This window comes from Mytilus trossulus, chromosome 3 (genome assembly GCF_036588685.1).
Source record: "Mytilus trossulus isolate FHL-02 chromosome 3, PNRI_Mtr1.1.1.hap1, whole genome shotgun sequence".
In the NCBI taxonomy this organism is placed as follows: domain Eukaryota; kingdom Metazoa; phylum Mollusca; class Bivalvia; order Mytilida; family Mytilidae; genus Mytilus; species Mytilus trossulus.
In genome coordinates, this window is record NC_086375.1 from 43,607,157 (window position 1) to 43,679,245 (window position 72,089).

At 31.3% G+C, this 72,089-nt stretch overlaps 3 protein-coding genes across 3 annotated transcripts in view; 2 read left to right on the forward strand and 1 right to left on the reverse strand.

Moving 5' to 3' along the window:
• The window catches only part of LOC134711545 (ras-related protein Rab-1A), a 9,194-nt gene extending 7,531 nt beyond the window's left edge, over nucleotides 1–1,663 (forward strand). The window contains exon 7 of the mRNA XM_063572196.1: nucleotides 1–1,663. This exon is cut by the window's left edge and continues 697 nt beyond it. The gene's annotated coding sequence lies outside the window, so the exon portion shown is untranslated.
• Nucleotides 1,664–4,569: 2,906 nt separating this feature from the next.
• On the reverse strand, nucleotides 4,570–41,394 carry LOC134710801 (protein-glucosylgalactosylhydroxylysine glucosidase-like). The gene is made up of 14 exons (XM_063571199.1): nucleotides 41,377–41,394; nucleotides 38,966–39,207; nucleotides 15,359–15,449; nucleotides 13,229–13,472; nucleotides 12,609–12,816; nucleotides 11,872–12,100; nucleotides 11,535–11,685; nucleotides 10,716–10,955; nucleotides 10,103–10,312; nucleotides 8,972–9,083; nucleotides 8,177–8,295; nucleotides 7,376–7,473; nucleotides 5,904–6,035; nucleotides 4,570–5,043 (listed from the first exon to the last, which is right to left on the reverse strand). Exons 1-14 carry the CDS (start codon nucleotides 41,392–41,394, stop codon nucleotides 4,570–4,572), a joined length of 2,568 nt encoding a protein of 855 aa, XP_063427269.1.
• A 9,220-nt stretch (nucleotides 41,395–50,614) lies between these two features.
• Nucleotides 50,615–52,568, forward strand: LOC134711547 (cholecystokinin receptor type A-like). The gene has a single exon (XM_063572197.1). It carries the CDS (start codon nucleotides 51,043–51,045, stop codon nucleotides 52,180–52,182), a length of 1,140 nt encoding a protein of 379 aa, XP_063428267.1. The 5' UTR covers nucleotides 50,615–51,042; the 3' UTR covers nucleotides 52,183–52,568.
• Nucleotides 52,569–72,089: the final 19,521 nt, after the last annotated feature.

Genomic DNA, 72,089 nt, shown 5'->3' on the forward strand with positions numbered 1-72,089 from the left:
CTCCATACTTGTCATGAAGACACAGAAAACTATCTGTGTTGGACATTTGTTTATACACATCATGATTTTATTCACTTATAAATTATAAAATTGTTAAATATTTATGTTTTTTGCTTATTATTGTATAAATATATGTAAATAAGTGAATGAGAGATTGGATATTTGTGTTATTTGTTGCTTTTTACCTTTATCTACATCTTGTAGCAATATCTTATTGAAGAGTCTAACTACAGAAGACTTAATTTCAGTAAACCATACAAAAGAATGGTTAATTATTACTTTCTTTTAATTTTAAAGTTTTCCTTTTGATAACATGAGCAAGTTAATGCCCCAAACCAACATTTTGTAATCACCTATAATTGGTCAGCCAGTCGGGCTGTACACACTACTTGTTAAGAAAAAGGGGGATATGATGATTGAATGATGTGAATTTATTTTGGTATGATTGTAACATTGTAAAACATTAAGAAATTGGGTCAAGAAGAATGAAAAAAAAAATCATAAACATGTATTATCACGCTGATTTCAAAACCTAGATAATTTTATTTGTTTAAAATAAATGCAACTCTGAAGAAATTCTTATTTTATTTGCATAATTTTTTGTGTGTTTACTGTTGTTTATTCTCATAACTCAATTAAAATAAGAGAAAAAAATTATAGATTTGTCTATTAATATATAAGTTAACTGTCTTAATCTTTGTAAGTGTTTCATGAATGGCCATACAATACAATGGAAGATTTTGTTTGAAAAGAAAGTATGAACTATATCAGATTCATAGTGTCTTGAATAAAATACAAATATGTATTAAAAATATTATTTTAAATCAGAATAAAGGAGATGTACCATGCAGTAGAATAAGAAATACTTAAGAGCTTATAAATCTTTTTATGATGTCAGACGGCTTGTAAAATGTCAGTGAACTAAATTAATATTGTAAATATATGTTTATCTATTTATCTAACAATACTTTTTTCATACTCGTACAGTCATGTATTTTTGACAAGTCATTTAATGTATTGCCAGGTTGTTAGATATTGGATTATTATTTTTAGTTGAAGAAAGTACTTGTATACGAAAGATGAGAATATTATATGACCATTCAACATGTTAAGCGCCAAAATATGTTTTTAGACTGTCAGCATGCTTATGATTGTGTTTCTTAATCTTATTCCAAGCTTAACTGATTCATTGCTGGGATTTACTTTCTAAGATTGAGACATTTAATGTATCATGATGTACAATTGTATAACTTGTGCATATCAACTAAGAACTAAACATTGTTCATGTCAATTTAAAAAAAGGCACATTTTGATTCTTTAATATTTCATTGCCTTATTTATTATTTTCCTTTATGATAAATTTCTTACCATGGATCACTTTCAATTAATATTTTAGGTTAGGAAATAAGGTCAGCTTATGTCTTTCATTACACACAATACTTGTTTCCACAAGTAAATATTTTAGACTTACATGTAACATTATATTATATGTGAATGTAGATTTACTAGTTGCATTGAAACTTACATCTATGTACGATTGCACCAATTTTCATATAGTCAGTTACTGTATGTCAGACAAGCAGGCTTGTGTGTCAATGATATGTATATAAGGACATCTATGGAAACATACTTTTCAGTCAGACGATTAAATCTCTCAAATTCACTTTCTTTTTGTATAGTTTCAAATGCCTGTGTAGTTTATTTCAGAGATAACACAAAATGTCTTGCCTTCTCAGTGTGAGACTTACAGATGATGTTCTCTCACTAAATAATACAAAATTTGGTGACTATGTTGAATGAAGCTATCCCATTGAACTAGAGATAAAGGATAAAGTCTGCTTCCTATCTTGACTTACATCTAGAAATTGACAATGAAGGTCAGCTAAAAAACAAAACTTATGACAAAAGAGATGATTTCAGCTTGTGAACTTCCCATTTCTATGTAGCAACATTCCAGCAGCGCCTGCATACGGAGTATATCCCCCAATTGATATGATATTCCTGGGCTTGTATTTCTCATCGTGATTTCCTTGATAGAGGATTGCTGCTCACAAGGACGCTATTAAACCAAGAGTTCCAAATGATGAAGTTGAATCCCTTTGTAAATTTGTTGGACACCATCACTAGTTGGTTGACCGTTATAGAATAACAGTTTCACAGATGATATTGGATATGTTACCCTTCCCTTTCGACGAATGTGTCCTACCGAAATTAGACTATTTAGAGTGTAATAACTTCAGCAACATGATGGATGCCACATGTGACGTAGAATCTGCTTACTTATCTATAACACCTGAGATCACCCCAGTTTTTGATGGGGATTGTGTTGCTAAGTCTTTAGTTTTCAATGTTGTGTCTTCTGAACTACTATTCGTCTTTTTTTTTAGCCATTACCATAAGGGGTATATTTTTCTACATGGTTCTTCTCCAACTTTTAATCAAATGTTTTATGCTTTGAATTTTTTTGGGGGAAAGTCATTTTGACACGTTTTGTATAAGTCATTATGTATTGGATGTTTGTTTCAATTGCAGCCATTTACTTTTATGCATCAATTGAAAGAGGCTGATTAATGACCTTCATAATGGTCAAGTAATGTTGAATTCCTTATAATAGTTTAACATTAAGTTTAAGGATTAGAAGAGCCAACTCTCATAGAAAATTTTGTTATTCTATGCAGTTTCATCACCATCATTGCATTTTAAATTCCAAACGAATAGGGAGATGCTGCCTTGTAATCAGGCTTGCATTACTTTGGAATATGAAAATGTTTTATACAAGTAAAATGAGATGTTAAGTATATATTAATAAAACAGCAACACAAAAAAAAGAGAAGTCTCAGTCCAACATATTGTCTTCAACATAAAAATACTCCTGCACACAAAATGTCAAGCTTTTAAAAGTTGCGCAGATTCTAAAAACAATAAAAATTTAAAAGGCTTCCAAGGATCTGCCATTAATATAGTTTTCTCCACACAACAAAAAGACAAAAAAAACCCAGTATATATGACAAAGGTTCCAATCTTAAAAATTGGAGTTATCTACCTTTGTCTATAATAGCTGTTAAATCTACAACAACCAATGCAATATTTATTTTACTTCCCACTGATAATATGAAGCAATCTTTACCGTATAATGCTTTCAAGCACTTTGATTCAATGTAACAACAGAGTAGCTTAAAAGATGACAGACCATGATCAGTAAGTGACAAACCTGGTTTGATTTGCTTCTACATTTCCTCAATTACAGTTTTAACTGGTTAATACTTTCCAAGCTCAAAATTACAATAAACGTAAAGAAACAAGAGTATCATTGACACTAGTTGTGCCCACATGCGTTATGATTGAGATTTCAGTTTTCCAGTTTTTGCTTTGATTTTGCTGTTTTCATCGGTTTTTCTGCCAGAATAGACAACCAAGGATTTAAGATACAGTTGTCTGTTATATCATAAGTTAAGTTTTAATTCTTTTCTTGTTACCCTTTGAACTTAATTTATCAGAAACTGCACGAGACTAGCTTGCGCCGACTGAATTCTTCAAAAAAATATTTTGACTTCTACAAAAGAATAATCAGTGACGCTCGTATCAAAAAAAATAAGAGTCAAACAAATAAACGAATAAGAGTTCATAGATGATTTAGAATTCTGAATTTTTTTAACCAAAACACAGATAAGTTATTTTGCGATGTATGATAAAATATAACATTTCCGGGATTAACAATCGTAACATATCAAGAACAGAACAATGTGAAAGCTAAACAATATTTTGTAAAAGAAGATTTGAATATCATAAGAATACCAAAGCTTTAATATTGTCAAATTGTAGTGTATCTTTACAGTAAACTTACATTTAGGTACAATATCAGCAAGGCAAATAAGTCATCGTCAGAATTACAGTCGTTAACAATAATATGTCACGAAAGACGTAACAATGTTGACCAAACACGATAGATCTACAAGCGATCATCCAATACTGCAATAATATTCGATATTGATAACAACTGGTTCAATCAATAAACATTGTTCTATTCTTTTGTTTTAATTTCCAAACAAAAAAATACTGTTGTATTTTCTAGAGTTGCCCATCTTTGCACATTTTACTTTTCTCAGTTCAATTCTCTGACGAATGCAATCGAATACAATTTTCAGTGAAATACATTTCATCCAAAAAAAATAAAATGAAGCTGAATCTTACAAGATGGTACTGACACTTCATTGTATAGAAAAAGCCACAACTTCAACTTTTAATACTATTGTGAAAACTACCATTTGGGCTTAAGCCATGACTTTTAATGTAATTGATTTGCATTTGTTGGAATTGGTTGGTATTTTTAAGTTTGAAATTGTATGTCTCCTATTGCAGTTGTTTTTGGTCGGCTATAGAACCATTTTTCATATTAATATGATGTGACTCATGGTCTCATATGACCACCATTTCTTATAAAAACACGAGGATGGATAAATACCTGATGAGGAACTTTCTATTTGAAATAAACACATCATAGATACCAAGAGTGAAATTTTCAAAAAATTTCCTTTGAGTTTGCTATTTTTGTTATTTTACTTTTGAATCTTAAGATAAAATATGGTAGCACGTAACAATACACAAGAGTAGCGCTGTCTCAAATCCAACGCATTTGTCCACACCAGAAGCTGTATTGACGCCAGTTGTTTGTGTCCTATTGGGAAAATCTTCCATCGTAAATACGAGCTTTCCTCTTTCGAACGTATAAGTCATGCCAATTTGTGTGTTTTTAGATGACGACTGTATTGTTAACGCCGATTGTCCGCCTGACTCATTTATCACTGTGATCTGGATGTAGCTTTGGTTTACAGAAACATCAAATTCAAATCCTTTGTATTTCAATCCTTTCATTGCCCAACGATTGACACCTGGTAATAGGTGAGGATTAAAGTCTAACTGTGATTCACGAATCCGTATTCCACCATAGCCGAAAATGACAGCCTGCAACAAACCTCCTGCTCCAGTTATAAAATTTACACATCTTGGTCCATCAGGCGAATTTGAAGGTTTCTCACTGAAGACCTGGAAAGTGTATAATGTTTATTTATATTAACTACAAATTCAAAATAAAAGTTTAAAAACATTATCCATCCGAGGCGATTTACCTTTATCGTGAACGCTCAAAGCCAAGGAGGATGAACAAATTCATAAACACTTGAAACGTTGTAGGACCAAAGGAGCATACACAATAGTAGTCTATTCCATAGATGATAATCTTTTTTCACAAGGAAGTTGACTTGTTCAAATAATGCTTGCAAAAAAGAAACGAAACAAAAAGTCTAATAGAAGAAGTCTCGTCGAAATGTTTCGAAATGTCGAAGATTTTACATTGTTATGGTAAAATAGATAAGCTTATGTTACAAAGCAACTAGATCCTTTGAGTCATGAAAGAGACAATATTTAAAAAAAAAGTAATTAATAATGAAAAGAATCACACTTTATTAAAATTAAAATCAGGTAAGTCTATAAACATTTGTATTTTGGTTGTGCGTATTCATCTTTCAAATATAATTCCACTCATCTGTTTCTGGATGTATTCCGTCGTGCCAATTTCAAACAAACATGTGATACTTGCAATTTTTCGGATGTATCACACCATGAAATACAAAGGAAATACAAAAATCTCTTTGCATTATTTCTAATTAGTTGAAAATATACACCAAGTGTCGTCAATATTGTGAATATGACTATCTTATTGAAGAAATTAAAGGGAAAATACCAAAATGTGTTTTTAATTTCAGTTTGGAAACTAGAAAGAGTGATACTCATATGCAGAGTCCATTGACAATACGACACATAAAGTTATTGATTAGTCACACAACGCATTATTATAAGATAAAGAAATAGTCTTTTTTTTATTTTAACATTTATGTGTTTGTTACCTTAAATGGACCATTTATATTTCTTAGTAGCATTTTGAACATATCTTGAGCTCTTTGTTCATCCTGCAACTCTAGCCAGCCAACAGTGTGCATACTCCAAGTTCCAGTGTCTGGCCCAAATTGATCGGTCATCTGAAATACATTATTCGCATTATATTTCGATTGACAACATATATATGAAAGCGATTCTTTCAAAATATTTATCATCGATACTTTCAAACTGGACAACAACAACAACAAAAAAATATACCAAAAAATATATGATTTTGATTTTGCCTGACATTATGCTGGTATTGTGCAGATTTTATTTATATATATGGCGCAAATGAACGATGTTTTAGTTTCGCAAATCGTTCAATTTACCTTGTTCAAAAGAGAATAGACAACTTGTATCCGTAACCGTTTCTATATCTATATCTAAAGACTTGAACTCAGTGCAATATTAAGAGATACATCTCTTCTATTTCAGAACAATATGCATCCAACTTTAGTTTTTAATATAAAAAAAACAGTAAACAAGAATGTGTCCATAGTAAACGGATGCCTAAACTGCATTATCATTCTCTATGTTTAGTGGACCGTGAAAACGGTGAATAATCTCCAATAAGGCATTAAAATTAGAAAGATCATATCACAGGGAACATGTGAACTAAGTTTCAAGTGGATTGGACTTCAACTTCATCAAAAACATTAACCTGAAAAGAAACTCACAGACCAGAAAACATAATGCCCATAAATGGGGCATAAAAACATCAAAGGTCTCAACCAGGCTTATAATTTTGTATGTGCTGATATTTTTGTCTCAGTGACTCTCGAATCAAAAAAGTTAAACGGCCAAATAAGTCACGAAGTGAGGAGCATTGAGAATTCCTAGAATCTTTATAAAATTCAGCCAAGACAATTTATTTCTGAGATGGAAAATCCATTTTCCTTTCGTACCCTTTTAAAAGTGTATCCATTGCAAAACATAAACTTTTCCGTTTATGCAAATCAGCAACTCTATAAATCTTTGATTGATATTATTTGAAATTTTTGCAAATCCTTTCTTATATAGTGTCATCGCGGACCTTTTTTTATAAGAATAAGTTTTGGGATTTTTAAAAGTTAAATAATGTCTTTGGGTTGGTTGAGCGGAAAGATACATTTCAGCTATTTATTTTTTCAAGTTTGATCTTGTGATCGTGTGGTTTATCATAAACTACGAGGAGATACACACAAACGTACACTTAGCTAATAAAAGGTATTTTGAAAACATGAAATCTTTGAAGTTTTACACAGCGACTCATAATAATCAAAGGGTTGTCTTTTTTTGGGGCTTGTTTGTTGGTCCATTAATTTTCCATTATTTTAATTTCATAAAGTATTAATAAGCGTAGCAGTAGTATATCACTGTTCACAATTCATTCGTCGATTTAGAGAAAACAAAATAAACAATGTGTACCTCTTAGTTAGTGTTCTATCATATATCTTACTTTTTCATATACTACCAGGTCATTTCGTCTTATTTCAGGGTCCATTGGCATTAACAATGGAAATCCCAGGAGAACGACATCAGATTGCTTTATTTTATCTAATGTAAAAAATCTTGACATATTTCTTAAAATTATTAGGCAAACATTCATTAAGTTGAACGAGGACTGTTTTGGGATAATTCACATGAAAATATTGTTCCATTACAATTTAAATCAACTTATTCAGCATGACCTTCAAAAAACAGTTTGCTCTCTTTTCGAATTAATGAAATAATCTAATGCACTTAAAACAGAAGTACACAAGTACGCTGAAATGCATTGTCTTCTTTATTGATCATATTTAAATTTTTATTCAAAGTCTTTAATAAAAGTTTCATCATGAGTATCATTGATCCATGTACATAAGGTAAGATAAATCCTGCAAGACAAACATAGCCGTCATAAAATCATACTCCAAATTAAGTTGATTACAGTATATAAAAACATCCACAGCTACGAAACACGATATTGACAAAAAAACTATGAAAATAAGGCAAAGGTCGGATTAACCCAGCCAGCCAGACATAAATAGCATACAATAATAAAAAAAAATATATTTGACTAAGTGCTTTTAATATCTAAAAAACTTATCTAACAAGGAAAATTTTACGTTGACCAAATAACCATGAAATGAAGTTCAGGATTACATGAACACTGCTAAACAGACATGTAAAGCATGCAATTATTTCAACGCATAAAGTCTTACTTTCTACGACTTTTTGTTTACTGCGATACAAAAATCTTTGTTAAACATTAACATACCTTTTAATCTGAATCCCTCAAACTGAGGATGAAATCTTTTACGCTCGTCAAAGAGTATTTTGAGTTTTCTTGCAGTTTTCTTATACTTTTCTATTTCTTCTTTATTCTGTAGGTCAATACTAAAATACAATAAACAGATATAAGAAGATGAGGTATCTCGAGTACCAAAGAGACAACTCTCCACCCAAGTTACAATCTATAAAAGTAAACCATTGTAGATCAAAGTACGGTCTTCATCACAGAGCCTTGTCTCACACCGAACAGCAAGCTATAAAAGCCCCAAACCACATCAACAAACGACAACTTCTATACATCAGATTCTTAGGACAGCTGCAAACAATTGCAGCGGGTTTAAACGTTTTAATGGTACCAAACATTCTTATCTGAAACAATAGTGTAAAATCAAAACATAGAAATACACACTTTAAAATATTAATTAAAATGACTAAACTCAATCACAACTCAACGCAAATAAATATACATAGAACGAATACAGCTACATTAAATCAATTGAAATCTAAATATCGATTGATTACTTGATATCTAGTTACACAATATGGAAAAACGTGGAAAATATCGAAAATATGTAAATTAATGATAATGATACATGGAAACAATTAAGAATATGTAGCAGTAACAATAATACTTGAAGACTGAAAAAGAGGATGGTATAATCCCATAAAGATAACTATACAAGAAATAACCTGTCTTTTAATATACGAACATTTGTACTCCTGCTACTACCGGTTAATTTTTTGGTGAATGTTCAGAATAGTTCATAGTCGTAAATATTACCCTTTGTAATTGTCGTATAGAAATGAAGGCAGCATCAAACTTAACTTTGCGTTGTAGTTAGTAAATACTGAATTGTTAATGTTGTAATGGTATTCGTCTGGTCCCATTACACCTGCACATATACAATAATCAATTTAGTATAACAAGTTTTGTTTTCTGTTGAAGAAATGAAATGAACAATTCGTACTTTTAACTGGAAAATATGGTAATTTATTTGTATGGTTAATACCCACTTCGTAGTGCTTTTGTTTTGACCTGCTTTAATTATATTTTCATAATTATCTTTATCCCCCCTTGTCAGTTTTGAAGTTTGTTTGTCCTTTATAAGGTTGAATGCTTTTCTAAATGACCTCGAATGTGTTTTCCAGATATGTTATTTTAGCATCAATAAAGAAAGAACAGCGGAAGACAAATTTACCCTGAATTTATTTCATACAAGGTCTAGTTCTGAAAATTTCCATCAATATATTATAAAAGAATAAACAGATATAACATTACTTTTCAATGGTTTTATCAATTTAACGATTTAAAAAACACAGTGCAAATAGAGTTGACTCTCTTTTTTGCTTTCAAAAATTTATCCGATATATAATTTAGTCACATAAAGGGTGGTATCAATTTCTTATTGTTGATTCAGAATTTCAGATTTTCAGCTTACTTATTCATAACAGGGCTTTATTGTCATCAACTCTGTAAAGTGTCAGATTTCTGACATTGATTTATGAGTTATTTGGATATAGTGCATGTTCAGATAAAATCTGGTTAGTGTTTTTTTTTTGTTTTATGAGCATTCACATGAATCAGTTGCCAATTGCGAAAAAAAGAAAGATTTTTATTTTTTTTGTATCTTAAAAATAGAATTGATTTGAGATTAACTAAAGAAACATAAACTCACTTTAGAAATCATATTAATTTATATATATATACATATATATATATAAATTTTATACCAAAAAAGTAAACTTTTTGCGGTTCCTTGAACTTAAAAACACAGATATACATGTGCAATTATAATCGAGTATCTATTTGGTTCGGGTAGGGTTAGATTCTACTTGTTATATGTATTTAGCAGTGTTTTAGGTTTTATGAGGGGTATTTTGAATAAAAAAACTAACGATAACATTTCTTCACCTAATATGTTATTCCCGTCGTCAGTTTTATTGACACGGCTTTCCCAGAATTTTGCAATCTCTAAAGCAAGTGACAATCCACCGTTGGTCAACATATCAATTGCAGCATCTTTAGATGATATGAAAATGTATTGTCGTAGAGCATATGAAACATCAGCTGTCACATGAACTTGGTATTTGGATGCTAAATCCCAAGGACACGTCTCTATACCTGTGTAATGAAATGAGTCATTCTCAATAACTGTTTTCGATTATTCGCTTCCACAATTAATGCACCATTTTAAAACAATAGACGCACACAACTATGCACGGACATAGATTAATTGAAAAACGTGACATGTTTGGAATATAAACAAAGGCACACGATACCATTGTTTAAACTAGTATTCTTGTACTTAATTTATAATTTCCTGTGTTATAATCTAGAAACCAATGTTTGTGCCTTGTCTGTCTTTTGCTCATGACGTTGCCAATCCGGGAAATTACGTTTTTACATCAATCGAGTTTTCTTATGATATTGGACCAATATTTGAACATAACAAAATTTGGTAAGTAATTGCTATATGTCAAGTGAATAAAATGTTTATTTGCCAATATTAAGTGTATTTTAATACCAGTAACAGCTTGTTCCCATGGGAATCGTGCTCCCAAATACCCAGTTCCTTTGGCGTTTGCCTTTGTTGTATCTAGCACTCGAATTCTAGAATTTATCATTAGGCGAGCTAAATTAGGGTGAAACATCATATTTGGTGGCATTATCCATGTATCCATATCCCAGTACACGTGACCTGCATAGTCATTGGATGGACCTCCAGTTTTATTGGGGTTGATTTTACCCCCACGAGATAATCCACCTGAAATTAGAATAAAATTTAGTTTAGAAGTTATCGTATTGTGAATAAAAATATTTGTCCATTAATAATTTGTCTGTGCCTTTTCTTATTCACTATATTGTTACCATATAGTAAATACTAGTACTCAACTGTTAATACGGTGCAGATTTTTGTAATTTATGTACCATTTGTCGTACCTCTGATCGATATTTGATGATGAATGTTGACATATCTAGAGAATGATTTGACGCTTCCGTTGTATGAGTGTGCCTTTAAATGGATTCGCCCTTTTTTTTTTTTACAGTTGACGGTTCAGCCCTTGTCAAACCATCTGCATATTGTTGATAAATGTATTTTGGATTTTTAATATCGTTGTGTTCGTCATTTATGAATTGCTGTCGTATTTACATCTTTTTTGTTCATGAAAATAAAAAAAGGTCGCGTCTGCAATAAATTCTACATTGGCTATTGAAATTTTTAATCACAGGTCGACCTTATGTTTTTCCCTGTGTCTCTGCTACTAAAATAAAACAAACGTATTTACTGGAATATTCTTACCCCTAATATATAAAAGTGATTCACAACATATGTACTGCTTACCTGGGCTTAATCCTATAAACGGATTGTGAACATTTTGCTTCTGTGGTAAAGAAGACAATATGTTATAGAAGGCAGCATGGATATTCATTTGGAGCTCTTTATCATCACCATGGATTTCTATATGGCCATTCTTCCAAATTCTGTTCCATTCCTTGACGAATGTAGTTTATTTAAAAACAAATGCTCAAACATAGATACAGAAAAACACATTTTGCTTTATAATCTATACATAGACTAAAATATGTTAACAATGCAAGAAAGGAATGGTTCTGATTAAACTTGACTTGTATATGTATTTAGAAAGGCAAACAAAATAATAATCGCTTGCTTTCTTCACCTGTTTATGTTGGTTGACCAGTTCATCATGTCTCATTTCCAGTGTCTTTCTGTACGATGAGAACACTTTTTCTTTATCAGTACCAATTGATGTAATTGAAATCCAGTTTGATGTATATGAACCATTGATGAATTCCTCTGATAAATGAACTTTCTCAGTCCAAACATGATGAAATCTCATTGGCTCTAAATCATCTGTCTCTGGTCTTTTGTTTTCCCCTGACCAATAACTATCATTTAATTGTAAAGTTAGAATTCATTTGGAACACAAATCAATTTATCAAGTTACATTTGAGTTAATAATCATTTTCATACAGTTAAACAGTAAACTATCTGCAAAACGAAATAGAATAAGTGCATCGAGTTTTCATTTTGGTGTTTCATCTTGTGTCACTAGATGCCTCAACTAGATTTCATATTAACTTTCCGTTAATTCAATATTTTTTTATTAGTGTTACATCTCCGTTCTATTAGTAGAGTGATAATCTCATCACAGATAAATAAACCCAAACATTGTTTGTTGTTGAATTATCAAAACATACGGGGCAGGTCCCGTTTTGAACAAAGGATCACTACATTTCGATACGCTAGGTTACGTATATTCCCGTTTAGTTACGCTTTCAAATATGATTTTTTTTTCATCTTTTTAAAAAAGAGGAAAATATCGTTACATTTTCCATAATATAATTACATCAGAAAGAAGAAAGTCAGTCATACAACTCAATATTTCTTACATACGTGGTTGAGTTATCAACTTTGACCTCTGAAAAGTTGGCGACATCTTGGCTGAAACCACCTTTTCGGCAAATAAATCTTATATCTGTTGGTGCAATCTGCTGAACGGATACATGAGTAACCAGTAGAGTGTCATATTTTCGGTGAGCAAAATACATGATGGTAATACTTGTATTTTGTGTTGGATGGTAAATATTTTGATAGAAAATGCCTAAAAAAAAGAAAAAAAAAAGATTTATTATTATTCAATAAAAATTGACAGTTTTTTTCGAAATGGCAATTAAAAATTCTGTTCATTTGAAGACAATCATTACAATGAGTGAAAAATTCAGAACAAATTTACTTTTGCTTACATCTACAAAATTAAAGTTTTTTTTACATAATAACAAAACCAATTTACCAGTTCTTATAACTGTTTTTATTCAGATACTGTCGTGTCTTATCATTGTTCTACCCGATGAAATGTCTGTCCACAACTATTAAACCAGTGGCTTATTTTACAGAAACCATAGAACATCGTTAGAATTTTTTAAAGGTACATTTTACAATATACAATGGCACTGATGATAAATACTGGTATATTTGAACATAATTGATAGCTTCCAAAACATCTACTTCTTTACCATTTAACATATCCAGGGCGTAATATCTAGAGTCCAGACCGTCATCAAACTGAACATCAACAGCTGTAGTGGCTTGTAATCTTGCTCGGTGGCTATCTTCTCTATAACCATTGTAAAATCCATTCATGTATATGGTATCACCCAAGACATTTGTAGCAATATGACCATTACCAATAGGTGGCATAAACTTCTCATCTGGTAAACTGTAGGATAGATCAATATGTCCACAGGTATTAATATTATACTAAAGTTTAATGTAAGACTTAAAAAAAATAGCATACATAACATCACGATATATACTGTATACAAAAAGACGTGTCAATACTCAATTGTTTAACATTCTATTTTAAAACAGTCTTGAATAGTAAACATATGGGGATTGTTTATGTATGGTTATAAAAGACACAAAAGAATCATTTCAATTTTATATGTTTGTCTTTCGTTTTTTTCGTGTTTTTTCATGACATTGTCAGTTTATTGCCAAATTATAACCTTTGGTATCTTCTGTCTCTCTTTTATAGGTACCTTGTTTTATATAAAAAAAAAAGACAACAGTAGTATACCGGTGTTCAAAAGTCATACATCGATCGAGAGAAATAAATCCGGGAAACAAACTCAAACTGAGGTTAACACATCAACTATACGAAAAACAACGAAACAACAGAAACACCAAAACCATAATGTTACACACACAGAATCGTTAGTACAATGATACTAAAAAATTATCAAAAATACTAAATCGTGTTAAGAGTTATCTTTGTTTTTGTATACAACACTAAGTAGAATGTAGATAACGGATAATTAAAACAGCAATGTACAGTAAGTAAACAACATTATGATTAAGTTTATAAATTTGCCCTACGATTTTTTATGTTGGACAAGCACCCAAGACAAATTGCGAGCTATTAATCGCCCCGACTCTAGGACTCTAGACAAACTTCGTTTATTCAACACTGACTAACAAGCATAGTATGCATTACTAATGAGGATAATTATAAGCAGCAGACATAAATATCACCACTGTTGACAAGACCAGAGTTCAAAATTTGATTGATTAAATTTATTGAGGGAAAAAAAGACAGCAAAGAATTAATAACTTAGAAGACCAAGAGACATAAGTAATCCCGTTCTCAAAAGATCAAAGACAGATTTGTATTCGTACTGTTGAGACGTATTGGATAGCCGATTAGTATAATGTGAAATTATTATCAAAATAGAGAATGGAAACGGAGATTTGTGTCAAAGAGAAACAACTGACCAAAGAGCAGAAAACAGTCAAAGACCAACAATTGGTCTTCAACACAACGAACAAATCCCGCACATGGAGGCATGCTTCAACCTGCTTCTAAACAATAATATATATTAAATCAGGGAAAATGGATATCACACTAAACTATATAATACATAAATGAACAAAACATTAGATATAAAAGATACGCAAGACCAGCAAAGGCCAAAAGTTCCTGACTCAAGTTTGGACAGACGTAAATGAATGTGATGTTCCAGATATTACTGTAGGATAGACTATTCATAAAATATATTTATGCTAATGCACTTTACCGATGACGTACCTTCTTGATACTAGACACCAAGCATCTTCACTGTCACATGGAGAATAGATTGAAGAGTCAACAACAATCAGACATCGAAACAAATAGAGGCAAATTGATATCACAAACTGCAAATAACGAAACTGGTATTTTTCAAATTTGCATAAACAAACGCAAGATATGTCGTCATGCATTTTCTTACAGCCAATTAAGCTTTGTAATCATCCTGATTTTTATTAATACATAGACATAGGTTTGATTTAGGTTGTAGCCCTGCAACTACCAAATAAAGCCGACGTTATATTGCAATGCTGTAATTCCCAAGTGATAACGTTTATTCGTTTTATTTGCCATGGAACATTTAATTTTATTCTGTTATTTCATTGAGTTATTATTCATATGAGTTGCTTTGACATATTCATTTTTTCATTACTTTATTTGTCTCAGACTCCACGCAGACGTCTTATCTTTAAAAAGGTATCGCTAAAACATACAGTGTAATATGTTTAGGGAATTTTGAATTATTTCAAAGATTCACGGTTTAAATAAAAGCATTGTCAAAAATTAAAAACATATTTACCTTTCTCATGGTATGTTTGTAATGAATACATTTCTTAGACTCCAAGTGATAACAGAACGTGTCTGTACTAGGTGATTTAGATATTGCACAACTGGTAATCAAACCATAGGTATATTATTTTATATTTTTGTTATTTTGAGTTGACGACTAGGAGCAGGAAATCACTCAAATGTTTAGAAAAACTTTGTAAATGTAAGATAATGGAAAGAAACGGTATGTGAAATTAAATAATGTAATTGTAATAAAAGTCCACAATACTAGTAGTACACATAATAATATGAACTAGCTTTCATCTGAGAATAAAGTAAAAAGATGTGTGAACTGCTATTTGTAGTAACTAAACTACTTTTCTACCTCAGGCATAGATTACCTTAGCTGTCTTTGGCAACACTTTTAGGAATTTTAAATCACTATGCTCTTCAACTTCGTACTTTATTTGGCTTTTAAAACATTTCTTTGAATCGAGCGTCACTAATTAGTCTTTTGTAGACGAAACGCGCGTCTGGCGTATATATAAAATTGAGTCCTGGTATCTATAATGAGTTTATTTACAACCACTGGGTCAATGCCACTGCTGGTGGAGATTTATTTCCCCGAGGGTATCACAAGCCAAGTAGTCAATACTTTTTGTGCTGACAATAATTATCATTTATATTGTTTTATTTATAAATTAACTGTTAACAACATTTTGAGTTTTTTAAAATACTTAGGTTTTTCTACCTCTGGCATAGATTACCTTAGATGTCTTTTGCAACACTTTTAGGAATTTTGGATCACTATGCTCTTCAACTTCGTACTTTATTTGGCTTTTTAAACATTTTTTTTATTTGAGCGTCCCTAATGAGTCTTTTGTGGACGAAACGCATGTCTGGCGTATATATAAGATTTAGTCCTGGAAGCTATGATGAGTTTAACTATAACCAATATTGAAAATAATTATTAAAAAATATGGCCTGCATGTATTGTAGAGGAATTGTCACGGTCCTTTTGTAACTTATAAGTAGTTCATATCCACCTGTGTTTCTGAGAGGGTGACGGAGATCATATAAATTCAACATGCAAATTCCAATATATAACGACGAAAACGTCAGCAAATCGATTACATCTAAACGTTATACGCTTAACGTTAAATGCAAGAAAACATTACCTGTAACAAAATCAGGAATGAGGCAGCTGTCTTTACCTGTTTCGTTAATTGATAGCGTTTGATTTTTGAGTTATTATGGACTTTTTTGAATTTGACTTGGAGTTGTTTTCTTTTTACATACATGCCATTCAGATAAAATTCAAAGTTACATTTAAACTCTTAACACAAATGTCAGTCTGAGAGAAGGGTAATTTGTGCACATGTTTTTCGAAGATGTTTTTAATACTTTGTACTGTAACGTTTGACTCTTGTTGTCCTGTCTAGAGACAAAACTGGAGAGAATAATCAAGTCTATTTTTGTAATCCAGCAACAGGTTATTTATTCTATTAAGAGAAATTTCTTAATCACAAAAAGAGATTACACACTGACATGCCAGATTCTTCTATAACTCTAGCAAAATATAATATGTTAACTTACATATCGGTTGTCACAATAGATTTTTAATAAGAGCTATTCCAATCCTCAAACGGGACGTTTATTTTTATTCCGTGTTGACATAATTGTTGAAATCAGCTCTTATGCTAACAGTTAGACAGCAGAAAAGCAATCGACTCACACTGTGTATTATCATCTATTTACTTTAATGTCTATGCTGAATTTGTACTTAATTTTAGTCCGTTCGAATTATAGGAATTACTAGTAACTGATTAAAAGGTAAGATTAAATCTCTTACTTAATGTAACTAAGGATACACTTTAAGTATATGTCATATTTTAAAATTGACTGCTTATTATTGAAATATGTTATGTCTCTAACATTAATCATGCACCCGACTATGTAAACGTTGTATGGTCTCCGTCAATATGTACACCGATACGATGTGTAAGCATCTCAAAACATAAGAATGGTCATTTTGTCTGTTTATTCCAACTGTGTTCTATTCCCTCCCTTGATAGAGGCATCAATTCGAATAAAGTCAACTGTAAGATGACTTCTTGCAAGACACAAGAAAATAAAAACTGATGAAATCTATGTAAAATGAATTGGAGCAGGATCTTACCCGTCAAGAGTACCTAATCCATCCGTTGCTAAGTATTTAGGTTTCTTTGTTGTGTTTTGTGTAATGTTGTTTGTGTTTCCGTCGGTTATTTTTTTTTGTAGTCAATGTCAGTTTTTATTTGATTTATGAGTTTGCCTGTCCTTCTGGTATCTTTCGTCCCTCTTTTGTATTCGACTTATGAGTTTGATTGCTCCTTTTGTATCTTTCACTGTACTTTTAAAATAGGAGAATATTCCATTTTAGCGAAATTGCGGAGCATAAGTCAAAAAGTGCTGCATGTATTTCTGATTTAACTTTCAAACGTTTTATGTATTCGACTGTCCAACCGTTTGTCGAACTCTTTGTAATAAAATTTATCCCAAAACACGTGTCTTGCGTTACTACAGTACAGTGGAATAATCTTTCACATGAGGGTTTGGATGGGGTTTTACAAAATAGAGATCAACGTGCAGAAAGAGCATAATAAATGGTTAAATAAAATATAGAGAAAAATAGGCCATAGAATAACTAAAAGAGAAATTAGGCCATAGAATAACTAAAAGAGAAAATAGGCCATAGAATAACTAAAAGAGAAAAATGGGCGAAACAAAAATGTAGATAAAAGAATTATCGAGAGCTAAAATTTTAAGAACAGAGAATCATTGGCAAAAATTCCAAAAAATATAAAAGATAGAAAAAAATTGCTATAAAAATTTAAGAATACAGAATTGAAGGATCCACTCCTCCAAATCTGTATACAATTGATGTGATGTAATCCCCTCATTACCTCGACAATTTAACTTTTAAAAATATACAGTGTAAGCCTCAAATTGGTGTAAAAGATATGACCCGAACTGTCATAAATTTGACGTGGTGTTGTTTTTGTGTTTCTTTTATAATTTTTTGATACTAACATTGAAATAACCCATAATACTTTAGACTCTGAATCGACGTGTTGTAATACATACTTCTATTTTATTTCATGTTTAACACCCACCATTTTTGTCATAAAATGCCCTGTACCAAGTTAGTAAAATGGCTATTGTTACATTTTAGTTCGTTTCTCTGTGTGTTACGTTTCGATGTTGTGTCTCTGTTGTGTCGTAGTTCTCTCATATTTGATACGTTTCCCTCAGCTTTAGTTCGTAACCCGGATTTTTTTTTCTCTATCGCTCTACGAATTTTGAACAGCGGTATACTACTGTTGCCTTTGTTTAACAGACGTAATACTGAGCATTCGAAACAAGAAATGTTGGCTTTGCTAATTGATGCACTTTGCAATATATAAAACTGTTAACATTGGAATAAATCGTTTTATCTGCTTGCAAAACACATATTTCAACCACGAATTTATCGGTTTGTTTATACAAACACAATCAATGATTTCTCGAATCGCACTTTTCATAAATTGATAAGATTACATAATATTTGTAATATTTTTTTTTAGAATCTGACTTATTTGTACGTAACTTTTAACGACTATTGTCATGTAATACGAACAAACATCTGTTTAACGTGTAATTGAAAAAAAAAAAGATTAAAAGGAATTGTCTCACGAAATATCTTAGACAAAAAGGGAAACTTTATTGGAATTAATTGACACTTATATACGGTAACAACAGTCACATGGTAAAAAGATTTCTTTCAATTGTTTTGCACTAAATATTCGTTTTTCTATTTTTATACAACATTTTGAACACCATTAAGGTTGCTGTACCTTACGTTAGCTGATTGTATCCACTAAGAAAAAAATCCCGTATCGCATCACTGTGTAGCATCATAACCGGATAAAGGTTCTCCGAAACAAAGAAACAATGATAGCAACAGGTATCTATTCACCTCCCTCTACGGTACAAAAATATTCGCCGTACAAATATCCGCTTGTTTAAAAGAATTTCTATGTTTAGATACTTGTTTATTTCAAAATACTGTGTCGTTCATGATTAAACCGATGTAAATAAACTTAACAAAGATACCAGAATGGAATTTGCAATAAATAATAGCAACAATATTAGAAATTGATAATTAGAATAACTTCACATTTGGGTTTTCGGTCGCTTCGGATGAAATTTCATCCGGAAATGATGTAGCACAGTTTTCTATCCGGACTTAAGGGCATACGATACAGTAACAGGGGAGGTAATGACGTTGCTAACGTAAAATTGTTTTTTGTTCGCGACGTCAAACTGTGACATAGCGGGAAAAGATGGATTTTTCGACTGATTTTTATCATTTAAACTGATTTAATTTGAAACGAGTGCATGGACACTTATTTTTTAAAATGACATTTTGTTCAAATCTGCCGGGAGATTACGTGGACAGAATTTGATAAAATCTGTTATTAGTGAAATTTTATTAATTTTGATAAATATACAGCAAAAAATAAAGAGTTATTTCTCAATAAAAAAGTCATAAATTTTTATGATACTTAAAAAATTCAGAAATTACAATTTATTTAACAAAATACAATTTGTGTTTATCTTTTATTAACACAAAAAAGTTATGGCTCTCTTTCGAAAGAAAAATACGTTCACAAATCCGAATTATGTGCAAATATACAAATTTTCGACTTCATTTTACTGAAAAAGTAGCACGTGAAGGTATATTTCACTCGAGACAATGTTGTTTTAACTAAGAATTGTGTGTCCGTAAGTTCCAAAAATGCATGGTTGGCTACTTTTCCTGCACTTTTATTATAGGAAGAGACTACCTTTGAAGATTTTTCAGCATTCAGATCTACATTTATTTAATACAGTCGAACCATACGAGGAGTTTCAAAATAGTCAGGGAAAAGTTACCTCCCCTTTTTTTAATTTCCTGTCACGTAGCTCAGAGTAAAAAACTAAATGGCCTGGAGCTGCTTCATTGTTTTTTAGTGTTTGGATGGTAAAAAAGCGATATTTTTAAATTGAACAAAGTAATCTGAAACAAGGTAAGGTAAGCTTAGAAGTGTTCCAAACATGGGATAAAAATTGGAATTAAATATTAAGTGAAAAAAAATAACAAAAATATCCAAATCTTTCACCAAAGCGCTAGTGCTAATAACAAAATAAAAAGGAATTGGTCAAAATGCTTTCATTGTATGTTTGTGAAAATAATTTTTTATACAAAATTAGTTTCTTTCGATTGATATAGGAAGATGTGGTGTGAGTGCCAATGAGACAACTCTCCATCCAAATAACAATTTAAAAATTAAACCATTATAGGTTAAAGTACGGCCTTCAACACGGAGCCTTGGCTGTTAAGGGTTGCGAAGGGAACTGGAATGTAGAAGAGCCGAGACACATTTAAATGTTAAAAGCATATACATGAATATATGAATTTTTAGTGATACGTGATAATGTTGATGAATGATTTTGGTTCAAATCTTTTCAATACAAACCGAGTTGAAATGTGATTTATGAGTTTTGCGTGAAACATGTATATCTACATTGATTCATTATGATATCATATTTTCATAAAGCTGTGACTAAAAATCGTGTCTCGTGTTTCTAATATAAAACGACTTATTGACTAGGACTTACTAAAATGGATACTGATTGAGTTTACATGTTTAGATGTAGATTTTAGTTTACAATTTGGATTAGATTGTATCTGATTGGCGGTTGATTAGGGAAATCAGAAAGTCATAATCGACAGTGGAGCCTAAATTTGACGTTGGTAAGCTGAATTAAAACAAGAACATGAATTCACTAAGTTTTTACATTGAAAACTTTAACAATATTAGGAAGGAAAGTATTTTTAGTTTTTGCATAAAAAATTAACCAGGGTTGGTATGATTGCCAATTAGAAAACTCTCTACAAGGTAACAAATGACAAAAAAACTATAAGGCACCGTACGACCTTCAGTAATAAGAAGAACCCAATCTGGATAGTCAGATATAAAATGTCCCGAAATGACAAATTTAAAACAATTCAAACGGGAAAACTTAAGATTTATGTACAAAATGATAAAAGAAAAACAAATATGATATGCAGCAACACATGACAACCACTAAAATTACTGGATCCTGACTTGGGGTACAGGCACATATAGAATAAAGCATTATTAAACTAGTTGGAATGCACCAGTTCCTAGATGCACACCAAGAAGGGAGATGTATACAAATTGGTCAATCGACGGTAAAATAGCCATACATTCTGAATCTGAGAGTACAAACACCAATTTCATTATTATTTTGTTTTACTATAAAATCGCCTATCTAATAACTTCTATAATTACTTTTTGTTATGAAGAAAACAATATAAAAAAACAGTAACTCCAGATGTATCCGAGATTCAACTTAACAGTGAACGTAAACAGAAATGGACAAAACAAAAACAAAATAAGTTTATGCCCAAATTTCCTTTTTGCAAGGTAATTCACAGCTTTCAAATAAAATTGAGAATGGAAATGGGGAATGTATCAAAGAGACAACAACCCGACCATTGATGACCATAAATGACTAGATGTTATTTTTTTTTCATATCGGTTAATACATGTTTAATCAGGTACTGTAATTTATTGACTTTTACTGCGTTCTCAGTCATTTAACGTTTACGTATTGAGTTAAATATCAAAGTGGATATAACTTACAAAAAAAGCCTGAAACACTAAAACGCAATCATTTAAAAAATTTTATGATAGAAAATTTGATTATTAAATGCAGGAACATTTATTGTTATGCATTGCTACACGTGTATCGGGTGTTGAAGACAGAGTAGAATAACACTCTGTAATTACTATAATAACGACCCATAAACCAAAGCTCTTGTTTCAAGTAAATTCTTTATCGAAATCAGAGATTGTTTTGCTGAAAGAAAACAGCTATTTGAATGCTTGAAAATAAGTTAAATCTTACTAAATCACATTACGTTGATATAAAATATGTTGATAACAGAAGGCGTTTCAATTTGAAGTTGTTTAAATGACTTTAATAGATGTATAATTGTATTTTTATACTTATAAGATATATAAAGAGATGTACGTTTCTTGCACCTGTAGCTTTCCTCAACTGTTTGAAACAGTTTGAATTGTTTTCATCCAAAGCATATATGTAATAGTGCGCCAACTCTTCTATATCAATATAAACTGATTAAATAAAGTTTAAAACAATACATTAAACATTAAAATAAAAATTCAACCTTGAAATGGGTTTATAAATTTGTTATCAAATAAATTTAAACTTTATGAATTATTTTCCTTTTGACAAATCTTTATTTATTGTTATGTAGTGTTGTCATTTAAGCGACATATATTTTTAACATTGTCATAAAGCGGCAGACTTTGTTAGCCATCAACTCAGATTCCAACCATATTTTTTTCTTACAATGTCCTGAACCATGTCAAGAATATGACAGTTGTTATCAAACAGTTTTTTTCTATGTATGTTGGCTTTTTTTAATTTTGAACTTCGGTGTTTTTGTTGTGTCTTTGTTTCTCTTTTATTGTTGATGTGTTCCCTTTATTTTAGTTCTATGTAATCCTGATTTGGTTTCATTCAATCGATTAATAGCTTTTGATCACAGGTATACTACTGTTGCCTTTAACTATAAGAGAGTAGTTTACCATTCAGATATAAAATAAAGAAGGAAAAATATTTGTTGTTCAACTTTTTTTACTCAGAACCTTTAACAAATGTTCACATTATTGTCATTTATTCATCATAAAACTTTGTTTCTCTAGGCGCATTTCTTTTGAACAATTCTAATGAAAGTTTTGTTTTTTGCTATAAAGTAAGCGTAAAATAGAATTGAGAAAGGAAATGGAGAATGTGTCAAAGCGACAACAACCCGACCATAGAGCAGACAACAGCGTCCTTGAGCTGGTTCCTTAAAAGTGCCTATCTTTATTTTTCATTATTTACCACACATTTACGATATTATAGAATACATCATCAAGGTGTTGCAAACTATTCAAACAACAATAAAATTTCAACTGAGCATATTCATGGCACACCAATGATAATATAACAGTAGTTTATCGATGTTCAAATCTGATTATGTATTAAAACTCAGGAGTAATAAAATTAACGGTACCAATTTTCTTGAACCAAAAGTAAACGTGTTAAAGAAAAAAAGATGTATTTTAAACATCTTTTTTTCTTTAACTCATATTTATGGTGGACGTACATAAAAATAGTGAAAAAAAGATATCAGTGTCATCAATCAATATGTAATTGTATGTTATGAAATGTAAGATATCTTTATCAAATACTATATTAACCGCTGTATTTTCCTGTGCACGGAATATTGCTGTATAATACACTTAACACATGAAATTATTAAACGTGTTGTTTTCCATTTTTTACATCCCTGGGTCGATACCTCTGCTGGTGGACTATCAGTCCATGAGGGTATATTCAGCTCAGAAGTCAGTACTTCGGTACTGACATGATTTAAAAAAACTTTTTCTAAAATTATCAGTTAATAAATTTTGAAATGATTAAGAAACTATGGTTATAAATTTCCCACACTTTAGTAGCAATATACCAACCTCACCTGCATTTGGGATATATATTTCCCAACTAATTCAATATTCAAGAGCTTGCAGCTCTTACTCAGACTTTGTAAAACGTCATCAGTGTCTGAGTAGAAAATTGATGAACCAGGGGTATGTCAAAGAACGTCTCGTCCTTTTTCTTAAAAGGTTCACTTGAAGGTACCAAGCCCTTGTTGATCAACTTCACAAATAATACACGATGGTCTTGAAGTATAGATTCTGCGTACTGATGTTGTTTATCATCTTATCGACGTGTATTATAGTTCTTTCATTTGTCTTTATTCTAATATTATTATTACTTTTGCTGTTGAATGGTTATATGTGATATCCATTTGACGTGGCTTGGTATTGATACATCTCGTCAATGTGTTTGTATTGTCTCTCATTTTTGGGTGGTGTGTTTTGTATATGCGACTTTTTGTAATCACAATCATTCAATCGCGTAGTGGAATTAACTATTTGTAGATTTTTATGAAATCTATATATAACTTTTTGACTATTTTGAATCTCGGTCTATTTCTGAAATTTATTCATACATACTTTTGATTTTTTAACCCTGTGTGCTAACGTTGCCTATGCTAATTTTAAAGTTGTTTGTATGTAAACTGAACGACAAATTTATGTGACGTTTAAAATTTTCTGACGTCAGACACACACATCAATTTTTTTAAATTGGTATACGATGATGACTGCTGTATCCATATTTTGACTATTTTATTTATTGTGTCTGTTTAGTTAACGCATCAATGTAAATATAACTGAATTTGATATGACTGTCATCAAAGTGAGCGCTATAAAACCAGGTTTAATCCACCATTTTCTACATTTGAAAATGCCTGTACCAACTCAGGAATATGACAGTACTTGTAATCATAGACTTTCCGAATGGATTTTTTCTCAAAGTTCAGTATTTTTGTGATTATACTTTCAACTCCATCAGGCAAAGTTGACTTTATATGAATTTGGCTATTTTTTAAAGTTTTTTTTTGTCATATAGCTCTTCAACGGGTTCGGTACCTATACATCTTTGGATTTCAAATATTTGGCTTTGAGAGTTCATAATGAAGGTGAATCTAGAAAAGCGCTTTGAACTCATGTACTTATTAAACGTGTTGTTTTCCATTGTTTAACGATACTAAGTTTATACAATATTTAACACCTGACGCTTGTGGCGTCTATATAAAATTCATCAGTGGTACTGAAATAAAAAAAAAACGTTTGAAGGCCAATAAGACATAAGATTAAAGTGCATTACAAAGCAAATATTCCAGTGAGTTGTTATATATAGGTCTTCCATGCATATTGACAGAAAATCCTAAGTGCTTTGAGAAATTTAATATTCAGAAACCATAAAAATAGATAATATATGTCAATAAATAACTGCTATGTAAATGGGTGACTTAAGGTATTTTTCTAATGCCAATAAAGATACAATTGCATACATGTGATTTTTATGATAACATAGCGTCATTAAACATTTGTATCATAGAAAATAACGGACATGTCCAAATTGTTAAAAACAGTAACCGTCCTCATTTACTGGTTGCTATCATACATTGCTGCTTAGTCTTAAAGTGAAACCGAGTTCAACTAGTGTTGTATGGGATTCAAAATTTCTTTTCATAGTTTGTTTCCAAAGTAATGTTTGTTTACTTTTGTTTGTCTGAACACTCTGTTGTCCATCTTTCTACGACTTTTATATCTTAATTGCATCATTGGTATCTCATAACCTTATCAAGTGATTATTGACGAAAATATTAGAAGTGAATTTTATAATCAAGGATAATTATATAGAAATATAATCTTGGAAAGCACAGAAGATTACATCAGTTATATCGCATAATTTGTATATCATAATAAAGAGATAAAAGAAAATATATGCATACAGATCAAATTATGAATAAGATACACAATTAATCAGAATATTATGACTTGATTGTTAAATGAAAACGTATCCTTTGACGAATGTATTATATCTAAAATCTTAATCTTTTGTTAGATTGCTAAAGCTCTGTAATATGCATACTCTCGTCTTTTGACATAGTCAATCCTTTCCGTTTTATATCCGTTTCTTGCTGTTGTTTTTTTTAAGTTGTTGGTAAATCGCATAAAATTTTAACTTTCAATTCAAAATTTCTTGACCGAATTAATGGTGTATTGTTTTTATGTTATTTTAAAAAACATTACCAGCAAAGTGTAATAAATTCTTTGAAACTGACCGCCAGATGGTGTCGTGATTTTTACAGAAGTGGACATTTGCTCATATACAAGCTGCGATGTATTGTTTTTTATCATTTTCATTTATTATTTGAGTGAGAATTTACAAGGTGGGTAAATCATGTATATAAAGATCGAGTAAATCCGTCGACACAACGAGTCTTGATCATTTTGGAAGTCAAGCGGTTCACTCAGTGTTTGTTTGTTACTTTGATGTGTGTCTTCCTAATCAATTAAAGAAACTTAAGCAACGGTTAACTAATTTCTTCTTGATTAATTACTTCAATTTAGAATGAATGCAGATCTTTAGATAAGTGTATTTTTCTGTAATTGAAATTATTAATTTGCTATGTTTATTTTTATTTGGAATCATGAGTTTATGAATCGATGACACCATCTTTTTAAGTTATGGCCTATAGTACAATTGTTACCGCTCCATGTTTACTGTACAAGAAAGTATAATATGTTGACGGTCATAGATATTTTTCCGAAATATATGTTATGTCGAGCTCAACAATGCAATGTCTTGTAAGAACATTTACGATACGATTGTCTTTTTTTGTGTCTTTTATTGAAATGAAATATCTTTAATTGTGTTAAGTGCAACGAAAACGAACAGTGCCTTTGCGTAAGTTATTAAACTCTCAATTGTCAAATGTTAAAATAATTAAACGTTATTTAAATGAAACACAATATTGACTTAGAACTTGCCAAATATCATTTTTGATTCAGTAGACAAAACCAATTTCAGACTTTAGGAAAATATCGGTTAAATGATAAGATTTCTTTTTTACTTGCTTAGTGTTCAATGACGACTAACGATCGTGAACATTGGTATCAGGGTAGCTACACGTTTTAAAACTATAAACTAATAATACATAGCGTCTTAGGTGGAGTGTCTACATAGACTTGATCGTCATGGAATCTTTGTATTTGAGAAAAATAAAGGGTTGCGTTAAGGAATCGATTTGTCCCATTGAAAGATTTTTAAGTCTTAAAAGTTTAGGTCATGAAACATTTGTATATAAGCCTTCTTGGTAAAAATGAAATTGAATTTGATGCGACTGTCTCACAACCATTTTTATCTTCAAAGAATTGCAGTGCCAAATTAAGAAATAATTCCTTCATGTCATACTCTATGCTCATTTTAACATGGGTAGGCTTTATATTTGTCGATATTTTACACTGAGAGTTAACGAGGTGTAAAATGTGGTCAAATATAATGCCTACCCATGTTAAAATGAGCATAGAGCACGACATGAAGGAATTATTTCGATTCTAACATGACAAATACAATATATTTATAGGTCAAAGCGTACCAAAATAACGTAAGAATGTTTGACTGTTCCCGTTTTCTCCCCGAGGAGTCTGTATATTACATTTCATATTTGATAAGTTTAAGAACAACGAGCAGGGTAAATGTATGTTGTTTGATAAAAATATATAATACAAGTTTATGTTAGCTGCTTAAATGTAAATATTTAAAAGGATAACGATGGAAATAACGTTACTTATAAAAAAATCCGTGCGCATGTGAGGAACATATTTTTTGTACTCATTAGAACACGGCTTTGTTAACAAAGCGTAATAAGGACGTCATATTAAAATTAAGAATATGACAGTCGTTTGGTTTGTTCGAGCATTCAATTTTGTCATTTGTTATGGGACTTTCCATTTTGAATTGTATTTTGGAGGTCGCAATTTTTTTTCTTCTAATTTCTACTCTTGTAAAGTGAGCATTTTTTCGAAATATTCTAGAAAAATCTGTCTATACTATTATAATATATATTAAACTTGATTAAACTTGATACGATATATACACCAGGGTTTAAATACTTATTAGCGTTTCCCCGATAGATGGTTGTTAATTACATGAAAACTATTACATAAAGGGTTCTAAATGGTAAAGTTGAATTTATACCATCAAAGTTTAACGGACGCCAACATGATTTGACTTAATTTGTCAGAATATCTGTGTCATAGATGACCACAAATACGTTCTACTTTTCGTATTACCAATTCATTTCTCATGGGATATCTCATGTGATAAGAGGTAATTAATTATTTAAATACCGCAATTTTGTTTAAATGCAGCTTCATTTTATACGTAGTTTCTATCTTACGGAGAGAATACAGACAATTTATTGAATCAGAAACGATGTATGTTGCAATAATGTTTCAATACAAATAAGTCGTTATTGCAGTAGCAAAGAAATAAATGAATCTGATAGATAACATTAAAATTATTTGATTAAATTTTTTAAATGTTAAAGTTTACATAAAAAATATCCAGTCGTTTACGGGGAAATACAGAATAACGTTAAGTTTGATTGTTATTTCTAGACTATTCTGCCAAGGGTTTACATTTACGCATATTTTATCACATTTCTCCTTATTAAAATTGCTTGTAATCTAAGATTTAGTAGCAAATTAAGAAATATAGAGCTTTTAAACAAAACCTTCATTGGTAAAGCAATCACCGGATCAACTTATGGTCACCAAGGGACCTGTAGCCATAGATAAACATTTTGTAGTCTTTCATAGATTTGTAAAATCAGCTAAGGGACACACAAGTAGAGTTAATAGCATATATTTACATATTTCTTTTGATTATGAGGACAAGTCGTTTTAAAACTTAATATAGAACATACCTAATGGTGATATGAAAATATGTAGTTAATCTTTTACTTTTCTCATTGTCTGGCTTCATATACAAAATGACCATACTCACAACTGATTTTCAATGGGGATTAATTGTTATATTGAACTCTTTACACCTGAAATAATGAAGTGAAAATCCCCGGAATCAATTTGTTAAGGAAGTATATGAAGCGAAAGAAATGAATGTGCACTTGATTTATTTTCTTTAGTAGTGAAGTTAATTGTATGAAACAATATTTGAAAACAGAAGTGGAGCTTTGATATTGTAAACATTTTTTCAAAGTAAAAAATAAAGTCATCAAAGAAACTAGGCATACAACTTTGTACGCAGGACTACAGAAGACTCATCAGTGATGATCGATTAAAAACTATCAATGGCAAAATTAAGCACGAAACACATACAAAACAGTATTTTCTCTTTCATCTTTCATTGTTTTTCTTGTATAGTTTAATCTAATTATAAGGCGAGTGTTCGGAAAGGTATATGCGTAAACATGCTCATTTTAGACATGCCTTCAGAAAACCTAAATATTTATAAGGTACATTGTATTTCAGCAAAATTATTTCAGCAAAACTGAACTTTTCTTTGTAGAATACGATATAAATCAAAGTATTTATACATTTCGATGGGATAAGATTGCGACACAAAGCGCAACGTTTATAAAGTTGAATATTCCGACATTTAACAATAGTAATTTCTCGAAGTCCTGTCCATCGAATAATTTTTAACACCGAATGCATTGTTACCGAAAGTACTTATTTCCTAATTAAAACAAATGACCTATCACCGACTTCTTTTTTGTTGCACAGATCATTCATGTATGTCTAAAGTAAGGCGATAGAGGTTTAAAGATGTTCAAGTCTCGTAAATTAATAAGACAGAAACAAAGGTTATCCACACAAACTGATGAAAAAGCATGTACTGAAAAAAGTGGGAAACAGGGAGCTTTAACAGGATAAATATCTCCTGATATGTATGCATTATCATACTCAGTCAAAATGTAACAATAAACTCATATAAAGGATACAAGGACAAGCATGTTGTTCGCCGGACACACGTTGCGTCTTCAAACATCTCATCAGTGACGCTCGAATAAAAAAAGTTAAAAAGATCAAATAAAGTACATTAAGAACACTTTTATACCGGATTTGATAAGCAACACGACGAGTGCCACATGTGGAGCAGGATCTGCTTACCCTTCCGGAGCACCTGAGATCACCTCTAGATTTTGGTGGGGTTCGTGTTGTTTATTCTTTGGTTTGCTTTCGTGTTGTTTATTTTTTGGTTTGCTATGTTGTGTCATGTGTACTATTGTTTGTCTGTTTGTCTTTTTTAATTTTTAGCCATGGCGTTGTCAGTTTGTTTTTGATTTATAAGTTTGACTGTCCCTTTTGGTATCTTTCGTCCCTCTTTTTGTATATGATTGTATATTAGATAAAAAGAGAAACAGATTCGACAGCCGAATTGAGTGTTGTGCGATGTTTCTCCTCGCATTTGAAAAATGGAAATTTTCTCAAGTCAAGAACTATCGTATAACACTCGATGTATTGCAAGGCTCTTCACATGTATACCCTGCAACGTAGCACTTTTTTTTGTTGTTGTAGCCTTTCAAAAATTGTTTTATTGTTTTTGACTTGAATAAAACAATTATCGTTATATAATTCAATAAAAAAGGACAACGTCATGGTCATGATATGGCTTTTTCTGTTTTATAATTGCTGAAGGTTGTACTCAGACCTGTCATCATTAAGGTCTTAAATAGATAAATGTCTCTTGTGCAATCATATCACATCTAAATTAATACTAAACTGTAACATAACATGTATGTTTCATAAGAACCTGCACTTTTGACTGGCTGACAACAATCGAGACGGGTATTTCATTCAAAATTCATGAATGACAGTATGTGCTTAGCGTTAAAATGTCTTAAAAATTCATAGAAAAAAAACCTGATCGTAGCATAAAAATGTAAATAAAAGAACTAGATCCTTATTTTTGTAATTTGAATGGTTGTAAAAGCGTTAATCGTGTGCACATTTTTTTTGGCATGTAGCGGTTCCGCTTTATACGAAATGTCATTAAGTCAATGCTGTGACACCCCAAAGGACAAACTTCAGTCCAATGAACCTCTATGCAGAAAACAAAATATTGAGAAACACAAACCACACTAAATACCTGTGGGAGGACGAACTTAATTAATCTGTCAGAATAAGCAGTTTTTTCATCAGTTTCATACATCGAGTGGCTCATGGTAAGATGAAGCTTTTGTTAGTCTTGTATTATTTTTTTATTAGTTTCTTGTGTACAATTTGGAAATTAGTATGGCGTTCATTATCACTGAACTAGTATATATTTGTTTAGGGGCCAGCTGAAGGACGCCTCCGGGTGCGGGAATTTCTCGTTACATTGAAGACCTGTTGGTGACCTTCTGCTGTTGTTTTTTTATTTGGTCGGGTTGTTGTCTCTTTGACACATTCCCCATTTCCATTCTCAATTTTATAAAAAGTTAAATGTGAATAGAAAACTAGTAAGCCTTGAAATCTCTCTTATTCCGACTAAACATGAATGAAAAATAATTTTATTTAAATTACACTCAAATATTGTTAATCACATAGTGAATGCTTCGTAATAAAGAGGTATAACGTACCTGTCTAAGGCGTTTTGGTATTGCGCGTTCTTGATGAATGTAAATAAAAAAAAAGTGCGCGTTAGCAAAGCAAATTGTATTCGTTAAGGAATTTGATTTATATAAACACGTTTAATCAGAATCGCAAAAGATAAACACTCTAAATATTCACAAGAATTTTATAGATATATATACTAGATTTTGTTTTACTATTCACGCAATACAGATACATGTACACAGACATTGGTGCAGTATTACACAACATATCAATTATGAATCACAAGTTATACGAGCTAGAAACTAGTACCTGATGAGCTCCTGAAGGTTACCGGACAGTTTCTAGTATCAGATGGGACCTGGTATGCGCCACCCATACAAATTGTGGGAAAATATCAACATTATCTTTTTATGTTTATATACTTTTGGTGAAAATAATTGATTGACTGTATATATGTGGACGTATGTTTATAGTGTTTACTTGAAAGCTTTATGTTTTAATTTTGCGATATCAGATGCTCTTGATGTATTCAAATATTTATAACAAAAATCGACACACCGTTTATTTCATATTATGCATAACAGCATACAATACCGATACTTAGTGTGCTACTGTCAGCGTTTTCATAGACAATAAGATTTAAAAAAGAAAAGAATGAACGCTGACGTATCAATGTACCCAATATATCTTCTGAGTCATATTTAGCGTGTAAATTGGATTGATGAGAAAAAATGCATTGAGTTGATTAAAAGAACTGTAATATTTTTCATTTTATTGAAATGTAAAACAATAAAATGGCTGTCTATCTTCTATATTTAGAATTAATGAATAGAGATATTATTTATTTAGATGATAATAGCCCCTACTTTACTAACCTTACTTTAAGTCTAATTGTATAAACATTTCCGTGATACCTGTAAATCTTCCAGTTAGACGATTGTCGTATCAAATAATAACTTTTAATGATCGACGGAAGTAATCACTTTACTGTAACAAAAGCTACTAAATCAATTCATTATGAAATAATTCATATCATAACTATTAAAGCGAGCACAAAAAACATTCCCTTTTAAAAAGGCTTTGTATTTTTGAATGCTTAGTCGTTTACAGGATAGTATTTTTCGTGTTTAGTTGCATTCGTTTCCGTAAGGATTGAATATCATCCATGTTCAGCTGTATATATTATACATTTACATGCGTGAAACCAGAATTGTTTTTCTCTTTTGCAGTAACTAGTTTTTTTACTGTCTTTGACAGTTTTCCCGTATTTTCTACAGACTTTCCTTGTTTTGTACATTTTTTTATGTAGATGAACATGTTTTATACCCCCCCCCCCTTGCATCTCCATTCTCAAATATACATTGAGTAAATGCTACGTAGTGTATATCAATATGTGATTATCGTTCTTTTACTAGATGGAATATTTTGTATTTTACACTATATAACTTATGTTTTTTTATATAATCTGAATCTTCTATTTAAGAATTGAATGCTTTATTTTGTTATTATGTATAAGGGTATTAAAGCGATTACTGAAGCAAATCGTGTCGCGTCGAAAGCGCTCAATGCTTGAAATGTGCTAACGATTACTTTTTTCGTATCCTTTAAAACTACACAGAGAAGCATTCAATACTAAGCCTATGCTCCGTGTTGAAGACGAAGACCGTACCTTGACATATAATGGTTAATTATTATAAATTGTTACTTGGATGGAGAGTTGTCTCGTTGGCACTCATACCACATCTTCCTGTATCTATTTATAACTGCATTTGTATGCCTCAATCATAAATTTTAGTTTTCCTTTTTTTTCTACGCGTTGTCAAAACGTTGATATTGAAAGAGTAGTCATAAAAGTTGCATTTTATTGAGATACAAAATTTATTTTTGGTATTTCTCGCGATTGTTGTCAGCCGGTCAGAAGTGTGGATTCTTATGAAACATAAATTTATGAATATTCTGATACAACAACCAGAATAATTCCAGAACCCAGACTTCGGGAACAGACATTCCTCAATTTGGAATAAACACTGTATTCCAGGACAATAATTAGTAATACTACGTTTTAACCATACGAAATTAAGTATTGCAAATTTGCGTGTGATGTTATCATCTGTAATTCGAATGAAGTCATTAAATAGTTAGACAGACCAGAATCAAGTTTCCTATTAGAGTAGTAATTTGCGCTAAATTCCCCGGCATCTGTCGTCAATATAAGACTCAACATTGCTAGTTACATTCGTCTTTGTGCTGTTTTGCATCGTGACGTCATGAATTAATTTGATATACGCTAAACAGTAATATAGCTGTCATTTGTCATAAGCTTAAAGAGAAAAGACGCCAGATCATAAAGAACTAAACACATCGAAAAACTAAAAAATACAAAAGTTACTAAAATACACAACGGGAACACTCTTTGAAATAGAAAAAAAATATGATGAAATGTCACAAAGCGAACGCAGCATATTGATTTGCAGAAGAAATGGGATTTGGTTAACAGATAAGACTGAAAAAAATTAAAAACCCTTACATAGCATTATGGTGGTTATCTATTTCCACAGACATTTTGGTGTTATGGAAATCGTTAACTACCATTTTCTTTACATTTTGACACTAGAAGTCTTACACACCTCAATATGTTGATATGTATGAAATGACAGGAAATGTTTGTCGTTTCAAGCGCTTTCAGAAACTTGCTATTCTAATGCAATTATTTTGTAACAATTGTTCTGATTGGATAACAGCAAGCGTGAAATTCTCTATCTCCTTGTATGTAACTAAGGAAGCCGACATTTTGAATTTCGGAATGTATTGACATGTTATTTCTACAATAATAAACAAGAAACTCACTTGTTGCGCCTGAAAATCTTCTTTTTACCAAATTTTATTACATTCTGAAGCGGCACAAAAGCCAGAAAACGCCCGGTGTTCATATTTGACGCCGGAAGCATACCTATGACGTCACCTGGTGTAGGGACCAAAGAATATAACATCTGAAATAATGATTGAAATTTAATTATAAACTTGTTTTGCATTAGAATAGAGATAACTGTATTGTATTTGAAGCTTTGCGGACGCGTCGCCAGGTAAACTAAATTTGCGACAGTAAAACTACCGATGGACGTCCTTAAAGCTTCAAATACAATACAGTTATCTCTTAAATGGATGGACCAAATAAAAATGACCGAAGTAAGAGTTTATTTTTAAACTTCCAATTAGCCACTTTATAGGATTATGTTTGAATATGATGCTGATCCAATCAATTGACACTCTGACCTTATATTCAGTACATTTGGAGGCAAAGTGTAGTATTCATTACTCTCAAAGTCTCAATATAAAAAGACGAATTCTCAACGAAATAATATGTAAAAAACACTTTCAATATATAATTAATAATAAACAGAAAGGATAATTTCTTAAATTGCCTTTGATGTTTTTTTTAAATTGAATTATCATTATGTTCGTTTATTTTTAATTCTCTTTTCAATCCACTAAAAATGTTTGAACATTGAAAATGACAATATCATCGTACATTTATAATTAATCTATTTTTTGTCTGAAGTTTGAGATTTGGAATCAACCAAACTCAGATTCCTGTTGAATATTTATATATCTGGTTATCATGAATACTAAATAAAAATTTAATATGTGCAATTAGAAGTATTTGTTTTTTCGTGAAATTTTTACGTTTTCTGTTATACCAAATTAAGGTAGATGTATTGACCTCTATTTTTGCATTTGAAATACAAAACATTTATTGCACAAGTGCAGTTGGCACACCATTTCCAATTTTTTGGTTTTCTATGCTCTTCAACTTCCTTTTCGGTTTGGCCTTTTAATAGTTGATTTGAGCATGCACATAATAAGCCTGGTATCTTTTAATGAGCTTTTAAATCACCTTTGTGGATGTCAAAATTAGTAGACGTTTCGTTCCCGATGGTTTTACCAGCCAAGTAGTCAATAGTTATCGAAAGTACAAGGATTATAATTTAGTACACCAGACGCGCGTTTCGTCTACATAAGACTCATCAGTGACGCTCATATCAAAATAGTTATAAAACCAAACAAGTACAAAGTTGGAGTCAACTCTTTTTACTTAATATGTCACATCATTCGTGAATAATTGATTTTAAAGGTTGAAATACTCTATACAGTAAGGGTTTTTTCTTCCCCAGACAGGTTTAGTTATTGCCGTGTTTGAAACAACTAACCGGAGTTTTTGGTTTGAATACTCCTTAAACTGACCATTTAATTTTATGGTTTCAAATGCCGTTCTGTCATTGAAACTAACAGAGTAGTCAAGATAATTTTCGAAATAAACTTTTTTAAAGCATAGATTTTCAGATATCAGACATGTATTCCAGATCATCGGAATATGCAACCTCAACACTCACCTGGGTTTCGATGATAAGCCCTTAGAAGAAGTTCATAACAGCATAATTGTAAGAGGGGCATTGCAATAAAGCAATAAAGCATTAAGTATTGTTGTTTTACAAATTGTATAGAAATTCTATGAAAATAGGAATATCCAAAAACACTGCTAATGAGTTATAATGGTATAGCGATTACAATGACAGATTACAATCGGATTCTGTATTTTTATTCTGTATAACAAAAGTCATCCATCAATTGAACAAATAAGACTCTAAATAATTCAATGCAACGGAATAAAAAACAAATGTAGGCAACCGAACGTGGTTAGAGTTTTACAATACCATATACTTCATTTGATATTTAATGTTTAATTATCATTCCTATAAAAAGATTGAAGAAACCCAGATTACTCTGTAAATAGCACAACAAATGTCATAAGACGTCAGATCGATCCTTAATGTGTAGACCTTTTGATGACCACGCGTTTATAGTGGGTTACATTTCTCTTTAATGGATATTTCCAGTTGTAGATAATTAATTTATTAATTAACAATCCTTTAAATGCAATGCAAGAGGATTAAACGAATTCCAATGGTTAAAGATAACGTACAAATCTGCAAAGGTAAGTATTCATTCTTTTTTCTTTTAAGTTAGTTTTATAATTCATTTTTATATAAAAAAAAAATGAAAATCTATTTTTTGGGATCATTATATCTCTATTAAGTAGGGAATATGACAGTTGTTATCCGTTCATTTGATATGTTTATGCTTTTTATTTTGCCATGTGCTTAAGGTCTTTCAGTTTAAAATTTTACCCAGAATTCCTTTTTTTGTTGTTGTTATTTTACTTTTATAAGAATTATATAAAATGCGTTATTTTCAAAAATTAACATACATATTTGTCATACGTTATGTAGGAAATCTGACATTTTTTGGAAGAGTTTCAGACACAAGATGAAAAGTGAAAAAATACACCTCGTTCGTAGCAAGTTCAAATACATTTTTAAACCTTACGGCAATGTACAATAATTGTTTTTATTTCGCAATTTTACTAATCCACTTTATTCTATTCCTATTGTTGTCTTTAATTCTCATAGTACTAGTATTCAAAAAAACCAAAAGAGGACTCCATCACCAAATTGAGTGTTGACGAAAATAATAATTTCAAATTTACCGTTTCACAATCCACTAGATTATGCGGAATGGGTTTTGCTCCTTTGCGACCTATTGTTGTTACTTTTTATGTCATTTGGTTTCTTGTTGAGATTAGTCCCATGGGTAATCATACCACATCTTCATTTCTAAAAAGAACCATGATAACAGAATTCTTTTTTTAATAATAAGATATCGTATATCTAGATAGTCAACCATCTATCTAAGATGTGTATTTGTATAGCAAATGAGTGTAGTTGTGCATTCTATATCTTGTTTCAGCGTTTATAGGGTGTTAATGAACATAATATAAAGATCGTCGTAGATTACTATGTATGTTCACATATTTGATAGTCGCTGCTGTTTTTTTATGAATTGAATTGTAAAAATCGTGTATCTTTTTTAAGTGCAACACTGGTCGAATTGATGACAACATTTGTTGCAAATTGTTTATTATATGGTTTTTGATACATAGAACTCTACACGACTAAGGATTCGTATTTATTGATTGACAATTAAAGCTTGGCATAAAAACGTCAATTCTGTGACCTTAGTTTATTTGTTCGTTTCTTTGAAATATAACTTATACTTTAAAAAAAACTAGGCAAGAGTGTTTATAATATTGCAGAGTATTTGATTTAACGATACTTCTCAATTGAAGAATTTGGGAAAAAATTAAAAAACTTTGAACATGCAAATTGTGGTCAGAATCTAATGACAATCTTTGAAAAGGTATCATATACGAAAATATTTTTAAAAGTGTGTCCTCGTGTACAGCTAGTAATATATCCAATATATTCTTCAACATGTGTCCTAATATACAGCTATTTTGTATTTTGACACAGAAAAATTTAGTCTAAAATTTGGTACCACAAAACGCTCTCAAAAAAAGTTGTCGTTTGTTACTGTGTTACATATTTTTTTTTTTTCATTTTTGTACATTATTTGACCATTAGTTTTCTCATTTGACTTGTTTTACATTTGACATTTCGGGGCCTTTTATATCTTGCTATGCGGTTTAGGCTTAGTTCATTGTTGAAGACCGTACAGCGACCTACAGCTGTCGAATTTATGTGTCGTTTGGCCAATTGTGGAAAGTTGTCTCATTAATATTCATACTACATCTCCTTTTTTTATAATTAAGGTAAAAAAAAATGAAAGTTATATAGACATCGCACTGCACTGAGGTACTCAAAAACATATTAATTGAATTATAGGTTAGTAACCTTTCACAATTCAAATCACCAAAAATAACTGTGAATGTAAATGCCAGTACGAAACAGTTTTACATTGAAAACATATAAGTTACAGTTCCAAACAAACTTGTATGGTTTTCTGATGTTGACAAATTGATTTTGTTGGATGATACCGTGTCATAACTGAATAGTTCTCACATTTCCTGTCTTAGTGCACGAGAAGACACTCGAACTTTATTAAGAAGAAACCAAAGATAAGCATTTTATTACAAATCAGGAAAGTTTCAATGAACTGAACACTTAAACATTTTCAATTATGATATACTATAATGTCATATTTACTAGGTCTTAAAGTTAACCGAGTGATAGTGTAATACAATAGAAGTTGGTCATTTTTGTCTATGTTGGCTTAGAATGATGCAACAGAGACGTTCCGTAATATCTTTTGTAACATTCAGAAGAACGAATACTAGTACCAAAGGTAGAGGCGTCAAATATTTATACTATTGCACGAAAAAAGACATTTAAATTGAGTGTATTCAAAAAGATGTTTTAAAAACGCGCGTCTGGCGTTTATATAAAATTTCGATCCTGGTATCTATGATGAGTTTATTTAATATCTAAACCTGATTCTCAATGCGCGCACATAGGGTAGATATTTCTAGTATTTCTGATATACAAATAACAAGATATGGTATCATTGTAAATGAGATAACTATACATCGAAATTCATAATTAACAATTTAATTGGACATGAACGATAACCTACCTACCTACCTAGTCCTTATTATGCCCGGTGCACATAGGGCAAGGACTTTCCACTCATCTCTGTTCTGTGCTTTCTTTTCTATTACACCCCAGCTGATTCCATGTTCTTTTATTTCAGCTTCAACTGTTCTACTCCAAGTTGTTTTGGGGCGTCCTTTCTTCCTTTTTCCCTCAGGTGTCCATCTTAGGGCTACTCTGGTCAAGTCCTCTGCTTGTCTTCTAAGAACATGGCCAATCCATCTCCATCTTTTCTGCTTCAATAAAGGACATGAACGATAAAAGGCAACTAAACCGTTTGGCCTTCTCTGATGAGGCCGATTTTAACTGACCAAGTGATATAACATGTTGTAAGCATACTTATGGTATTTGGGTACACAGAACAGTGGGGGACGGTCAAGTTCTTCTTGTTTGGTAGAATTACAAAAGAACTATCATTTCCTATTAAACAAATACCGAGGGAGTATATGTTGAGTTCTAAGTGAATTCTCAATATCAATCCGTCATAAATTACTTAAAGTCTATGATATTTTCCGCTGTTCTATCAATGTATTTGAAAGAGACACATAAAATAAAATACAATAACTAAATGTATCGCAAGAACCCCAAAAGATCTGGTGAGTAATCGTCTCCGGCTATGTATGTATAACCATGACCATGCTAATACATAATCAGCCAAAATGACATAATAATACAGCTGAAAAAAATTAGTTTGTACACGAAAACCTATTATTAAAGGGCCAGTAGCTGTGACTCAAATTCATGTTCACAGATTTGACTCAAATTCTTAAATATGATTAATAACATACTAAAACGTGTATCCAAATTACAATACGTCTGTAAGCATGTACTCGATAATATATATCGTGTGTATTTTAGTCTAGACGCCATCTAATGAACTGTCGGTATGACCTCTGAATAATGCCGATGATCAAATAACCCGATATAAACATAAACATAAAAATGAATAGATTGTGTCCTCGTGCAAATGGATTTTTATAGGTATGTTTGATTTTTGGTAGAGCGAATCAGTCAACTAAATTAATCACCTTTTTTCACTAAGAATGTTGACATTCTTTTCCTTTTAATGGATGAACACGATTTATGCATGAGTAACTAGTCTCTAGCTAATGAGTTAAATTGAAGCTCACGTGAGTACAGATTGGTCACTTCCACTTTTATTTTTGTCCATCTGATGAGTTAAGTCTTTTTCAACTGATTTGTATAGTTCGTTCTTATGTTGTACTGTTATACCACTGTCCAAGGTTAGGGGGAGGGTTGGGATCCCGCTAACATGTTTAAACCCGCCACATCATTTATGTATGTGCCTGTCCCAAGTCAGGAGCCTGTATATTCAGTGGTTGTCGTTTGTTTATGTGTTACATATTTGTTTTTCGTTCATTTTTTTCTCTCACATAAATAAGGCCGTTAGTTTTCTCGTTTGAATTGTTTTACATTGTCTTATCGGGGCCTTTTATAGCTGACTATGCGGTATGGGCTTTGCTCATTGTTGAAGGCCATACGGTGACCTATAGTTGTTAATGTCTGTGTCATTTTGGTCTTTTGTGGATAGTTGTCTCATTGGCAATCATACCACATCTTCTTTTTTATATTAATGAGGTAGAGTTTTTTTTTACTTGCAAATGAATAATTCATCAGCGATATTTATTTGGGTATTTTGACAAAATAACCCAAATTGGGTTCTGAAGACGAATTTTTTATTTCATTATATCCTTTTTCTTATGGATTGAACCAAACGAAAACATGTTCTATTTTTTCGTTTCTCGTAGCTAGTGCCCTTCGAACGACTTGGGCCTGCAAGAAATCACACTATTTAACTCACGAGATGTTTTCATAGGCACAAGTAGAAAATAAACTGACAGCGCCTTGTCTAAAAAAGAAAAGACAAACGATAATAGACTCAACTCAGTAAAGACAGTTTAAACTAAATACAGCAAAGATAACTATTTTCTTTGATTAAATGTTGCGGAGAAGTTTTTGAAAGGGGAACCAAATAATTTGAATTACACATTGTTCGTCCAGTTTAGTGATGACTTTAAATTTTCTGTGTTCTTTAAACCTGTTTTAAATATAACAATATGTCTTTAAAAAGTAAACAGTAGTTAACATTGAAGTGTACAAAAACTCTAATTTCTCAGTAAATGATTTCAACGGTTCATATATTTCTATGTACAGTTTAAGTTAATTATTGGGCATAAGAATAAATATGCATATTCACTGTAAAAAAAAAACCAACATATTATTTTGTTTTGACTATCAGCCTGTCTCCTTCTCTGTCAAAAAACTGTGGAGAGAAAAGGGGAAAAAATGATACGCTTTATTCGGTCATACATGTCTGTTGAGTTACATATCTGACGTATTCTATCGATTTTAAAAGTAATATTAACATACATGTTTCTCACTTGTACCGTTGACGTCATCTATATTCCCACTTGTTTCGTTTTGTCACAATATATTTAACAAAAAGTGACAAAAATTAATTAAGATGGTGTATAACGAAACCTTTATGGCAACAGGTAGTATGCTTTCGACAGATATGGAAAGATAACCTCCTTGCTTTTAATTAAAATTATCAACATGACTTTCCGTCCTCCGCTTTACATGTTTTCTCCATAAGTTTATTTTCACTTTTATCTATTATTGAAAGTGTTCACCTCGTGCATTTGAAATTTTTCTTCTTTTATGTTTCAGAAATGTTTTAATTTTCTTTATGGACCTTTTCGCGCTATAAAACATATAACATTTTCTTTAAGTACACATGAAAATTATGATTCGTCATGTCAAAATGAATTATAACACAAGAGTGAATAGAAAACTAATGTGTATTGTCTCATTTTGACGACAAATGGACGAAGAATATATTTCAAGTTACTAGAATTGCATCTTAATTAGGAATCACATTTCAAGCAACGTCCGTGTATTGATATGTGATTAGGTAATAAAACTGTCGTCAAACCTACATTTTGCACCGAAACATGTTTTTATTGTAAAATCTGAAGTATTTTCCTATAATCTTTAATAAAAGCAACTTAAGATTCTATCCCATTTTCACGAAGAAGGGGTATTTTTTTAGTTTCTCTCTCTCTCTCTCTCTCTCTCTCTCTCTCACACACACTTTTAACTTTATAAATCAAAGGATACGTCCGAGGCAGTTTTCGGGTTTTTACTTCATCGGAAACATTCAAATGATTAAAAACAAAGGATGTATCACAACTAAAACAGTTAAAGAGCATGTCTGCGATATTTTTTGTTTTTTTTACAAACATTAACTTTTCTGACTACTGATAACAAAACAGTATTTTAAAATGTCTCTTTTTCTATGTTTGATAATAAATTAAAAAAAAGACCAAAATAACATACAACTTAATAACTATTGATCACCACCTGTCCTGCAAGTATGCACAAAACCCATACTGCACAGCAAGCTATAAAGGATCCATTAAATCGAAACTATCATACAATATCTTTGTAATACTGGTATACATTAGTCATGTGTTCGGTTTGGAAACTGTTTTTTCAAAATATGATACTTTTGTTTTCGTTCTATATTTTTTTCTCGCCTTGTTGACAGTTTGTTCAAGGTTTATTCAAAACTGTGAACTAGCCTTTCCAATAATAATTCGTTTTAAGAAAAATGACAATAAACTGACGTCAAAGTATGAGCTTTTGACATAATATTACTTCCAATCATTAGCAAGTGTTGCTTTTTTAAGTATAAACAAATATATCGCACAGCACTTGTCGTTTATCATGAACTTTGTACTGTACGTTTATAGATAGTAACTTCTGCTAATAGCAAATGTATTCTAATCCAGCATTTTTCTGACACGAATGTCGATATTTTTAAGTACGATGACTGTTTGAACCCGTTCATTAGATTGTCTATGGACAAATATGTTAACTGACCTAATTACTGGAACCACGTGAATTTGAATGATGTGATTATAACATTGATATATATATAAACAATTATTGGTTTCAGGTCATGTCCAGTGTTTTCACACTAATTAGCAGAGGTTGTTTATCACAGTGATAAAGTTTCATCTCATTTCATAAAAACTGATAATTATTATTTATTAAAACCGTACGGATTTGTGCTTATCTTGATTCACTATTTTTTTGCTTCTTTTTTTTTTCTTTCTTTGTTTTCTTTATCATTTAATTTTTAAACAGTTCCAGCAAACTGAGATTTTGCCGATTGTTTCGGAATATGCAGGCACCTTATAAATTTGGAGCGCCATTATGACTTGTGCAAGTACTGCTACTTATTTCTTTTATGGTTATCTTGTTTTTCGACATTGTCATAAGAAAAATTACAAAATCCCTTCAGAAAAGCAGTCACGAATATTTTCAATTGTATATTGGTCAGCGAATCTAATAACCTTTAGTGGGATCTAGTACAACACATTTTAGCAAAGTATGTCATATCGATAAAAGCAACCATGAACTAATCAACACCTGACTGATATACGATCGTCGCACTCTCACTTCCAGCATATAAATGATGCGAGCTTCATCAGTCAGGTTCATAGTCACAACAAAGATTCAGCCAACTTTTGAGTTCGGAAAAAAATTTAACAGATCAAATATCGAGGTAGAGTTCATTTTTATATATTTTACGGAGTTATGCCTGCACCAGTTGTTTTCCATTCGTTCATTTGTTTGAGCTTTTTATTTTTCTCCTTTAAAGGACTTTCAATTTTGACTTGTACTTTGAGTTTTGTTGTTATTCTACTGTTTACATATTTTGTTGTAAATGTTATCAAATTTTAAGTTGTTGTAAATTTGTACATTGGTAATATGCAATCAAAGAAAAACGAGAGAGTAGACAACAAGAGACAATCATAAATCATAAATCAATTTAAACATACCACACATGGTAAAAAAAATAACAATGAAGGACAAACAACAATATCAAAACATTCACAAAAGATTAAGTATCGCGCTCAAGAGTACTTGATGATATATATATATCATTTTGTTCTAACTTTAATATTTTCTTACTTTTCAATCGAAGATGTGTGAAAGCAAAGGTCATAGTTGACAAATAACTCAGCAAACATTCCGTAGACAAGTTTATAGTATCTAAGATTACTTTTTTTCAGTGAGTTATCGTAAATCTACTAACTGTAGCCGATAGGATATTACTGGTAAGTCATAATTTTAAACTGTAATATTATTATTAGTTATCATAAAATCAGTTTGCATCAAAAAAATTATTTCATGACTGATATTTAAAAAAAAAATGAATGCAAAGTTTGAGGTGCATTTCAAATTTATTAAAACATAACTAAAAAAGAAAATAAGACGCAATGTGCAGAATGGTATAAGGTATTAAAGAACAATTTTATTTCAAATCCATTCATTCTCTTGTTACATCTCCTGACATTGGACTCGGACTTCTCTTGAACTGAATTTTAATGTGCGTATTGTTATGTATTTACTTTTCTACATTGGCTAGAGGTTTAGGGGAGGGTCGAGATCTCACAAACATATTCAACCCCGCCGCAATTTTGCGCCTGTTCCAAGTAAGGAGCCTCTGGCCTTTGTAAGTCTTGTATGATTTTGAATTTTAGTTTCTTGTCTATAATTCGGAGTTTAGTATGACGTCTATTATAACTGAACTAGAATAAATATTTTTTCTCGCTACATTAAAGACCCAATAGTGGCCTTTGGCTGTTGACTACTCTATGGTCGTGTTGTTGTCGCTTTGACACATTCCCCATTTCCTTTCTCAATTTTAGTAATATTGTGGATTCATTAATATAAACACAGACCTATAATTGTTCAGGATTTCCTCCAAATTAAGTGTGGTAAAAGTATATGCTGGATTTCCACGAATATCGGTCAATATCTAATTCTTTTATCAAACATTTTGCATTTTGTTTTATAATGGGATTAACAAACAAAAAAATCTACTCGTCTTTGTCAGCAGGGATGATTTGATTTGCAGAACTGTTATAAGATGTCTACACTTTGTTTCCATGATATTAATCATATAATATACATTTAAGAGTATGTAATTATGATGTGTCAGGGTTAATCAATTATAATAATCATGAAACAATTTAAGATAGCACGTAAATATGCCAAGAATGATTTTTACCAGTTATATATACATTTGAAGAACGTATCAAATATTGTTTAAATCTACAGCTCACTGTTTACTTTTCGGTGAACTTTTATGTTTTTTCTTTATAATTACTAATTATTCATGGTTCGAATTTAAAATTGAGAACGGAAATGAGGAATGTGTCAAAGAGACAACAACCTGCCCAAAAAGCAGAAAACAGCCCTCGAATATATCATTTGATTATATTTGATTGCACATTTAATCATAGTGATTAAACAGATTTAGGTAAATGCTAAGCTTTTATTTTACAATTGAGTGTAATACTACTGTCTGGTTCATCATCCCAATGGCATTGCAGTCAAATTATATAATGCAGAGTGGAGCTTGATTTTTTTTAAACAAGTATCAAATGAACTCGATAAAACTAAAAATAAATTAAGTATACAACAAAGAGTAAACTATAGACGTACATATTTTGTCTCTTATTTCAAGAGAAATTACTATAAAAAATCAAAGACTATTTTTTGTAATGTGAAATTGTCTCTTGTAACAATAGTTTTGTTGTTACATGTAAAATTCTTCATTACATTGATGTCGGGGAATAAATTTTGTATTTTCTGCTCTTTATATCCAAATACTGTGAAGGCAGTTAGATATGATAGCATTTGTATTTAGTAGAGGAGAGTTGTCCCCTTCATTGAAGACGTAACGTTTATATTTTTCGGGTTTTGGTTGGAATTTTCATTTTGCGTTCTCTCAAGCAAGACTACTTTTCTTTTAAATTACACCGTTTATATCATTTTTTAAATTATTAAACAAAGACTCATATATTTTAGTTTGTTGAAATATTTTATTTAGATCATACTTTAGTTTGCAATATTAAACTACCTTTAAAAATTATAATCTATATGGTCGTGTATACAGAAGTCCTAGAAAATGGACACTTTCACTTTTAACAAATAAAGTATTCCTGAACGTCTTCCTAGAACCATCCTCAATCCATTATGACTAGTTTTTAAGTACTGGATTTTCTTTTTTGATATTTGTAGTTATTAATGGGGATATGTCTTGAAAAAATCGAACCAATATTGAAAGAAACGGAAATTTTCAGTGCAAGATTTTCTCCTTAGTTAGAAAATGTTTCCTAAGTCATCCAATTAGTTGATTTTGAATTATCATTCATGAATCACTTTATAGCTTGCCTGCTCGGAAACGACAGGATGGAGAAAGACCTAAAATTTCATCACATCCATCTTAATATGAAACGCAGGAAATTGAATTTATGATAATGCATATCGATAATTAAAAATAAAACTAGTTATAGGTTTTTTTATTTGACAAAACACATTTTTTTAAGATCTTCAAATATATGAAAGTATTGTTCATACACAAGCACACACTCTTATTTTAAAAAAAAATCCTACTAACGTGCGACAGGGTACCTTCTGCTCGATTAGAAGTTGTTCATTTGCAATGAAACCACAGTTCGGACTCCTTAAATGCAAAGTTGACCGTGAATGATTTCGTTCACTCTGTTCAGTGACAAAGGTTTATTTTTGATCAACTTGCTGTCTGTTTGATAATATTTCTAATGGTCATATTAAGGTAAAAAAAAGTCCATAATAACCATACTCATATTTAAACTGTAGCTTTAAAGTGACAGTTATATGCAAAACAAATCGGCTGAATGTAAACTGGGGTTAGTAGCGAAAAAAAATCTTTGTCTGCATTTTTTATTTAAACTTACATATTTTGTTTCTAAACATACCACTCATTCCGGTTTTTATTAAGATATGTTTTCGAGTTGAAGTCTTGTTTTGTTAGAACTATTAAAGTAGTAACACCATATGTATTATGACAAAGGAGTAGGTTCAGTAAGACCCCGTTTAGGCCCCAAAATATAGCAGTTTTACAAAACTATTAGTTATTTATTGGACAGTAGAATGATTCTGCTACATAAATATGAGCTGTTTTTGATAATACAATGCACATATATTGGGATCTAGCACCATTAAGGCATGCTAAATTACTGAGATCTTCACAATTCTAGCATTTTAGTTAAATTTCAGACGGTTTCCGTGTAAAACAAAAGTGGCCGCTTTCGTGTTCATCTTTGATATTGAAATGTAAGTTGTATTTGATGATAATACATAACATATGTAAAGGTTGAGGATGAACACGGATACGGCCACTTTCATTTTTGACAAAAACCATCTGAAAAGTGACATTTTCCGGCATATTTTGTAGATTTTTCGAATTTGAGCTTGAATCGGGTCGTTTTTAATTACCTATTCCTCAGACTTAATCAGTTAAAATCTTTCACAAAAACTAATTGAATGAAATAAAAATAGACATTTGAGTGTTTAAAAAGTGGTCAAAATCTATCGTCAGATGAACCTGAAATTTGAGGCCAAAATCGGTACTTACCGGACCTACTCCTTTATAACAATGAAATATGATACTAAAAGGATTTGAAATGTATACTTGTCAGAAGTGTTCTCTGTTTCAATTGACATGACGAGAAGTAATTTTCAGGCTTTTTTTTGGGGGGGGGGGGGGGGGGAATTACTACACATAAAGGTTCATACACATAATAAGTTTGTAGCTTCAATCTAAAAGATACGAATTGTATTTGTTATCTTTGATAGTTACGTTCTGGTAATGCATCACATAAGAGTCGGATAAATGCAGATCAATATATGTAAACCATAAATAACACAAGGACCATAAAAGCTACAGTTTAGTAGCTACTTAATGAACATCAATAAAGTACTGGCATCTTAATGAATGTGTTTAAATTCAACTTTAATAACATAAAATATAGTCGGCACGGCATCGTTACCATATAAATATATGGTCATATCGAAATTCTCATTTTAAAAGGAAAAAACACAACAAAGACTTTCTTATTTATCTCATTCATTTTAAATAAGCTGTCGGAAATTCTTTTGTTAGTGATTATGATTAATGGAAGCATTTCAATCTCATTTAATGCAGATTACATGATTTACGATTTATTGGTACGATTCCATTATATATAATATCTTCTTTTATGGTATCAATCTAGTTGTTACGTCAAATTTACAACAAAAGATAGAGTATCTGCATTTTACTTGATAACTTCCATAATATTGATCATTCTGGAAATCTAGATACACTGATATGTTGAAGCATTGAAAAATCTGACATCACTTATCAAATTAAACAAACACTTTTATACTCTACATTTTAAATAAACGTCAAAAATCTGCAAGGCATCACTCCCACGATTTATGCTGTCATATTTTTCTGCAAGGGTTTGTCCTTATACCAAAGATACCGAAATAAAATATAGTGACGTCTAAGAGATATGTCTTCTATTCATTTTTAAGTTTTTCCCATATAATTAAAGAAAAATTGTGAATGCATTTGAAATTTAGTAATTGTCTGGCGTACTAAATTATAATCCTGGTACCTTTGATAAGTATTTACAACACTGGGTCGATGCCACTGCTGGTGGACGTTTATTCCCCGAGGATATCAGTAGCCCTGTAGCCAACACTTCGGTGTTGACATGAATATCAATCATGTGGTCATTTTTATAAATTTCCTTTTTACAAAAGTTTGAATTTTCCGAAAAAAGGATTTTCTTAACCCAGGCAAACATTACCCTAGCCGTATTTGGCACAACTTTTTGGAATTTTCGATCCTCAATGCTCTTCATTTTTGTACTAGTTTGGCTTTATAAATATATTGATATAAGCTTCACTGATGAGTCTTATGTAGACGAAACGAGCGTCTGCTGTACTAAATTATTATCCTGGTACCTTTGATGAGTATATTTATGAGCTTGTTGTGATGGTGTTTGGTGGTACGTTTCAAAGTATCAAGTAGAAGTATTTACATTAAATGTTTCGTTCCTATGAGGGAAAGGTGTTTTTTTTGCAATCCCTTAATTATTTTTACAAATATTTCTCTCTGAACCCGATCTACCAATTGAAACCAGACTTGCTTTTATATTTTCTAATTCGTTTCTGTGGGTGTTACATTTTAATGTTTTGTTTCTGTTGTGACATATTTCTGCTATAATATTTAATGTGTTTCCCTCAGTTTTAGTTTGTAGCCCGGATTTGTTTTTTTTCTTAATCAATGTATGAATTTCGGACAGTGGTATCCTACTGTTGCCTTTATTTTGTAATTATTATTGCTTGTTTGCATTAAGTTGTAAAATCGTATCGCATATCCATCCTGGCCAATTGACAACATAGATACCATAATTGAACAGTCAAATAAAACATGCACAGTGAAAACATACAAACGATTTTAAGTTGATGATCATATAGAAATGTCATTAAGTTACACATTTCACACATTTCCATAACCAGTAGTTACGGATAACATTCGAGTCTGGTTCTATGTCACCTCGTTACGTTCCATATGATAAGAATGTTTCATGAACGTTGACATGTTTCGGCTGTGTTGTCATTACTCCACACAGATACTGAGGAGATATCAAATGTATAAGTGTGTTATGCGTAACTAATTACAAATTAAACATGAGTTTTCACTTTGGACTTCGTTAAAACAAGCATATCAAGTTTAAGGGAAATGAAATTTGTTCTTCCATTTTCTACCACATTTACGAAAATAATGCTGATATTTTATATATATATATTGTTAAAATGTTGTCTCAGGAAAGAAATGTGACTGGCCATAAGAAGAAATAGTGAGTATGACTGCTGTCCCTGCTACCTTGTAAAAAAGCAAGTTCAAAACCAAGCTCAGCATATCAGTCTATCACATACCATGGTTCATGTCATATTGCATTGACATATTCTTGTTCTGAATATGCATTGAATATGCCATTCATCTAATACCGAAAACATTCTTTTGAATATTTTTTGTTGAGATATTGACATTTTATATCATTATATTTATAATCAATACATTCGTTTTAAAGTGTTAACAAAAACATCCTGTCTATGCATTTTGATGAAATAAAAAGGAGGAAACTTGTCTATCAAAATTAATTCCATTCAATTAATATTGTTCTTTGTTGACAAATCGCCATGCTATTCTATCATTTATGTACTTACGATTAAAATCGACAAGGAAGTACTAAGGCATTTCGATTTTATAATTGACATAGCCGCTGAGACTTTTGTTTGCATTGCATTAACAACAAATTAGAATAAGGTAATTAACCGAGTTCGCCATTCTGCAACAGAAATATTGCGAGATGAATTATAGTCTCACAAGGCATAAGTCAAATTGAATGTTAAGTTATGACACGTTCGGTTTCCTTGTCTTTTACAAACGTCGTTTTGAGTGTGACTTTCTTGGCTTCAATTCAGTTAGGTATCGATGTTCAATTATCATTTGTTGATGAAGATGACGGTCTGTTTACATTTTATTCAAGTTAATGTTAAACACAAGAGAGTTTTTACCATCATTACGATAACTTTACATCTGAAAGTGCAACTCTGGTCGCGATTGAAAATCTAATTGCGGCTATTAATTTACTGATGATGAACACATTGAGTTGAAATTATTCCAATTCAATATTGTTGTTTCATTTCTACGGAAAATTCTCGTAAATTATTGAATCATTGATCAGCTCTTAATCAGTTATTCTCTATTGTTAAGCTGGATTAATAAGTTATAGAATAGAACAATTTACTGATATGAAATAATATAAATACATGACTCTCATTTCAGATAACAGAACACAACGCACGGAAGTTATAAAGTCCTTTAAATAGAAACAGCAATATGATTCGTTTCAGCAGTGACAATATTTCAACGTGGGAAGACACTGAATGCTGGTAAAATAAATTATTTTTTCCGGATTGAAGAAGTTACGACAACAAACCAAGATTATTCGACATGTGGTATTGATTACAATACAGGACCTTTTTACTACTCTTTTTTAAAAGTATTTAAAAAGTATGTTAAAATGTGATGAAATAACTATGCCGGGATGGACAGTTAGCTGAATTTTTTTAATTTAGACACAATGAACAGGACTACTTATGACAAATTATCTGAGTGGAATAATGAACTAATACAACATTATATAATAAATGATGTTATTCTTGGGATTTATCTTATTCTCGGAACATCTGGTAACGCCATTGTCGTACTTGTTTATGCTTTTCGAATGAATAAGAAAAAAGATGACAGATATTTCATCCCCTTTTTGGCAGTTGTTGACCTATTAGCATGTGTGTGTAGATCTTCGTTGGAGTTGGCTATGAACTTTAACCCTGTACGGTTTCAAGGAAGCGTATTATGTAAAGCTGTGTGGTTTCCTACAAACGTAACTGCCATAGCTTCGATTTTCCTTCTGTTAGTGATAGCGATACAAAGGTACTTGAAAGTATGTCGTCCCTTTGGACTACAAATGACGCTTACTTGTAAAAGATTTTCATTGATTGTGTGTATACTCGTTGCTGTCTCCGTCTCTGCACCATTAATAGTATTCAATGACGAAATAGAAGTTATAAATCCAGAAACAAATGTCACTGGATATGTATGTGATACGGATGTTAAATCTCACTATGGTCAGGGATTTTTGGCATACATAATTTTCGCATCCGCATGCTCATTGATTTTAATGGTGGCTTTAACTATTTTAAATATCTGCATCGGACGGACAATTTTTAAACAATTTAGAGCGAAGCACCGTAGAAAAAGTTGCAATAATGTTATTAGCAGACATAAAGTTAGTGTATGTGCTCAATCTGATTTATTGAACGTGGACCAAGACGTGAGTTTATCAGACACAGAAACAAGTTTTCAACCACAAAAGAATTCCTCACAAGGTGCTCAGATAAATAGTCAAACAAATATCAATTCCAGTACCGAAAGCGATACCCAGAACCGATCAAACATGTCATTTTCACACCGTTACTCAATTATGTTCATGGCTATTGGTATTGCTTTCATTATTTCGTACTCTCCTCGTTTGATTTTGTTGTTTATAACATTGCATGACCCGAAATTCTTCGGAAAAATATCACAAACGAATCTGACAATCTTGTCCGTTATCCGGGAAATGAATGTTGTCAACAATGTAGTAAATCCCTTTATATATGGATTCTTCGATCATACATTCCGTAAAGAAACAAGAAAGATTTGCTTCAAGGTGAATTAGGATTATTGTTTATTTTATATGTATATTCAATAATGACAATCAAATATGATCACGTATATAGTAATTTAGAAACTGGTGCAATGTTTTACATGTAACTTTGAAATAATTTTATGTACACATCCATGCTAAATGATATATGTTATACATTTTGTTGTTTGGTAAGATTAAAATTTTATACTGTCACATTCTGACATCCTTTAGTAGCATATACCCCTGAAAACGAGAAATAAAAGATAACAAAGGGGTACTCAAACTTAAACAAAATGACAATACCAATTTCAAAACCGTAAAACGGACAAAAGTCAAACAACAGTATGCAAAACACAGAGCAACACAAACCACCCAAAACCTGGGGTTGGTCCGGTGATCCGGAAAGACTGACATATGCAGGAAATATGTTAATATTTAAATATTTATAAAAGATATTTTACTCTTAGCCCATTTCGCACTATATTGTAAATCTATAAATGTTATACAGTAAGAAAAATGTAATGTATAGCTATATCAAGAATGTGTATACAAATTCTAGGTTATTACAGTTTCATCATTTACATTAATGCCTCGATTGCAGAAGACCAGAAATCGGTCATTTTATTTTTTGATTCAAATAAAAAAAATATGCATAGAATAACCAGCATTTTGTTTTAACGTTAATTCAATAGGTTTTGATCAAAGGAAATATAAAAGCCAATATAGCACTGCGAAAAAGAAATTAATCTGATAAAAAAGCTTATTTATGCAAAACAAAATACCTTCTACTTTTAAGTAAATACTATGTGCTGGAGTTGTATATACATCTGGCAAAACGTACAGTAGAAATTTATGTTTATTTACTAGCATGCTTTGTTTTACATATTAAAAGAAATCGAGAACCTAACGATAACAAACAAATTAAACATGTTCAGAAACCAGTATTGATGCTCCAATTTCCTACGAAAAGAAAAAAAAATGCGTACTCTAGTTACCTCTATTCTTAACGGGTTACATTGTTACCTTTAACTCTTAGAAGCAATTTGTGTGTAAAATTCAGACAGGCGCGAAGATTTATTGAAAATTCCCTTTTGAACTGACGTCAATTAATAAACGACTATAACATAACTAAACCAGATTTTAAAAACCTATTTGAAACACATGTTACAAAGGAAAGCTAATGAACGAATACCTGATAGTTATGAATCTGTTAAATCTAAACAGATACAGGGCAACAGTTCAGTATAGACAATTAAATCTGTATTTACGGAAATGCTTCTGTGTAAATCTATAACAGCTTATGAGCATGCTTATATAATATCATAATTATAATATTGGAATCATAGATAACGAAGATTATTGTGACTGAGTTTTATTGATTTTTTAATTGTGTTGGCTCACTGTTGAACTAAACTATTTATCCAATTTGTGAGGTGTTTGGCTACCCGTCAATTACTAGCTAATTCAATTCTGCCGATGTATGTATTCAGAATTAAATAGGTCAAAACCAATTCCAATTAAAAACGATTAAGGACATACGATACAGTTACAGGGGAGGTAATGACGTTGCTAATGAAAATTGTTATTTTCGCGACGTCAACCGGTGACTTTTCGGGAAAAGATGCAGTTTTTGGCTGATTTTTATCATTCAAACAGATTTAGCTTGAAATCAATTTCATGACCCCCTCATTTTTAAAATGACATTTGTTTTGATTACGTAGGAAGATTATGTGTACCAATTTTCATAAAAACGTAAATAGTGCATTTTTTTTTTTAATTTAAAAAGTTTACAGCAAAAAATGACGGTTTTTGCCTACATTCATGATATTTGATAAATTTCATTTTTTTGTAAAGATAAAATGAACAAATTTATGCAATATTTTTATAACACATAAATTATAAATAATTTAACAAAAAACAGATCGTCTTTATCTTTTAAGACAAAAAAATATGTATTTCTTGCGAAAGGTAAAATATGTCCACAAATCCGTATTTTGAGGAAATATCTGATATTTGAACCACAATTTACTCCAAAAGTAGCGCATGAAGGTATATTTTTTATTACATATTTAATCAGTTATAAAATAGCCAACAGGCAAATTTTCATCAACATTTAAATACGTGATCAAAACTGTATCGTATGCCCTTAACTCCAATAAGTGCACAGGGTACAACATAGGGCGTTCTAGTTTGAGAGTTCTCCTTTACGGCAGTAACACTCACATTAAAGGAAGAGCGCCAAGTGTACACTCTATGTTCGTAAATAAACCCCTTTGATATATATTCAAGGGGTTATCACCTTTCATCCCAATCGAGTTTTACATTCCTATTGTTTTGTTTATGTATATGCATGACATGTTTGCCAGTGAATGTAATGCAAACATGACTCTCCGCCATTCCTCATCATATGTGTGTCTTGTCTATTTAGTACGACAATCAATTATGCTTAAATATGTGTTGGTGTTTAAAAGCAGTTTTAAGAGAAATAACCAAATGGTAAACTGTCTTGGAGAATGATATATCATCACTCTGTAAAACCAAGAATTGTTAATAGCTTATAGGCAATGATGAATCAATATGTTATCTAGATAACTTGTACACTGTGCTATTATGTTTCAATTTAAAAAAAAAAAAAACTATTTTGCCATTGTACTTTAATTTTGGTTCATCTAAATTGATCAATTGCAGTTGCAACAGAGGAAAGGTACCTAGATGATATTGATAGCTTTAAAAACGTTAAAGTTATTCTTAAAAACGTACCTTTTAATAATAAAACACGTCATAATTATTGCCGTTAGGGCTATACTATTGACAATTGTTATCACCTTCTTTTCTATAGACAAGACATTTAGTTACGGCATTATAAACGTTGGTCACTAATTATTCGATAGCTCCCAGCTTATGCACTGTAGACAAATATAATCACATCAGGGTGAGGAATTGTAACGAAACAAATGCTATGCATATGATCTCTTATAGATTTGTCCAGAACAGATGATAATCTTCCTTTCAATTTTGCCACCAATCAAAGGGTAATAATTAATCTGAGACAAAGTTAATTGCATTGTTCTTACTCTAGTCACTTCCAGACGGTTCCCAATATGACACAAAGTTATTACAGTGCTGACTATGAATACTGCTGTTCACAACTTGTTAGACAAAGTATTTTCGATTGTAAGGAAATCAGTCAAATATAAGTTGTTTACATCTGGCGTTTTGTTTTTGGTATTCTTATTTCCAGATATTTTTCACAGTTATTGAAGAAATGTAGAAAGATATTCATTAAACAAAATAACAAGAATATTGAACTGAAAATTAAATTCAAATGAAAAAGCACATGCTCCATCAGTTTAGGTCCGAGTTAATTTGGACAAAACACAAGAAGTGGGTGGAATATATATCAATGACATATAGCAACCCTATATAAAAGAGCCATGGTGTCGTTATATGTTATACAACAAAAAACAGTGACTAGGGAAAAATAATAAATAATAAATTTTACCGTTTCAAAAATTGCACACATTGCTGAAAGCAAGCTCAGTGAACAAAATGTAAATATGAATCATGCCGTCTTCAGCTTTTTAAAAATTAATCTTGTTCATAGGCGATGTAACAAACCTTAACGATGCAAAACACACCTTAGGAATGAAACAAAACTCTTCGAAATTTTACTACTCTTGCACGATGACCTTTGAACAGATATATCATGTTAAGGAGGGGTATTTGCGAAAAATACCAGTCGAGTAAATTTTACGAGCCATAAGGCGATGGAAATTCATTCTCAAGACTGGTATTTTTCGCAAACACCCTCAAGAACATGATATATTTGTTTAATTACACCGAATGTCAATGTTCAAAAACGCATTGATGATTGTGACGTTACAAGCGTCCAGTCGGATAGAGTATTTTTTGTCAAATACCAAGGAAGAGAGGATAAAAAAGGCATATCCTTTTGGCAAATACCCCGGCGGCTTTTAAAAATGAACTATATTCATTTGATAACAGTAAATTGGTGAAAAATACACTAGCTATCATCCAATCAAAATCTAGGATTCTTACATAAGGTGTAATTATTACTAAAATAAATCCATAAAACAATACTTATATACTTATTCTAGTCATTGTTTCACATTTCATGGCATTAAATTAAGGCAACAGTAGTATATAGTTATCAAAGATACCGGGATTATAATTTAGTACGCCAGATGCGCGTTTCGTCTACATAAGACTCAGTGTAAGCTGATTTCAAAATTTTTATAAAGCCGAACAAGATTAAAGTTGAAGAGCATTTAAAATCTAAAATTCCCAAAAGTTGAGCCAAATACGTCTATGGTAATCTATGCCTGGGATAAAAAAAAAATCCTTAGGTTTTCGAAAAATTCAAAGTTTTATAAACCGGAAATTTATAAATAAAAAAATGACCACATTATTGATATTCATGTCAATATATCGCTGTTCGAAATTCATAAATCTATTGAGAATAAAACAAATCCAGGTTACAAACTAAAACTGATGAAACACATCAAATATAAGGAAAAAACTACGAAGCAACCGATTCACAACACTAAAATGTAACACACATAGAAACGAACTATAATTTAACAATAGCCATTTTCCTGACATTTTCCTGACTTGAAAAACTCATTGCATACACAGCATGACAACCTTGCCTATCTCTTATGACAATTTTGACTACGTTCAAAAATGCAATCTTTTGAGCTGCAATTTCAAAAGAGCTCATTTATAATAGCAACCGATATAAAATAATGCAACTATCAATATAAATGTTTCTAGTTCAAAACTAACATGCATTCTTTCAAGGTTATCATAAAAGGAAAAACATATTAGTTGATGCGGGTTTGTTTTCTAGGTACAAAAAGAAAGAAAAATTAATTGACAGCTCTAAGCAATGTAAAAATTAAATTAACATGCCAAGTTAGCCACAATTGAAAACTGGTCAATAGACAGAGATGGTATAAGGAAAAACTAATTTGCTTTGTATATATGACTTTTTGGTTTATCTTTGTTGACACATTTGCTTATTTTTTGTAGTGATTATGATTATAACACAATGCTGACTGTTGTACCTCTACTTTTACATTTTTACCTATAACGTTCTGTTCGTTTTGTTCACACATAGTTGTCAATATAATTTAATTATAATGGCATGTGATGCTACTGTCATACAAGTGAGAGGTTTTGCTAGCTATATATCTACAAAAAATGCCTTTACCATGTCAGGAATATGATTTAGTCTTATTAACTCTTTTAATGTGTTGATCTTTTTATTTTGCCGTTTGCTTAGGGATTTCCTCGAGTTCGGTATTTTTGTTATTTTACTTTATAAAACTAATTAGCACAGGCACTTGTCACAGTTTTTTTATATATACTTAAGAAAAAATATTCTGAGACAAGTGCATGTAGAATGTAAGTTGTACTTTACGCGTAAAAGTTCATTCTAACATTAGGCAAAGGTAACACCTGGAGGCCATGTTAACTTTAACTTGGTTATTTCTAGGGTTCAATAATACTTCAAATCTCGATAAAATCTGGCACACACAAATAATTAAACTCCATAAGGCAAAGTTGACATTTAATTTGAATTAATCTGTACTTTATATGCACCATTTTGTAAAATAGCTCCTTGCGTGTTTATGTATACATACACCATTGCTTTTAAAATTTTGGGTTTGAGTTTGGGTCACTAACTCTTCATGTGTTTAGGTATATAAACAAACTTTAAAAAATAGTCGATAGAACAAAAATGTTCGTGTGCAATAAGGGTTTAAATCCAATTATAAGCATATAAAGTAAACGAGATTAACTCAAAAGCATGAAAATTTTCCCATAAAAAATCTATGATTCCGAAGTTATAATTTTACTTCAATAAGAAGAAGATTTGTTTTCTCTCAAGATATCGTAGATTTATTTAAAAAATTAGATACAGTTCATTTGCGGTAGAGAATACACACCAACACAATCAAACCAAAGACGAATCTAATGTACGTAAACACTGTTTTTTGACATGCATATTTAGCCTTGTATAAAGCATTTGTAATGCTTTATTACAGCAGATGCAAAAGTAAACTTCTTTGTTTATTTAACAACTGTGTCAGTGTACAGGTGAGATTGTATGTTTGTGCATAAGGTGAACATCTGACTATATTTTATAGTCAATAAAATTCATGAAACTGTAAATCAAATGAAGAATAACAAAATGTTTATTACTGTGATCACCATTCATTCTATTTATATAATAATGTTATATCACTTTAATTATTTTTTATGATAAAACCAAAGAAAAAAATGACCGAAGCAGTTGTGTAAAGTCTAAATTTTAGCTTCAGTCAAAGAGTGATTTACCATTATGTTGCCAACACTTCGTATCCTCGTGTCTTCGTGTGGAAAAAAATAGGGGTGATGATTTAGAAGTCATTGGTACCTCAAACTTACTTGATGGTCTGGTCCAAGTCTATATAATCATTTCCTAACAGCATGGACAAGACCATATATTGGTGCCCTCATGTTATCAATTGACTGAGTTAGATTATGTGAACGTTCGTCTGTAACGCCGACTATCATATCGTACTTGTTATAGACAGTTAAACTGTGGGGTCTCCAAAGGTTTTTCAAGCCTAAATCAAATAATCCGAATAACTAGCAGAGGACAATACCTTGTTTCGTTAATTAAGATGTTAAATAATTAAACCTTTTTTTTCGTACACCTGCATGTACTTTTATTCTATCTAAATTCCAATTGGAAGGCCTCTGACAGTCTGAGTGAGCGTAAAATCACTGTTATCGATAGCCAATAACAAACAAGTTATTGTTCATTGATTCAGTATTATTACCAACATAAGTATTGATGTTGTCCACGCTGTAATGCAAATGATTCTATTTTTCTAGAAGAAGTCTAAGCCACGCCCCATTCCCCGTGGTAGACTCTCCTACAGTTAATGTACAGTCATCTTAGATCAACAGGATATAACGACTGGAATATTCGGGTTATCGCTGCCGGACAACATTTCTTTGATTAAATCACCTCATAATCACAAAATTGTACTCGTCCCATTACTATAGTCAAATAAGTTTAAAACTAGTGACACCATCAATTACCCAAGCGTATGTTTTTAAAAGACAGTTTCAAACTTTAACATTATTCATTTAATATTGTGTAGTTCTGTTGATGTCAAAGTGTTTTATTGGTTAAATGTGTTTTTTTTTCTATATTTCATAATGACTAATTTATCTATAATGCCTTAAATGGCCCTAAAAATAATGCTCATTTGGCTGCTATAGTCACTGTTTTGTTAAATTCTTTTTATGAAATCCTCCGTATAGATAAATGTTGAAATTATTAACTAGAAACTAAGGTTCCAACAACCTCAACCAAAGTTGATCTTTGAATATATTTTACTGCAGAAGTGAAGGTCTACAGCTTCATGATATTCGAGTTAACCCCACAGAGACCAAATACTAACCTTCGCACCCGACAATTCCTTAATTTGACATTTCTAGAGAACTTTGTCTGTTTATTGAAGATTTTATCATATTGACCGAAGTTCTTTGTTTTTGTTACGGTCCAAAATAACAAGCTACGAGTTTAAGTATCTTCTCTAAAACTGTCTAACATTAGTACACGAGAAATATGGTCATTTATTCATTCATTCCGTATAGCGGAATCTATAAAATCACTTATATTGCTATAATCAAGTTGACACTGTTGATGCGGTATCAGTAATCAGTAAAACTAATTACATAAAATATTTTATAAGACCAATATGTCAAATGTGCGCCATGGGTATCTCCATGTTAAGAATTAAATGAATTAACCTGTAGCGATATATCTGAATACCACAACATTTAATGGACAAGAATAAAACTGAAGATATAAAAACAAATGATTATTCTTGAATGCTGCTGGTTATTCAATATCAGACTGTGTAGGAAGTTATGAAATGTAAACGATGAAATTATTAAGTATTAATAGCTCTTCAATCCTACTATTTCAAGTATTCAATCTTAATGATTTTTACGAAATATAATTAACTTTTCAAATTATACAAAATTAAAATATCATGTTAAGATATGAATTGGTCGTAGGCTTTATTTTAGATAATGTGTTTTCATCAAAAATAGATGTACATATCCTAGAATTCAAGCAATCACAATGCAACATGTATACATGAAGGATGTTTGTTCAACAAGAAATCAATTTAATAAAGTTTATCAGATAGGAGATAAGTATCAACTTTCAAAATTAAGATAAGTTTGAGCAAAAAATATACTCCTACGTCGGAGTATGATAGAATAAAGGCAATATTATTTACTTTTATATTTTCAGGGTGGTACAACCAATTGTTCAACAGTTAATAAAAAGAATTGCTGAGTGCAGTTGACCTGCATATGCATCGATATCTTCGACCCTCCCTTTTCTGGTGCAGTACTGAGTATTAAAAATAAACAGGCTAAAAACTAGAACGACTTCAATTATGGGATTAGCCATTTAATTTACATCTGAACCACTAAATTAGTGTGATGCGGAGTATTTTTTTTCTCTCATTTAAAAGCCTCCTTTGCTTTCAGTTGTTTTTTCTACACGTATTGAACTGTTATAGATACTAGTGAACAGAGGATTTTCTATCAAAACCACTGATAGACTTTATATTATAAGTCCAATAGTTATTTTCAAATTCCTTATACGTCTCATCCAGCCATTATAGTTTTGTCATATGGGTGAGAGGGTATAAGGGATATGTTGGCCTGAACTTTTACCTTCGGAAAGAAGGTCACATGCTAATGAGTTGTCTGATGTGCTGCTTTGTTTGTTATTTTCAAAATTTCTGGTCGATATATGGAGACGCTAAATCCGATGCCTCGTGTTGAGCAGATGGTCGTGATAACAGATTGTATAGTAACCCTTACAAAATCTTTTTGACCTTCGGGGATCCGTATGTGACCGGTTCCAAAAAACAAATATGTTGTCAATGTCCTTTTTCCGACCTACCCTCTTTCCAGTTGCACTTTAAAAACATTGCCCATCGGCAGGTATAACCTAACCTTCTTCATAATTTTGATTTATTTTGTTATTGACTTGTTACCCCAATGTGCCAAAATATTTGCAATTGGATTAATTAAATACAAGCAAAAAACTATCGATATACCTAGTTTGTTTGAAATGCTGAATTTCAGTTAAAAATAATTTATTGTTTATTAAAAAATAAATACTCCCAAAAAGAAGATAACAATATATGACAGAAACTGTTATGATATTACCATCTGAAATAATACAATATATTCTGTATGTATAAGCAATACAACTGAACTGGTTAGTAGCGTACATATCTTTAGTTATTAAAAAATAAAATATCTGTAGTTATCTAAAAAAAAATGTATCTTAAATATATCATTTAAGGTCCAAAATCAGGAACCTGATGTTCAGTGGTTGTCGTTTGTTGATGTTTTTCATAAGTGTTTCTGTTTCTCGTTTTTTATATAGATTAGACTGTTGGTTTTCCTGTTTGAATGGTTTCACAATAGTCATTTTCGGGCCCTTTATAGCTTGCTGTTCGGTGTGAGCCAAAACTCCATGTCGAAGATCGTACTTTGACCTATAATGGTTTACTCCTTCGAATTGGGACTTGGATGAAGAGTTGTCACATTGACACTCATTGGCACTCATACCACATCTTATATCTATATGCTTAATACGTACAACATTGACAAAACAAAACTGTAGCGAAGTTGCGTTTGATCCTTTGATGTCGACTAAACATATCATTGTAAAGTAGAATCACGAAACGTCTATTTATTAAATCTGCATTATGTTTAAACAAATACGGAAAGAATAACAATCTCCGGAAGCAATAGAACAATTTAAATGATAGCATCACAATTGTAATCAGTTTGGACAACATTTGAACTACAGTTTAAAAGATATTTCATTCAAGGCATTCATTTCAAGAAAGAATCAATATTTAATCACCATTAAACGAAAATGTAGAACTACCCATACCATTCCTATATAATTATCCGTATATCAAAATTTAATAACATTTCGAAAATAATTAAGAAATTAATAGAGGATTAATACTACGTCAATTTCTAGGATAAGAAAAATCTCCAGGTTCTCATAAGCTTTTTGTTGTTGTGATGGCCAACAAAACAGCACACTATGTGGAAAATGTATAATGTAAATGATACTTGTTACATTTACGTCATTTTGGTCTCTTATTGACAGTTGTCTTATAGGTACTCATCTTATAATTTTTATAGTATACATTTTCTTCGTCCAAGGTATTACGCATCACGGAGACTAAAATAAGAAAACCATAATCACAACATGACTACATCTCAGCTTATAGTCTTGTCTCCTTTGTATATTCAAATGTCCTTACTGTGTATTGACTACCTAAACTAAACAAGCAACCCGACAAACTGTGTTTCGTGTTGGCCACTACTTAATATTCCACAACTTATTTTTCTGTCTTCTTAACTGGGACCGTGATCACTATTGTACAGAATTTATACCTAAATCCGCTAGAGATGTACATATTGGTATTTTTGTCTTGGAATACATGGTTTAGCGTTTTGCTCACGTGTGTTTATTTTTCTATATAGGATAAAGGTAAAGGAAGAGTTTTGAGATGTCAAAAAACATGTTTGTCCCGCCACATTGTTGCGCCTTTGTTATTTTTGTATACTTTTTAATTTTAGTTACTTTTATATATTTCGGAGTTATTAGGTCCATTATCACTGAACTAGTATACATTTTTGTTTAGGGGACAGCTGAAGCACCCCTCCTGTTGCGGGATTTTCTCGCTGTATTGAAGACCCATTGGTGGTCTTCGGCTGTTTTCTGCTCTTTGATAGTCGGATATCATACTATAGACCCTTTCTGTTAAAATATTATGTTTGTGTCGCAAATGTATCTAAATTTTACATGATTCCTTTAATAAATAATGTTGTCTCGCTTCTGTGGTTTATAAAGGTTTTTTTTTCTATTCAGTCAATGTGTGTTTTAATACAACAAAAATGAAATACATCCCTTTTTTCATTCGATGATTGATGCCAGGTTCAATCAGACTCGAACCACCATTTTCTACATTTGAGAATGCCTATAATAAGTCAGGAATATGACAGTTGTTGTCCATTCGTTTGATGTGTTTTCTCATTTGATTTTTCCATTTGATTAGAGACTTTCCGTTTTGAATTTTCCTCGGAATCTTTTCTTTCTTACTTTTTAACATTGGAAACACTGGATACCTCATAGTAATGTCGACCTCTATAATATAAAAGACTCAATGAATATATATAGTCAACTCAAATGCTTTACTAAATATTATAGAAGTCTTATTAAATTTGATTTGACAAAAGTTATACTTATGATACAATATAAACGGTTCAATTAAGATTCTGATCCTCAGTTTATCTCTACGAATCTCATTTATCAAATTAATCTGTAACAAGACAGAAGAAAATAATATCAGTAAATAGCACATGTAATTTTTAACTAGTTACTATATTGGATCTGTTTTGTTAACCCTACAACGGAGTATAGTATTTTATCTATTAAGAGTGACAAAATAAGATTTCTTCCGTAAAATCAGCCATAAAACCCATCAAATGCGGAAATTTCAGTAAGGTGTCATAACGTTAACTAACAACAGAAAATTTCACGATGAGAAAGCTATAAGTAGAACATAATAACACGTTGTATAGTTTTTTTTGTTTAAATCAGGTGCTGCTTTTATCTTAAGGAAAATAGATAAAAATCGATAAAAGTCAAATGGTGCAATTCTTAAATGTGTATATATTTTTCAATTACATTTTGTCGTATATTACACTTTATACTCATGTACTGATAGCTCTATATCTTGTTAAAAAAACCCATCTCTGCCTTCTTTTTCTAATGAAGTCATTAACATGTTTAAAGTCACAGTCCTTCTAGTTTCTTGAACCTGAAATATCTGTTTAATTTTATTTCAAGTTACTTTTAGTAATTGGAGCTGTACACCTATTAAGTTATCATATTAAAAAGGGTTACAGTTTTCGTAAGCAAGGAAGGAAGATATACAAATTATCATATAACAAAAACCATACGAGTAAACAATCTTGTATTATATATGTTTGTATGTAGGATCAAATAACCTTTACGTATTTAACCAATCCAAACAATCGTTTACCTTTTATCTAAACTCAACCGTAACAGAATGTTTATAAAAAATAAAATCACAAAAATACTAAACTCCGAGGAAAATTCAAAACGGAAACTTTCCCCATTGCGAAATCAAAAGAATAAACACGTCAAACGAATGAATAACAACTGTCATATTCCTGACTTGGTACAGATATTTTTCGAATGTAGAAAATGATCGATTTGAACCTGGTTTGCTAGCTAGCTAATCCTCTCACTTGTATGACTTGTATGATCTGTAAATTTAGGGATGGTATAAAACGGCACCAATCAATTACTGAATTAAAAAAAAATATCGTTTTGATATTGATATTTCTAAAAGTGTAAATGCCTATCTTTAGATACAAATTTATAAAAGCGACATTGCTTAATAAAGATGATAAAGGTATTTTTTATGTAATGCTATACATCTAGAGGGGTTTCGTTCAATAAATCCATTTGAACAACTGTACTGGGGCTATGAGGAACAGTAAATGAAATTACCACAGCGTAAGAATTAGCATCAAGAAATAGCAGAACATTACAAGTCAGGAATATGACAGTTGTTATCCATTCGTTTGATGTGTTTAGACTTTTGATTTTGCCTTTTGATTTTGGATTTTCCTTTTTGAATTTTCCTCGGAGTTTTTGTGCTTTTTACTTTTTACAGCGTTTTCAGCGTATAATCCTAATGCACCTCTTGCATCATTACTGTATGTTTTTGACATTGGCCTTTGGTGCTGAATAAAACTTTGTAATCATGTGACGAACGAAGCATTAATGGCATGAGTTGTATGACATGTCGATGTAGCTGGTCTAACTCCAATCGGAGCACATACAATTCTGCTTGAAATTACTCCCATATTATATAAATATGACGATTTGCTTTGCCAATAGGACATGTGTCCTCCAGAGACCGAAAGACGTGGGGAGAAATAGCTATTTGCTAAAGTACGACCTTCAACCATTTGCGAGTATGGTCTTGAGGAAACGATGATAGTCCGTCGGAAGTGGACGATAAATGGATGACCCGTGTTAAGAGAGAGCCATATCTCTTGCACGTAAAAGACACCCTTGTAGATTTCGAAAAAGAGTAGACTTATGCCGCTTCAAGGCAGCTCTCGCTTCCGCAAAGTAGAAAGGGATTAATATAAGTTGCAAACTTTGTTCCCAATTTACTATAAATAAATATGCTTAAACTAAACTAACGCTGAACAAAACTCATATCGTATAGTCGGCTGTGTTTAGATGGTTTGATAAGCTTTCATAGGCGTTAGTATATTAATGTATGCTGATTATATAAATCAGCTTATTGACCATTTCCATATGAAAATGCTTGTAATAACATTAACGGTATAATTTGTTTCTGCACCAGATGCGCAGTAAAGTATCAAAAAAGAGGCAATAACTACCAAAAAGGACATACCAAATCATTAGTCGAAAAAATTGAAAATGCAATGTCAAAAAACGAAAAACGACTAAAAGAAAAAAAAAAGGATACAAAGCACAAAATGGAAAAACCCCACCCCACTAAAAACAGAGGTGATAAACCAGAATCCCTTAAACTAAAGTATTACATCTCTATTGCAGGATTGTAGAGATATATCATTCGTTTAAAGCATTATCAAAAATATAATATATTTTTTTTTTTTTTACTTTTTGATTTTGAAACACTGGATACCTCATAGTAACGCCGACCTCTATATTATATAAGAGTCAAGGGATATAGTCAAATCAGATGTTTTACCAAACATTTAAGAAGACTTGTATTTAATTGACAAAAGTTACAATTATGAAACAATATAAACGATTGAAAATGATGCTGCTCTAGAAATCTCATTTATCAAAGACTGGGGAAAAAAATAAGACTTCAGTAAATAGTGCATGCAACTTTTAACTAGTTACTATTTCAAATCTGTTTTGTAAACCCCACAACGTAGTATAGTATTTTATCCATTAAAAGTGACAGAATAAGATTTCTTCCGTAAAATCAGCCATAAAACCCATCAAATGCGGACATTTCAGTAAGGTGTCATAACGTTAACTAACAACAGAAAATTTCACGATTAAAAACTATATATATGTAGAATATTATATACAACTCGTCTAAACATCAACCCAACAATGTTAGATCTGTAAATTTGCTTTCGCAAATTTTTGGTTCTTCCCTCGCCGGGATTCGAACCCATGCTATTGTGATATCGTGACACCAAATCGCCTGCACTGCAGCCGTCCAGCTAGACCACAAGACCATCTGGGCTCTCAAAAAAAGAGCTTTCGGTGGGCATGTGTTACCTTTCCGCGTCAGTTTTAATCTAGCGGCGTACTACAGTACATGATATATAAGGCATGAAGATGATATTGTTACAGATCAGCTAAATTATATATAGTAAAGGATCCTACAAATTAATGTAAGATACAGTCACAGAAAATAATTATATTCATAAGTACGTCTGAGTGAGTGAAAACCCTACAACAGATGTATCCATCGGATCGCCATCAATGATGGTGATGCATGGTTGTGTACATAATGTATATACAACTCGTCTCAACATCAACCCAACAATGTAAGATCTGTAAATTTGCTTTCGCAAATTTTTGTTTTTTTCCCTCGCCGGGATTCGAACCCATGCTACTGTGATATCGTGACACCAAATCGCCTGCACTGCAGCCGTCCCGCTAGACCACACGACCACCTGGGCTCTCAAAAAAAGAGCCCTCGGTGGGCATGTGTTACCTTTCCACGTCAGTTTTAATCTAGCGGCGTACTACAGTACATGATATATAAGGCATGAAGATGTTATTGTTACAGATCAGCTAAATTATCTATAGTAAAGGATCCTACAAATTAATGTAAGATACAGTCACAGAAAATAATTATATTCATAAGTACGTCTGAGTCAGTGAAAACCTTACAACAGATGTATCCATCGGATCGCCATCAATGATGGTGATACATGGTTGTGTACATAATGTATATACAACTCGTCTAAACATCAACCCAACAATGTTAGATCTGTAAATTTGCTTTCGCAAATTTTTGGTTCTTCCCTCGCCGGGATTCGAACCCATGCTACTGTGATATCGTGACATCAAATCGCCTGCACTGCAGCCGTCCCGCTAGACCACATGACCACCTGGGCTACAACAGATGTATCCATCGGATCGCCATCAATGATATATAGAATATTATGACACATCAGTAAATCAGGTGCTCCTTTTATCTTACAGAAAATAGATAAAAATCGATAAAAGTCAAATGGTACATTTGTTTAATGTGTGTATATTTTTTTTAATAATATTTTGTCGTATATTTCACTTTATACTGATAAATCTATATCCATCTTTAAAAAAAAATATCTCTACCTTCTTTTTTTATGACGTCATTAACATGTTTAAAGTCACAGTCCTTCTAGTTCCTTGAACCTGAAATATTGGTTTAGGAACATTTCAAGTTACTTTTAGTAATCGGAACTGTACAACTATAAAGCTATCATATTAAAAATGGTGACAGTTTCCGTAACCAAAGACAGAAGATATACTTAACTATTATACTTATTATATAAGTATCATAAAACAAAAAACAAAAACCATATGAGTAAAAGTCTTTTATATGTTTGTATAAATTGTTTGTATGTAGGATCAAATAACTTTCACGTAAACTAATCAAACAATCGTGAACCTTATATCAAAAATTCAACTCTTAACGGAATATTTATCAATTTAAGGATGGTATTAAAACGGCACCAATTAATCAGTAAATTAAAAAAAATATCTCGTTTTGACATTAATATTTCTAAAGTGTAAATGTCTATTTTGCTTTAAAAGATAAAAGTCAACTTTTTTTCGTGTAGTGATATATTCCTTTAGAGGGTTTCGCTCTATAATCCATTTAAGCAACTGTACCAGGGTCGGAAGAATGATTAAAATCACCATTGCGTAGGAACTATGACCAGCGTTAATACATAGCAGGATATTTCAGCATTTCTCGACATAACCACCGATTGCAATCCTTGCAGAACTGCCCGTTACGTTATGTTTTTGAATTTGACCTTTGATACTGAGTATGACTTTGTAATCATATGACGAATGAAGCATGAATATCATTGGCTGTATTTCATGTCGATGCAGTTGGTCTAACTCCTATCGGCGCACGTGCTATTCTGCTTGAAATTACTCCCATGTTTGTATAAATATGACAGTTTGGTATGATTGACAAGGAGGACGAGTGTCTTCAGGAGACCAAATGCCGTGGAGATAAGCAGCTTTTTGCCAACTTACGACCTTCAACGCTGAACAAAACTCAAACCGTATTGTCGGCGGTTTTTAGATGGTCTGATAAGATTTCAATTGGCGTTGATATATTTATCATATTAATACTGATTACATTTTATCTAATTTACCATTTTCGTATGAAAATGCTGGCACTGCGTTAAAGGGATACGGTATGCCGTTCGCCGGTCTCATGAGTAAAGTATTCACAAGATAGGCGAAAGAATCCAAAAAGACTTTCAAACCCATTAGTTTAAAAGTATCGGATATATTGGAATGGTCCCTAAACTAAACCCGGCTGTACTTAAAGTACATTCGAAAGTCAAATAAAACATTTTCCTCATTTTCCAATCACTTATTCTATTGACCAACTTATTTATCAAAATGGTTGCTTTAATCAAATGTCGCTGTCAATACTAAATTCTATCTTATTCGTCTGAAATCTGACAACAGATCTAAAATTAATTGATTTACTCTTAATTCGTTTGTCAGAAACTGATAATTTTCAGGTTTGTAAATGTTATTTCATAAATCTGACAGCTTACAATCCGGCAGACCATCTGAAACAAATTACCAAACCAAGTCTGGATCTATTGGGGAAGGAATTAGATTAATCTGTAACCTTATATTTCTCTACGAGAGCCGTCAAATTACCATCAGACTTTAAAAACTCTATTCGCAGACAGCACCCAGTTTTACATGTTCTTACATAATTATTTTTTTCCGGAGTCCCTAAAGTTTTTATAGTGGTTCAAAGTTGTTTTATACTTATGTTGACTTTTAATGTTTAATTGTTCCTATATTCTCACTGTATAACAACCAATCATTGCCAAGATAACATTTAAAAAACTAAGAAAACGATCCATCTAACTCTCACGAGAATTCGGTCACAATCAATGCCTTACAAAGGTGTCTCAATATCAGTCAACTTTGATGAATACTGTAAATTGTTGATTTTGTGTTCTCAACGGTCGTTTCTATAAAACAACCAGAACAATAATGTTAATGTATTGACCTATAAAAAAAGGTTTGTATACAATTTTTTTTTATCAAGAACTGATAGCTAGATTGCTTGATTGGTTTGAGATTGCTTTACGCCACATCACCGCCATAAGCGTATATCGCTGAAAATAATGGAGATGTGGGATGTGCATCAGTGAGACGGGAAACCAACGAAACAAAATTTCAAAAGACATGTTGAGGTTTAAAAAAAGCACTAAGTATTAAACAGTTGTGAATAAAACTAAAAGAGCCGACCAATGTTGTGGATTTTTTCTTGTGTTAGCACATCTTGTGTCAATTATTTTCCAGTTAACTCATTTTCCGCCCTTAATAAATTGAAATTACCAATTTGTTATCACATGATATTCATAATATTACAATTATATAATATTATAAACTACCAAGTAAATGTTTTACATAAAAATGAAAAACAGCAACGGGAAAATAAGAACAAACACATTTTTTTATAGTCAACATTCTTTTTTTTTTAGCAAAATCCTAGTAACAGTGGTGATATTTGCATGCAACCACAATCTGTGGTTTTATGATGCTATAAATTCTGCAATGATAGTTCCTAGTAGAAAAGTAAATGTCTTCTCTTTGACAGATGAAATCACGATGTAGACTGCTTACTACAGAGTATCTAAAATAATCAGATCTTTGTTGTCTTTTTTTATTCTTGACACATTTTTTTAATTCACAATAGGTAGCGAGATAAAAGTGCATTTGGAGCAGTAAGTGCGTTAACGATCTTCCAAATGCAAAATGGTTTAGGGATTTGAGAAATCAAATCAAAGTTTCATGTACAAAAACAGAACTCCATCCCATGCTACATTTATATTACGTGACTTATATAATCTATTATTCATAATCTATGTTAGATCCCTTTTTGTATGTATCTTTTTTATTGTCTGTCTTTTGAAAATTAAAGTGCTTATTTTCAAATTGCACATCTACATTGAGGTATTCAATTTTGTGATTTGCTTTTTAAAGTACTAAGTATATGTCTCGTCCGTATTTTTAACCTTTTGTGTTGTCCATATCCTGATGGTAATATCATTTTATGCATACGAAACAGTTGCTGTAATTAAAAACTTGTTTACTATATTTTTTCATAAACAAGCTACTCCGGGGGATAGGGAATAGTACAAAAAGGTTGGCCGATATTCGATGTGAACAACACCTGTTTAACAACGCAAAAAACGGTGATCTGTGAAAAAAACAAACTCAAATTTACAAGATTAATTTTGCTGTAAAAAATGAATTGATTGAATAGATTTGAGTATCTGCCAGTCCTTTGAGAATATTAGTCAATACTTTATGATGGTTTAACCCTGACTTAATGTTTCATCGTAGCATTGTGACATACCGTTATCATAAGGAAACTATTTATTATCAAGGTAGGATATTTTAATTAATAATCTCAGGTTTGAAATTAATTTCAAACTTGGGATATATCTTTTTTCTAACAAAAATCAGATACTTTAAAAATAGCAATTTTTCATTTGATGAATAATATTTCGTAATTTGTTTCAATATCGAAGATTTTTTAGTCTTTTGAAAAACCTACGTAAAATAGATTGTCAGCAATGTTCTATATTTTGAATTTCCCAGGAAACTAATACTTTGCTAAATGTTTTAAAACCAATAAAGCAGTGTTAGGAGTAGGAGATACATAACAATTACGATTAAATATTTGTTTGATTAAGCATGTTAGACATTCCATCAGCATATAGAAAACCGAGCATCAGATTGCACATAGCTAAGGGACAATTGTGTAGTTTTAATTAAAACAAAAAGGAAAAACAAACATACATATAAAAAAATATATTCGTAGGAATACGATTTGGTACGATAATAGTCTGTTCTTCTAGAATTATCTGATAAATTTACGGAGACTATGTCCCAGCTTTGCTTGTAATCTAAACTTGAACACATTATCTAGATTTAAATCAAATTTTTTTATTTGTTAATTTTCCTTGAAATTTTATACGACATTGATCGAACATAACTATAATGATAAAGTAGATTAGCTCCGATATCTTTCATAGATTTCATGTACATGATGCATGTAAATATGAAGATGTAGAGTATTTGTCAATGAGGCAGCATAATATTTCAACACCAAAACTAAAAGTAAATAGAGGTCAACAAAACGGATTTAAGTAACAGTCAAGTGGCTGCAAATAGTAAGGTATGGATAAAACTTATTTGTATGCGGAAAATGTCTTACAGAGGGACGAAAGATACCAGAGGGACATTCAAACACATAGATCAAAAATAAATAACGCCATGGCTAATAACGAAAAAGACGAACTGACAAATAATAGTACACAAGACACAACTTCGAAAACTAAAGATCTTAAGCAACACGAACCCCTAACAACAACTAGGGGTTATCTCGTGTGCTCCGAAAGGTTAAGAAGATCTTTCTAAGGAACAGCCTTCTTTCTTAGAAAATAAAGCGTAGCGTTAACTACTGAGATTG

Coding starts and splice junctions, on each gene's coding strand:
- LOC134711547 (XM_063572197.1), top strand. CDS start 51,043: ATGAACAGGACTACTTATGACAAATTATCTGAGTGGAATAATGAACTA.
- LOC134710801 (XM_063571199.1), bottom strand. Junction 13,473..15,358: donor ACAAACATACCATGAGAAAG/GTAAATATGTTT, acceptor ATTAAACTTTAG/TATAATATTAATACCTGTGG. Junction 12,817..13,228: donor CGCCCTGGATATGTTAAATG/GTAAAGAAGTAG, acceptor TCTTTTTTTTAG/GCATTTTCTATCAAAATATT.